Below are 70,046 nucleotides of genomic sequence, written 5' to 3' on the forward strand. Positions count from 1 at the left end.
AATCCGTGAGCGATTTAAAGCAAAGATGTTCTTGGAAAGATGGCAAAATTCCACATGAAAAAGTTATATGACAGTGAAAATGATACAAAATAATATAAATGTCAACAATATGAATACGATCACCTGTAGAAAAAATGAAATAGTTTAGAAATAAAACTGACTCTTATGACCGTAAACCGCTTTACAACAAAAGAAAATCGGTACTGAATAGCGGTGACAAAAAAGTTTCGGCATTGAAACTTAAAATATAGCAAACTATATGTTCAAGAGGCATTTGCAGTTGGTAGAATGAAACGCTTAACGTCCTTTTGTTCCTTTCGTGTAGATTGACCCAAACGCAAATATAGGATAAAATCTTTAATTGTATTATTGCATTATTGAAAGCACTCTACCGATAGGGCAGTTTAAACGCCATCAAAATTAAAGTTTCGACGGGCTTAAATTTAACAAAAAGCAGCTTTAATGTACAGAAAATTTCTGCAGATGTTTCCTTTAGTTGTTTCTTTGATACATCAAGTATGCAAAATGGCATATTGACTTAGTCTGACAGACAATCACTGCTATTTCTCATAAAGGTGGTTGTAAAAAATATAATCTCGTATAGCGCTTGTCAATGTAATGATATCCATTTTGGGACGGTTTTTGGTTAGTGTTTACTTTACTTGATTGTAGCGTAGTATGCCTTTGCCATGTCTACAGTGTCTGCACTGGTATCGGATATAGCTTACTATGTCGACAAAAAAAAAAAACTCCGACCCGATATGAACACCTGATCACACTAACTCAAAGAATGGCATATAAACCTATCACATTAGAGCTATTTGGTATAGTGAAATAACAGCCATTCTCTCGATCGTTCTAACAACTAGTCCCCGATCCCGCGATCTTTTTTGCCAGCGCCATGCGCATGCTCTATAGTGCTGGATTTTTAAGTTTGACTTTAAAGCCAAGAATCCCTTTTTTTCTGATTACCGATGCAACTGTCGGTATCATTTTCGCTTTTACCTGTAACATTTACTTTCAATAAAAAGTTGTTTGCAATGCAGTCGCCATCTTGGAAACGACAACATGAAGCTCTCGGAACGTCAAGGAGAAAGGTTTCTCTTTGTTTCTGTGAGATGAATATATTTCTTACATTGTCTGCAACGCATTTCAATGCTAAAGCATTAAACTTAAACAAAACTATAGAGTCCTCCAAACTTTGAGCAAAATACAAAGACAATCCCTTTTCTGAAGTAGGGCATCCTTTAAAGGCAAATGATATCCAGGTCTCTGTTGATAAGGGGAACCAGAAGGCTGGAAAATTCTGAGAAAACAAAATTACAATTAGGCAACAACAACAACAACAGCAACAATTTATTTCACCCAAAGGAAAATATTAAAGTTATTTACAAGTTATTAGATTAATTCATTACATAAATAAAAGGGTACTGACTTACTGGAATAACTAAAAAAGGTAACTTGCGATATGTCTTTTTATCTTAGGAGGAATAAAGATTGGTTGATTGATTGATTGATTGATTGATTGATTGATTGATTGATTGACTGATTGATTGATTGGAAGCCAGATTCAGTTAGAAATGCTTAGCAGAAGTTCAACTAACAGGAAAGGTTATTGGACAAATTTGTATTTTTTTAGCTTGTTATTTAGGAAAATAGTTTATCAAGCACATACGAGTTTAACTGAGACTCAAGTCTAAGTTCAGGCGCGGATCCACACCGGTTTTCACCGTTTTACGGAAATCGGTCAGATTTTTCACAACAGATATGTTAAAGAAAAAACTTTCCAAGTTGCAAGGCTTCATTCGAGGAGAATGGAACTGGCTAATATCCTTTCTGAAAGACTCAGTTCTAAACCCAGGAAGGGGGACTTTAGGAAGTTGAAAACGAAAAAATTTCTCACAGGGGACATTCCCCGCGCCCCCTAGAAGCTTGGGCCTTCGGCACTCGTTTATGAGGGAACCCAGAAATTACATAAAGTTATGAATATTACAACTAGTACAACTTTTGTCCATGATTGTACATTAACTTTAAGTTAACTAAATGTTGAAAGATGTGCTGCAGACATACATTTACTAACCGTCAAAATATATATGTCGATTGTCTTGAAGATTTGCTTCTGCGAAAATATTTTCTATTTCTTCTTTTGGAATGTCCTTCAGTCTCATGAAAGCTCTTTTCATTTCTTTCACCTCAACATAACCTTTATTTTCAGGATCAAATACTCTGAATGCCATGATCAGATCGCTTTTATCACTTGGCTTTTTGAATTCCTCCGTCGTTTTAATGAAATCTGCCAGCTTTAGTGAAGTATTGCCTGTCAGGGGAAATCACAAAGGGATTCAGATTCCAAAAACATAGTTCTAACAAGCTAAAGGAATGTTTTTATTACACTCTGATTTAATAAGTCCTGCAAAGCTGGTGACAAGATGCAAAACCTCTTTTTTCTGTCGCTTTGCTCTTAAACCGATATGCAAAGTGTTAAGTATACAGGTAGAGAGAATTCATTTATCAATCACTTACCATCGTACTCCTTCTCGTTAATAATGTGCTGTATTTGGTGGTCGGTAGGATTGAGACCGATCATGCGCATTGCCTGCCTTAGTTGCTTTGTTGATATGCAGCCATTCTTATTTTGTCCAAAGAATTCAAAGACCTCAATGTATTCTAAATTAATAAACAAAATAGTTAGAGTTTCAAATTAAATGAATTTGACAATGACTATAGCCTCCCTTAGAAAGACTAATGTTTCGTCGTCTACTAGGTACAACTAAAGCCAGGCTTATCATCTTTCTTACCCGGGGATTTCGAAGATTCCCAGTAGTTGTTAAATTTTTATGTTCAAAGTAAAATTGATGTTTCGGAGCACCGACTTTTCTCATTAACTTAACTAATTTTTTTGCGTACATACAATGGACTGTTCGATTGACTTTTTTAAACATAAATTTAGGAGGGTCTACAATTCACGCTTAACAAAACGTCAAAAGAATGCGAATATTCAAAATCATCGCGAGACCATGCTTACCCTCTATTTCTTCTCGAGATAGTTTTTCCTAAGTAACAAAACAAAAAACATATTCATAAACAATACCCTATTTTAACTTTTAACAAAGTACACATTGAGAGGCATTTTATAAAAATTATTCATTTTTGATAATCTTTTGATGAATCTTGTAGAGAAGGAACACGCATCAACTGCAGCGGAAATCTTGACAAGACTCTGTTTTGTCGTAAGAGGGAAAACGTTTGAGTCTTGTATGGAAAAAAAGGACTCTTTAAAGCTGAAACATTAACATATACATGAAAACCAACATCTGCAATCTGTTCCAACAGGATGAGTTCAAATTTGGGAATAAAATCTAGATGTGATTTATGATCGGAATTTTATTCATCGTTACATTTTAAAAACTTTAAGAATATCGCAAAATACTTACCATGAACGTATCCTACAGGGGATCTAGCCCTTAACAATACTCCGAAAATTTAAAGGCTTCAGCCTACAGAAATTGATTGCAACGCGTTTGTCCTTTACCTGAGAACTTACTTAAAGAGAACTTGAACGAAAAGGTTGAGCCAATAAGGGAAAGAGGAATACCCACGGATACATTTTGCAAGTGTATTTTGATGAAAAATGAATGATGTTATAATACTGAGTAGGATTATTTTAATGAAACTTGGTATTGGTAGTTTTCTTCCTGTATAATGACTGAGTTTCATAATAAATGTTATTTAGCCAGGGTTACCTCTTCAGCATAAAATGCTGATATCAAAGGGGGCCTTGTAAAATATATATATAAACACATGCAAATAAATGTGTTTAAATTAGTCCGACTCCAGAAATCTGTATTATATATACACATGTATATATATATATATATATAACAAACCTAATTTAAAGTAACTAAAATGCATTAAAAGTTAAAAATACAACAATATTTAAAATTACTTTAAAAAGCTAAAATACAACACTTAAAATACACTTAAAAGCTAAACTGATTAAAACTTAACAAGCAACTAAAAAGCTTTTGATAGGAGTTTTTAAAATCGCAACTGACTTAAAATCCTTCATTTCACTTAAAACTCTCTTCTAGGTTTATCAATTTTGGTGTTAAAAAAGGAAAATAAACTTTATGGGAAATTGTTGTGGTTACCTTACCAGCCACTCCTAACACATGATCAATACATAGCCATAAAATTAATAGTATGAAATGAATAATTAATGCTGTTAGTCAAGTTATTTTCGACAAAATTTAGTAAACTCCATTCCATTCAATATCAGTGCACAGTTGTTTGGAAAACAGATAATCTATCCAACTGGGAATGAGGAATGGTAAATACATATAATCAGTTTTTTATCGTATCGCTTGCGCATGTGCACTATTCAAGACGTTGGCCTTAGTTCAAGTATTGGTTCATTAGCCAATCACGTTAAAGAAAACAAACGCGCTTTCAGTTTTCATTTTAAAGTCGTACTATTAGTAGTGGTAACTCTGCCTGAGTGGTCGGGAATAAATCGAAACGTTAACCTATTATCTACTGAAATCGTTTCCCAATGGTAAGTACAGATTTTAAAGAGCTCCTTTAACCTGTCTGTTAAATTTTACATATACGAATATAACTAAAACGCAGATTAACAAAAGGGTCAGCCAGTATTTTGTAACGTTCTCTCTACACTCTTTGGAAGTCGGGAAGAATGTCTGAAGAAGTATAGTTACGAACACAAACACGAAATAATCTACTAATGTTAATTTGTGTAGACAAGTTTTATTTAATACTCACTACAGGAAAAGGATGTCTAGTATAATACAGTTTCAATTTTGACACATAAAAAAGTCATCATTTGAAACCATTAACCTTCTTGACTGTATGTCATTTCAAACATATTTCGCTTTAAGATTTCTTTTTACGCTTCGTTATTGCTCCTCGCCGTTTAGTAATCATTAAATAATTCTAATTCTCTCTTTCATTTTCAACGTTGGCGTAGTTTATATATAAACAAAAGCCCGCCACCTGCTAAAAGCTTAGCAAGTCTTCAGATTTGTGCTATCATTCACGAACTTCTAAAGACACAACCAAGCGCACAATTAATTCATATTAAAATGCCCTGAGATTAAAGTTTTGAAACGTATTTTTTGCGGTGATAATTTATTTAATGATTGAAAGTTCTCATGGCAATCTCCCAGATGAAACTGAGATGTAACCACGAAGTCACTCGGCATTTTACCTGCTCATAATCACTCAAACGATTTTTAATAATTGATTACCTTAGCAGGTCCTTAAATTGAAGTTTATATTACTCTGGAATATAAACACCTCTGAACGATTAACGACAGTTGAACAGGAATTCTAAACCTGAAGCTATGCTATGGCAGAAGTACTTGTTCTGTAGATTCTCGGGGAAAAAATTCCGCAAAAAAGATATATGAGGGGTGTCCACTGGAGGGAAAGTGACGATTTTATGTGTAACTGACTTTGTGACATTGAAATCGTGAAATGCATCGGCGAGTAAAATGTTAGAAGTGGAATACCGCATTTTATTTTTTCGTAGCGTCATTCGCTCTTTTTCAATTCTCTGTTAAAATATTTTTAATATATATATATATATATATATATCATTGTCATGTGAATTTTGTAAAATTTCTGTGGCATTGTATAGTAATACAGCGACTGAAGTGAGTGAGACGGTAATTGAGAAAAAAGAAACATCTAAAGGATAGGTGGTACAACACAGGAAAGTTCAACCTAAGACTTAAAGGCAAGTCAGAAATAAGGCGTTGCCACAGGCAACGCAACTGTGAAGAAAGTATAGAATTGAGATTAAGGGAAACTGCCTGCTGTGCTTATATCAAACTTATAAGTCATTCTTACCCTTGGTTGTATAATCAGACTTTTGCAAAACTTTTTGTGAATAAGTAAACAACTTCAGGTTCATTTTTGACTTTTATTCATATATTCATTTACGTTTATTATTACTATTATTATTATTATTATTATTATTGTTATTATTATTGTTATTATTTTGTTTTTCGAATTTCAACAAATCATAAAACACCTAGGAAACTTCTCATTACAAGTGTTCCTATTAAATTTTTCTTCAACTCAAGGTTTCCCTGAGGGGACGAAAGACTAAGAGAGAATTTTCTTGCAATAAACGGCTATTAAGATATTTGGAAGATTTCCATTACAAACGAACAGTTGTCATTTTTAAAATGTATCTGGCAGTTTTCTGCCCCTGAACGCCGATGGTCAGAATTGTAAATAGTTTCTTTTTTTATTATTTTTGCTACAGGAGAGGCTATCTGATGAGCAAATTGAAGGTTAGTTTGTATAATGAAAAGTTTGTAAATCACGAGCCGAAGGCTAGTGATTTTACAAGATTTTCGAGTGTTCTATCAACGTCCCAAGTGAGTTATCAGGCCGGTAAACCCATCGAAAGTGTGGTCTATTGCTTTTATAAAATAACTTTAGTTTTTTATGAGTTTACCGGCACAATAAACCATAGGTTTTCAACCAATCAGAACGCGCGTACTTTCTCAGTTAAGTTTAATTATAAAATCTCATATCCAACATGCGCGAGTGGAATAATTGTTTTATTAAAAACGCCCGCAAAATATCAAGAATTCTTCCCGACCTTATCGGTAAAAACAAATCGATTTTCAGCTTGTTTTTAATTTTGAGCACAGGCGTACAGAGAGATTTTACTTAACCCGTGAAACACAAGTAGGTAGTAGAATAGTACGCGTAACTATGCACTAATTCCATTGTCTTCTTTTGTTTACTAGTAGCTAATTTGCACCAGTCGTTATTCTCTGTTTCACGGGTCAAGTAAAATCGCTCTACCATATTTGGAGAGCAAGGTATAATGGCTCATATGCCGTGATGGCTAAGCCATTCACAGCGCTAGAATTGCATGATCCAGTGATTTAGTTTTTAATAATTTATAGTATACAATATAATATCATATCATATCATATCATATCATATCATATCATATCATATCATATCATATCATATCATATCATATCATATCATATCATATCATATCATATCATATCATATCATATAGTATAATATAATGTCTTACGTAATATCTTGCTAAATTGACTAATACAATGTAAATTTCACAAGAACCTGGAAAAATAAAAGACGGTCAATCAACAGCGTTTATTTATTTTTCTTTCAGAATATCGTGCTGCTTTCTACTTGTTCGATCGCGATAGCAATGGGTTCATTACAACAAAGGAGCTGGGCTCCATTATGAGGACGTTAGGTTTTAACCCTAACGAAGAAGACCTACAACAGATGATTTTCACGGTCGATTACGATGGTAGGTATAATATCTTCGATTACTTGACAGGAAGTGAATAAACACTCCTGTTACAGTCTGTGCATACGTACAATCTGTTGATACCTTAGAGTAAGTTTGAGGTACGATACACATACGGCATTTTGTAGATATAAAAACCTTGAAAAAAGCTCCTTGTCTAATCACAGGAGACGGAAAACTAAATTTTGAAGAATACATCAATCTGATGGAGCAACAGAAGACGCCTGACGAAAGAGAAGAAGACATTATACAAGCTTTTCGAGTTTTTGACTCCGATAACAAAGGATACATAGAATCAGCTGATTTGAGAGAATTGTTGGAAAATATGGATTGGAAAGTTCGTGAAGAGGATTTGAAAGATTTGATAACAAGGGCTAACCTAGACCGAGACAGAAGAGTCAGCTTTGAAGGTAGGGTGAAAAGCGGAGAATGGCTGTTATCATTAGAAAAGGTTATTGAGCTCATTACAGCTTGCACGAAATTTGACATACTTGTTGTGCACTAAATTAAATATTTTGGTAATGTTATACAGATAACTATTTTTTGGAATATTTGAGAATTGTGTGGACGTTGTGAGGCCCGAGATAAGCATAAGCAAGTCTTGCATATATTGACTCGGTTTTTACATCGAAACGTAAAGCGGTATGACCTTGCTCGGTTAATTTTCAGGCTGCATCCCTTTGTTAGTGTAACGTGTCTGTAATACCTTTTGTACCCATTTTGAAGATTCTGTCTGGTAAAGGGTCCCACCTATGAAGTCACATAAGTTATGGTGAATGGTCTCGATATAGAATTATACTATGGACTACAAAGTAATGACTACTTTTCATGGTAACCCTTATCATTAAATCTGCAAGTGTAATGGTAGTTGAAGTTAGACTCATCTCTAAACTGCTTTTCTTTTATAGAGTTTGCAATGCTTGTGGATCCAGAAGGGCTGCCACCACCTCAGGATGATGATAATAACAATGAAGGAGATGATTTATAAAGTACATCAGTGAGAAGATATAAATATGCATGATATCGTCTTCAGTAACGTTACCTTGCTCATTAAATGATTCATTATCTTTGTTATCACAAAAGTTTTGTAGACATCAGGTCATATAACAATATATCGAGAGAAAAAGCAGAAAGATTTACTACTTGATTTCATATTAATGTAAATACTTCGGCCTGGAATAACCAAGAGCAATTTTATAGAAAACATTGTAAATATATTTTTACTTTTTCTTGGGCAAAGAAGAGACAAGTTCACAGCTAGTGGAACATTTTTCAACGAAAAAATTTAGCAAATAATTGATCATAATTTCGATCAGTTTCATTCAGGCTAAAACGTATAGCTGAATTAACTAACTCGTAACTTGGCAAAAATATCTAAGCCAGTGCAATTTTCTCTGCTGAGTTCAAAGGCCATTACCTATCTGCATGACAATATTTTGGCCATTGTTCAGTTTTTAGGAAAATTCCAGTTAATGTTAAATATTGGACAGGTACATTGCCGGTCGACATACCGATAATAACACACTGTATGAAAAAGCGCTGAACTCATAGTAAATTTAAATATGGTCCAGGGAATTCAACTCACTGCAAATTCAGTTGTCTCTTAGAACCATTTCAAGCCGTAATTTTTACATCCGTTAAGTCTTCTTTCGTACAAAGAAGAACATTTAAAATATACAGCTCAGTCACTCGACCCAAGTTGAATAGAAATTGTCTAAGCCTGTGCTTTACCTGACACAAGGCAAAAACAACTAATTACTAAAATTTAATTATGTTTTAAGAGGTGAATTGTAAATCTCTAGTTAAAATGACTAAAAATCATTTTGCTTTCATTCCTATCGTTAATCTTCAATTCAAGTGAGAACATCTGATGTAGAATTCCAATATGCACTTTTAATGACTTTTTTAGGCGCTCAAAAATCTTATTATATGTCATTTCTTTAATAATAATAATAATAATAATAATAATAATAATAATAATAATAAAACACTTTATTTAAAGAGGGAAGCATGGAATAGCATGGAATAGTTACAAAAACTAGTAAACTTTTAGCAAGACTATTTCTAGGTTTATTTTGTCGAAAAAAAAAAAAAAAAATTTTGTATGTTTGACAAAAAATATGGGTTATCCCCTGACGCAAATCCCCAAAATAGCGACTTTTCACAATCGATATCTCCATAGTCTAAAAAGCCTTTCTATTAAACTAGAACATCACCAAAAACTATTTCTAAGTTTATTTTTTCGAAAAATAAATAAAGAAAAAATTGCATATTTTTGAAAAAAAAAATGGGTTAACCCCTTTACAAAAAGCCCCAAAATGGCGAAATTTAAAACTCGAAATCTCTATAGTAAAAAAGGCCTTTCTATTAAACTATAATATCACCGGAAACTATTTCTATTTTCATTTTGTCGGGAAATAAAAAAAAAAGAAAAAATTTCGTATTTTTGGCAAAAATCATGGGTTAACCCCTTTACCAAAATGCCAAAAATGGCGACTTTTGAAATCGATATCTCTAAAGTTTAAAAAACCTTTTTATTAAACTAGAACATCACCAAAAACTTTTTTAAGGTTTATTTTGTAGAAAATGAAGAAAGAAAAAATTTCATATTTTTGACAAAAATCATGAGTTAACCCCTTAACAAAAATCCAAAAATGGCGACTTTTAAAAACCGATATGTCTATAGTCAATAAAGCCTTTCTATTAAACTATAATATCACCAGAAACTATTTCTATTTTCATTTTGTCGAGAAATAAGAAAATGAAAAAATCTCGCATTTTTAACAAAAGTCATGAGTTAACCCCTTTACAAAAATGCCAAAAATGGCGACTTTTAAAATCGATGACTATAATGTCAAAAAAGTCTTTCTATTCAACTAGCACATAACCAAAAGGTGTTTCTAGGTTCATATTCTCGAAAAATGAAAAAAGAAAAAATGTCGTTTTTTTGACAAAAATCATGGGTTAACCCCTTACAAAGATCTCAAAAATGGCGACTTTTGAAATCGGTATCTCTATAGTTTAGAAATCCTTTTTATTACCAAAAACTTTTTGAAGGTTTATTTTGTCGAAAAATGAAGAAAGAAAAAATTTCATATTTTTGACAAAAATCATGGGTCAACCCAGTTACAACAATACCAAAATTGGCGACTTTTAAAATCGTTATCTATAATGTCAAAAAAGCCTTTCTATTAAACTAGAACATCACGAAAAAGAGTTTCGAGGTTCATTTTTTCGAAAAGTAACGAAAGAAAAAATTTCATATTTTTGACAAAAATCATGGGTTAACCCCTTTAGAAAAATCCCCAAAGTAGCAAATTTTAAAAATCGATATCTCTATAGTCAAAAAAGGCTTTTTTCGACAAAATAAACCGATAAATACTGTTTCGTGATGTTTTAGGTTAAAAGAAAAGCTTTTTGACTATAGAAATATCGATTTTTAAAAGTGACCATTTTTGTATTTTTTTTAAGGGGGTTAACACATGATTTTTGTCAAAAATGTGAAATTTTTATTTATTTATTTTTGGTAAAAAAAAAACCGAGAAAAAGTTTTTGCTGATGTTCTAGTTTAAAAGGAAAGCTTTTGAGACTATAGAGATAACGATATATAAAAGTCACTACTTTTGTGATTTGCGTAAAGGGGTTAACCCATGATTTTTGTCAAAAATATAAAAAATTTTCTTTCTTCATTTTTTGACAAAAATAGACCTTGAAAAAGTTTTTGGTGATGTTGTGGTTTAATAAAAAGTGTTTTTAGACTATAGAGATATCCTTCATTAAAAGTCGTCGTTTTTGTGGTTTTCGAAAGGGAGTTAGCCAATGGTTTTTGTCAACAAAAAGAAGAAAAAACTTCATATTGCTGACAAAAACCATGGGTTAACCCCTTCACGAAAATCACAAAAATGGCGACTTTTAATAACCGATATCTCTATAGTCATTCTTTTGACCTAGAACACAACCAAACACTATTTCAAGGCTTATTTAGTAAAAAACGAAAAAACTTTGCATTTTTTTCAAACATCATAAATTAACCTCTTTACGGGATCCGAAAAATGGCGACTCTTGAAATCGGTATCTCTAAAGTTTAAAAATCCTTTTTTTTTAAACTAGAATTTAACCAAAAACGTTTTCTAGGTTTCATTTTGTCGCACAATGAAGAAAGAAAAAATTCCATATTTTTGACAAAAATCATGGGTTAACCCACGGTTTTGGTCCAAAAACGGCCATTTTTCCAACGTTTTTCTTTTCCGCAATTTAAGCCAGAAAAATGTCTCTTACGATATTCTAGAACAAAAAAAACGCCTTTCTAGGCTATAAAAACAAAAAGTCCAAAAAGGCAAAAAATTGACATTTTTCCAAAGGGGTTAACCCATGGTTTTGGTCCAAAAATGGCCACTTTTCCAACTTTTTTTTTAGGCAATATAGGCCAGAAAAATGTCTTTTATGATATTCTAGAATGATAAAACGCCTTTCTAGGCTATAAAAAGAAGAAGTCCAAAAAAAAGGAAAATTGACATTTTTCCAAAGGGAATAACCCATGGTTTTGGTCCAAAAATGGCCATTTTTCCAACTTTTTTTGTTTAGGCAATATAGGCCGGGAAAATGTCTTTTATGATATTCTAGAACGATAAAACGCCTTTTTAGGCTATAAAAACAAGAAGCCCAAAAAGTCAAAAAATTGACATTTTTCAAAGGGGTTAACTCATGGTTTTGGTCCAAAAATGGCCATTTTCCAATTTTTTTCAGCCAATATAGGCTAGGAAAATGCATTTTATGATATTCTAGAATTATAAAAGGCCTTTCTAGGCTATAAAAACAACAAGTCCAAAGAGTAGAAAAATTGACATTTTTCCAAAGGGGTTAACCCATGGTTTTGGTCCAAAAATGGCCATTTTTCCAACTTTTTTTTTTTAGGGAATATAGCCCAGGAAATGTCTTTTATGATATTCTAGAACGATAAAACGCCTTTTTGGGCTATAAAGACAAGAAGTCCAAAAAGTCGATAAATTGACATTTTTCCAAAGAGGTTATCCCATGGTTTTGGTCCAAAAGTGGCCATTTTCCCAAATTTTTTTTTAAGGAAATATAGGCCAGGAAAATGTCTTTTATGATATTTTAGAACGATAAAACGCCTTTCTATTCTATAAAAACAAGAAGTCCAAAAACTCGAAAAATTGACATTTTTCAAAAGGGGTTAACCCATGGTTTTGGTCCAAAAATGGCCATTTTTCCAAATTTTTTTTTAAGGCACTAAAGGCCAGGAAAATGTCTTTTATGATATTCTAGAACGATAAAACGCCTTTTTTGGCTATAAAAACGAGAAGTCCAAAAAGTCGAAAAATTGACATTTTTCCAAAGGGGTTAACACATGGTTTTGGTCCAAAAATGGCCATTTTTCCAACCTTTTTTTTTATGCAATATAGGCCGGGAAAATGTCTTTTATGATATTCTAGAACGATAAAACGCCTTTCTAGGCTATAAAAACAAGAAGTCCAAAAAGTCAAAAAATTGACATTTTTCCAAAGGGGTTAACCCATGGGTTTGGTCCAAAAATGGCCATTTTTCCAACTTTTTTCTTTAGGCAATATAGGCGAGGAAAATGTCTTTTATGATATTCTAGAACGATAAAACGCCTTTCTAGGCTATAAAAATACGAAGTCCATAAAGTCGAAAAATTGACATTTTTCCAAAGGGGTTAACCCATGGTTTTGGTCCAAAAATGGCCATTTTTCCAACTTTTTTTTTTTAGGCAATATAGGCCAGGAAATGTCTTTTTTGATATTCTAGAACAATAAAACGCCTCTTTAGGCTATAAAAAGGAGAAGTCCAAAAAGTCGATAAATTGACATTTTTCCAAAGAGGTTAACCCATGGTTTTGGTCCAAAAGTGGCCATTTTTCCAACTTTTTTTTAAAGGAAATATAGGCCAGGAAAATGTCTTTTATGATATTCTAGAACGATAAAACGCCTTTCTATTCTATAAAAACAAGAAGTCCAAAAAGTCGAAAAATTGACATTTTTCCAAAGGGGTTAATCCATGGTTTTGGTCCAAAAATGGTAATTTTTCCAAATTTTTTTTTTAAGGCAATGAAGGCCAGGGAAATGTCTTTTATGATATTCTAGATCAATAAAACGCCTTTTTAGGCTATTAAAACAAGAAGTCCAAAAGTCGAAAAATTGACATTTTTTTTCAAAGGGGTTAAAACATGGTTTTAGTCCAAAAATGGCCATTTTTTCAACTTTTTTTTTTAAAGGAATATAGGCCAGGAAAATGTCTGTTATGATATTCTAGAACGATAAAACGCCTTTCTAGGCTATAAAAACAAGAAGTCCAAAAAGGCAAAAAATTGACATTTTTCCAAAGGGGTTAACTCATGCTTTTGGTCCAAAAATGGCCATTTTTCCAACTTTTTCTTTTAGGCAATATAGGCCAGGAAAATGTCTTTTATGATATTCTAGAATGATAAAACGCCTTTCTAGGCTATAAAAACAAAAATTCCAAAAAGGCAAAAAATGGACATTTCTGCAAAGGGGTTAACCCATGGTTTAGGTCCAAAAATGGCCATTTTTGCAACTTTTTTTTAAGGCAATATAGGCCAGGAAAATGTCTTTTAAGATATTCTAGAATGATAAAACGCCTTTCTTGCCTTTAAAAACAAGAAGTTTAAAAAGTCAAAAAACTGACATTTTTCCAAAGAGGTTAACCCCTGGTTTTGGTCCAAAAATGGCCATTTTTGCAACTTTTTCTTTTAGGCAATATAGGCCAGGAAAATGTCTTTTATGATATTCCAGAAAGATAAAACGCCTTTCTAGACTATAAAAACAAGAAGTCCAAAAAGTCGAAAAATTGACATTTTTCCAAAGGGGTTAACCCCTGGTTTAGGTCCAAAAATGGCCATTTTTCCAATTTTTTTTTTAGGCAATATAGGGCAGGAAAATGTCTTTTATGATTTTCTTAAACGATAAAACTCCTTTCTAGGCTATAAAAACAAGAAGTAAAATAAAAGTAAAAAAATTGACATTTTTCCAAAGGGGTTAACCCATGGTTGTGGTCCAAAAATGGTCACTTCCAACTTTTTTCTTTAGGCAATATAGGCCAGGAAAATGTCTTTTACGATATTCTAGAACGATAAAACGCCTTTCTAAACTATAAAAATAAGAAGTCCATAAAGTCCAAAAATTGACATTTTTCCAAAGGGGTTAACCCATGGTTTTGGTCCAAAAATGGCCATTTTTCCAACTTTTTTTTTGTAGGCAATATAGGCCAGGAAATGTCTATTATGATATTCTAGAACGATAAAACGCCTTTCTTTTCTATAAAAACAAAAAGTTCAAAAAGTCGAAAAATTGACATTTTTCAAAAGGGGTTAACCCCTGGTTTTGGTCCAAAAATGGCCATTTTTCCAACTTTTTTTTTGTAGGCAATATAGGCCAGGAAATGTCTATTATGATATTCTAGAACGATAAAACGCCTTTCTTTTCTATAAAAACAAAAAGTTCAAAAAGTCGCAAAATTGACATTTTTCAAAAGGGGTTAACCCCTGGTTTTGGTCCAAAAATGGCCATTTTTCCAATCTTTTTTTTTTAGGCAATATAGGCCAGGAAAATGTCTTTTATGATATTCTAGAACGATAAAACACCTTTTTAGGCTATAAAAACAAGAAGTCCAAAAAGTCGAAATATTGATATTTTTCCAAAGGGGTTAACCCATGGTTTTGGTCCAAAAATGGGGACTTTTCCAACTTTCTTTGTTAGGCAATATAGGCAAGGAAAATGTCTTTTATGATATTCTAGAACAATAAAACGCCTTTCTAGGGTATAAAAAGAAGAAGTCCGAAAAGTCGAAAAATTGACATTTTTCCAAAGGGGTTAAAACATGGTTTTAGTCAAAAAATGGCCATTTTTCCAACTTTTTTTTTTAAAGCAATATAGGCCAGGAAAATGTCTGTTATAATATTCTAGAACGATAAAACGCCTTTCTAGGCTATAAAAACAAGAAGTCAAAAAAGGCAAAAAATTGACATTTTACCAAACGGGTTAACCCATGGTTTTTTTCAAAAAATGGCCATTTTTCCAACTTTTTCTTTTAGGCAATATAGGCCAGGAAAATGTCTTTTATGATATTTCAGAATGAGAAAACGCCTTTCTAGACTATAAAAACAAGAAGTCCAAAAAGTCGAAAAATTGACATTTTTCCAAAGGGGTTAAACCATGGTTTTGGTCCAAAAATGGCCATTTTTCCAAATTTTTTTTTAAAGGAAATATAGGCCAGAAAAATTTCTTTTATGATATTCTAGAACGATAAAACGCCTTTTTATTCTATAAAAACAAGAAATCCAAAAAGTCGAAAAATTTACATTTTTCCAAAGGGGTTAATTCATGGTTTTGCTCCAAAAATGGCGATTTTTCCAACTTTTTTTTTAGGCAATATAGGCCAGGAACATGTCATTTATGTTATTGTAGAACGATAAAACGCCTTTTTAGGCTATAAAACCAAGAAGTCCAAAAAGTCGGTAAAAATTGACATTTTTCCAAAGGGGTTAACCCATGGTTTTGGTCCACAAATGGCCATTTTCCCATTTTTTTTTAAGGCAATATAGGCTAGGAAAATGCATTTTATGATATTCTAGAACTATAAAAGGCCTTTCTAGGCTATAAAAACAACAAGTCCAAACAGTCAAAAAATTGACATTTTTCCAAAGGGGTTAACCCCTGGTTTTGGTCCAAAAATGGCCATTTTTCCAACCTTTTTTTTTTAGGCAATATAGGCCAGGAAAATGTCTTTTCTGATATTCTAGAACAATAAAACGCCTTTCTAGGGTGTAAAAAGAAGAAGTCCGAAAAGTCGAAAAATTGACATTTTTCCAAAGGGGTTAACCCCTGGTTTTGGTCCAAAAATGGCCATTTTTCCAACTTTTCTTTTTTAGGCAATATAGGCCAGGAAAATGTCTTTTATGATATTCTAGAACGATAAAACGGCTTTCTAGGCTATAAAAACAAGAAGTCCAAAAAGTCGAAAAATTGACAAGGGGTTAACCCATGGTTTTGGTCCAAAAATGGCCATTTTTCCAACTTTTTTTTTTTAGGCAATATGGCCCAGGAAATGTCTTTTATGATATTCTAGAACGATAAAACGCCTTTTTAGGCTATAAAGACAAGAAGTCCAAAAAGTCGATAAATTGACATTTTTCCAAAGAGGTTATCCCATGGTTTTGGTCCAAAAGTGGCCATTTTCCCAAATTTTTTTTTAAGGAAATATAGGCCAGGAAAATGTCTTTTATGATATTTTAGAACGATAAAACGCCTTTCTATTCTATAAAAACAAGAAGTCCAAAAACTCGAAAAATTGACATTTTTCAAAAGGGGTTAACCCATGGTTTTGGTCCAAAAATGGCCATTTTTCCAAATTTTTTTTAAAGGCACTAAAGGCCAGGAAAATGTCTTTTATGATATTCTAGAACGATAAAACGACTTTTTTGGCTATAAAAACGAGAAGTCCAAAAAGTCGAAAAATTGACATTTTTCCAAAGGGGTTAACACATGGTTTTGGTCCAAAAATGGCCATTTTTCCAACTTTTTTTTTTATGCAATATAGGCCGGGAAAATGTCTTTTATGATATTCTAGAACGATAAAACGCCTTTCTAGGCTATAAAAACAAGAAGTCCAAAAAGTCAAAAAATTGACATTTTTCCAAAGGGGTTAACCCATGGGTTTGGTCCAAAAATGGCCATTTTTCCAAATTTTTTTTTTAGGAAATATAGGCCAGGAAAATGTCTTTTATGATATTCTAGAACGATAAAACGCCTTTTTAGGCTATAAAATCAAGAAGTCCATAAAGTCGAAAAAGTGACATTTTTGCAAAGGGGTTAACCCCTGGTTTTGGTCCAAAAATGGTCATTTTTCCAACCTTTTTTTTTAGGCAATATAGGCCAGAAAAATGTCTTTATGATATTCTAGAACGATAAAACACCTTTTTAGGCTATAAGAACAAGAAGTCCAAAAAGTCGAAATATTGACATTTTTCCAAAGGGGTTAACCCATGGTTTTGGTCCAAAAATGGGGACTTTTCCAACTTTCTTTGTTAGGCAATATAGGCAAGGAAAATGTCTTTTATGATATTCTAGAACAATAAAACGCCTTTCTAGGGTATAAAAACAAGAAGTCCGAAAAGTCGAAAAATTGACATTTTTCCAAAGGGGTTAACCCATGGTTTAGGTCCAAATATGGCCATTTTTCCAACTTTTTTTAAGTCAATATAGGCGAGGAAAATGTATTTAAGATATTCTAGAATGATAAAACGTCTTTTTTAGGCTTTAAAAACAAAAAGTCCAAAAAGTCTAAAAACTGATATTTTTCCAAAGGGATTAACCAATGGTTTTGGTCCAAAAATGCCCATTTTTCCAACTTTTTCCTTTAGGCAATATAGGCGAGGAAAATGTCTTGTATGATATTCCAGAATGATAAAACGCCTGTCTAGACTATAAAAACAAGAAGTCCAAAAAGTCGAAAAATTGACATTTTTCCAAAGGGGTTAACCCCTGGTTTTGGTCCAAAAATGGCCATTTTTCCAATTTTTTTTTTAGGCAATATAGGCCAGGAAAATGTCTTTTATGATATTCGAGAACAATAAAACGCCTTTCTAGGGTATAAAAACAAGAAGTCCGAAAAGTCGAAAAATTGACATTTTTCCAAAGGGGTTAACCCCTGGTTTTGGTCCAAAAATGGCCATTACCCCGTACTCATTATAAAGTAAACAGACCAAATCCTTGATGGTAGAGCCAACAGATACTGGAGAAGACCGACGGCGTGTGAGGTCGTTAGTACCGATTTGTAAAATTACAACATCAGGTTTAAAACGTTCTACTTCGGTTAAATCAAACCGCCTAACCTTATCGATTGTTCGACCCCCAACGCCATGCCAATGAATTGTAACCGGGGTTTTAATGTTTAAATTGAGGTTATATGTGGGACTATTCCTAATAATAAAATCCCGGAGCCTACGTATAAAGGAGTGACCCAAAATCAGAACCCTCGGCTGTTCCATGCAGACAAAAAAGAAAAACGCAAAAGAACTTGCCTGAAAAATTTGAACAGATAACTTGCCACACGATGGTGTAGAGGTAGAAAGGGGCCCTCGTATTTGCGCAACGTATTATAAAGCAATCCTCGATCACATGTTCCCTAGTACCCAGTTCACGCAGCCAGTGCATGATAACAACAGGTATCCTGACGCAAAAATGTAATTATGTTTGGGACATAATTTTTTGTTTTTCCAATTTTTTTTTTTAGGCAATATAGGCCAGGAAAATGTCTTTTATGATATTCTAGAACGATAAAACACCTTTTTAGGCTATAAAAACAAGAAGTCCGAAAAGTCGAAAAATTCACATTTTTCCAAAGGGGTTAACCCATGGTTTTGGTCCAAAAATGGCCATTTTTCCAAATTTCTTTTTTAGGAAATATAGGCCAGGAAAATGTCTTTTATGATATTCTAGAACGATAAAACGCCTTTTTAGGCTATATAATCAAGAAGTCCAAAAAGTCGAAAAATTGACATTTTTCCAAAGGGGTTAACCCATGGTTTTGGTCCAAAAATGGCCATTTTTCCAACTTTTTTTGTTTAGGCAATATAGGCCAGGAAAATGTATTTAAGATATTCTAGAATGATTAAACCTCTTTTTTAGGCTTTAAAAACAAAAAGTCCAAAAAGTCAAAAAACTGATATTTTTCCAAAGGGATTAACCCATGGTTTTGGTCCAAAAATGGCCATTTTTGCAACTTTTTCCTTTAGGCAATATAGGCGAGGAAAATGTCTTGTATGATATTCCAGAATGATAACACGCCTTTCTAGACTATAAAAACAAGAAGTCCAAAAAGTCGAAAAATTGACATTTTTCCAAAGGGGTTAACCCCTGCTTTTGGTCCAAAAATGGCCATTTTTCCAATTTTTTTTTTAGGCAATATAGGCCAGGAAAATGTCTTTTATGATATTCGAGAACAATAAAACGCCTTTCTAGGGTATAAAAACAAGAAGTCCGAAAAGTCGAAAAATTGACATTTTTCCAAAGGGGTTAACCCCTGGTTTTGGTCCAAAAATGGCCATTTTTCCAAATTTTTTTTTTTTAGGCAATATAGGCCAGAAAAATGTCTTTATGATATTATAGAACGATAAAACACCTTTTAAGGCTATAAAAACAAGAAGTCCAAAAAGTCGAAATATTGACATTTTTCCAAAGGGGTTAACCCATGGTTTTGGTCCAAAAATGGGGACTTTTCCAACTTTCTTTGTTAGGCAATATAGGCAAGGAAAATGTCTTTTATGATATTCTAGAACAATAAAACGCCTTTCTAGGGTATAAAAAGAAGAAGTCCGAAAAGTCGAAAAATTGACATTTTTCCAAAGGGGTTAACCCCTGGTTTTGGTCCAAAAATGGCCATTTTTCCAATTTTTTTTTTAGGCAATATAGGCCAGGACAATGTCTTTTATGATATTCTAGAACAATAAAACGCCTTTCTAGGGTGTAAAAAGAAGAAGTCCGAAAAGTCGAAAAATTAACATTTTTCCAAAGGGGTTAACCCCTGGTTTTGGTCCAAAAATGCCCATTTTTCCAACCTTTTTTTTTGGCAATATAGGCCAGGAAAATGTCTTTTATGATATTCTAGAACGATAAAACGGCTTTCTAGGCTATAAAAACAAGAAGTCCAAAAAGTCGAAAAATTCACATTTTTCCAAAGGGGTTAACCCATGGTTTTGGTCCAAAAATGCCCATTTTTTAAAATTTTTTTTTTAGGAAATATAGGCCAGGAAAATGTCTTTTATGATATTCTAGAACGATAAAACGCCTTTTTAGGCTATAAAATCAAGAAGTCCAAAAAGTCGAAAAATTCACATTTTTCCAAAGGGGTTAACCCATGGTTTTGGTCCAAAAATGGCCATTTTTTAAAATTTTTTTTTTAGGAAATATAGGCCAGGAAAATGTCTTTTATGATATTCTAGAACGATAAAACGCCTTTTTAGGCTATAAAATCAAGAAGTCCAAAAAGTCGAAAAATTGACATTTTTCGAAAGGGGTTAACCCATGGTTTTGGTCCAAAAATGGCCATTTTTCCAACTTTTTTTGTTTAGGCAATATAGGCCAGGTAAATGTCTTTTATGATATTCTAGAACGATAAAACGCCTTTTTATTCTATAAAAACAAAAAGTCCAAATAGTCGAGAAAATTGACATTTTTCCAAAGGGGTTAACCCATGGTTTAGGTCCAAAAATGGCCATTTTTCCAACTTTTTTTTAAGGCAATATAGGCGAGGAAAATGTATTTAAGATATTCTAGAATGATAAAACCTCTTTTTTAGGCTTTAAAAACAAAAAGTCCAAAAAGTCAAAAAACTGATATTTTTCCAAAGGGATTAACCAATGGTTTTGGTCCAAAAATGGCCATTTTTGCAACTTTTTCCTTTAGGCAATATAGGCGAGGAAAATGTCTTGTATGATATTCCAGAATGATAAAACGCCTTTCTAGACTATAAAAACAAGAAGTCCAAAAAGTCGAAAAATTGACATTTTTCCAAAGGGGTTAACCCCTGGTTTTGGTCCAAAAATGGCCATTTTTCCAATTTTTTTTTTAGGCAATATAGGCCAGGAAAATGTCTTTTATGATATTCGAGAACAATAAAACGCCTTTCTAGGGTATAAAAACAAGAAGTCCGAAAAGTCGAAAAATTGACATTTTTCCAAAGGGGTTAACCCCTGGTTTTGGTCCAAAAAGGGCCATTTTTCCAATTTTTTTTTTAGGCAATATAGGCCAGGAAAATGTCTTTTATGATATTCGAGAACAATAAAATTCCTTTCTAGGGTATAAAAACAAGAAGTCCGAAAAGTCGAAAAATTGACATTTTTCCAAAGGGGTTAACCCCTGGTTTTGGTCCAAAAATGGCCATTTTTCCAAATTTTTTTTTTTTAGGCAATATAGGCCAGAAAAATGTCTTTTATGATATTCTAGAACGATAAAACACCTTTTTAGGCTATAAAAACAAGAAGTCCAAAAAGTCGAAATATTGACATTTTTCCAAAGGGGTTAACCCATGGTTTTGGTCCAAAAATGGGGACTTTTCCAACTTTCTTTGTTAGGCAATATAGGCAAGGAAAATGTCTTTTATGATATTCTAGAACAATAAAACGCCTTTCTAGGGTATAAAAAGAAGAAGTCCGAAAAGTCGAAAAATTGACATTTTTCCAAAGGGGTTTACCCCTGATTTTGGTCCAAAAATGGCCATTTTTCTAATTTTTTTTTTTAGGCAATATAGGCCAGGAAAATGTCTTTTATGATATTCTAGAACGATAAAACACCTTTTTAGGCTATAAAAACAAGAAGTCCGAAAAGTCGAAATATTGACATTTTTCCAAAGGGGTTAACCCATGGTTTTGGTCCAAAAATGGGCACTTTTCCAACTTTTTTTTTAGGTAAAATAGGCCAGGAAAATGTCTTTTATGATATTCTAGAACAATAAAGCGCCTTTCTAGGGTATAAAAACAAGAAGTCCGAAAAGTCGAAAAATTGACATTTTTCCAAAGTGGTTAACCCCTGGTTTTGGTCCAAAAATGGCCATTTTTCCAACCTTTTTTTTTTAGGCAATATAGGCCAGAAAAATATCTTTTATGATATTCTAGAACGATAAAACGCCTTTGTAGGCTATAAAAACAAGATGTCCAAAAAGTCGATAAATTGACATTTTTCGAAAGAGGTTAACACATGGTTTTGGTCCAAAAATGGCCATTTTTGCAACTTTTTTTTTTTTAGGCAATATAGGCCAGGAAAATGTCTTTCATGATATTCTAGAACGATAAAACGCCTTTTTAGGCTATAAAAACAAGAAGTCCAAAAAGTCGAATAATTGACATTTTTCCAAAGGGGTTAACCCATGGTTTTGGTCCAAAAATGACCATTTTTCCATATTTTCTTTTTAAGCCAATATAGGCCAGAAAAAAGTGTTTTATGATATTCTAGAACGATAAAATGCCTTTCTAGGCTATAAAAACAAGAAGTCCAATAAGTCGAAAAATTGACATTTTTCCAAAGGTGTTAACCCATGGTTTTGGTCCAAAAATGATCATTTTTCCATCTTTTTTTTTTAGGCAATATAGGCCAGGAAAATGTCTTTTATGATATTCTAGAATGATAAAACGCCTTTCTAGGCTATAAAAACAAGAAGTCCAAAAAGTCGAAAAATTGACATTTTTCCAAAGGGTTGACCCATGGTTTTGGTCCAAAAATGGCCATTTTTCCAACTTTTTTTTTTTAGGCAATATAGGCCAGGAAAATGTCTTTTATGATATTCTAGAATGATAAAACTCCTTTCTAGACTATAAAAACAAGAAGTCCATAAAGTCAAAAAATTTACATTTTTCCTAGGGGGTTAACCCCTGGGTTTGGTCTTAAAATGGTCATTTTTCCAACGTTTTTTTTTTAGGCAATGTAGGCGAGGAAAATGTCTTTTTTTTTTGACAAAATAAATCCAGAAACAGATTTTGGTAATGTTCTGGTTCTAGAAAAAGGCTTTTTGACTATAGACATATCTGTTTTTAAAAGTGGCTAAGTTTAACCCATGATTTTTGAGAAATACGAAAATTTTTATTCCTTTTTTTCTGGACAAAATGAACCTAGAAAAAGTTTTTGGTGCATGAAGTTCTGGTTCGAGAAAAAGACTGTTTTGACTATAGAGATATTGAGTTTTAAAAGTGGCCCTTTTTGGATTTTGTGATAATACGAAATTTTTTGCCTTCTTGATTTTTCTACAAAAGAAACGCAGAAAAAGTGTAGACTTTAGAGATACCGTTTTCACTACTTCAACGGTTTTTGTTTCCACATACTTGTTTACTTTTTTTTCAGTTACATTTTCACGTGTTATTATAGTATCATATTGCACGCTATTCTCTATTTCAAATTGTAGCGCCTTAACATAATCTCTTCATTATATGTAAGACCCTTTAGAAGGAAAGCCGTGCCTTGCGAAATATTAGTAAAAAATACATATATATTTCCGACTCTAAAATCAGCCCTTCTTCTTTTGTTTTATAAAGTAATCAAATTTTCGGCCAAAATCATGGGTTAACCCGTTTGGAAAAAGTGACTTTTTGCGACTATAGTTGATGCAAATTTTTATAGTCTAGCCAAAGCGTTTTTCTATCTTGAACACAACGTAAAAATTTTATATTATTTTAAAGCAAAAAACGAACCAGAAAAAAATTCAAATTTTTAGCCAAAATTATGGGTTAACCCCTCTGGAAAAAAGCACTTTGGCGACTATTTATGAGGGACATTTTTATAGGCTAGAGAGGCTTTTTTCTATCTAAAAAACAACCTAGCTTTCTTTTATAGCATGTTCAAGCGAAAAATGAATCATAAACAATATTAAATTTTTGGCCAAAATCATGGATGAAAAGAGCCAATTTCGCGCCCATATATGATGTGCCATAGTCTAGAAAAGCTTTATATCATTTTCAAGCCAAAAACGAACTGGACAAAAATGTCAAATTTTTGGCCAAAATCGTGAGTTAACCCCTTTGAAAGAAGCCACTTTCGCGACTGTATATGATGCACATTTTCATAGTCTAAAAAGGCTTTTTTCCGTCTTGAACACAACATAACATTATTTTATGTCATTTTCTAGTGAAAAACGAACCATTAAAAAAATTTCAAATTTTGGGGCAAAATCATTGGTTAACCACTTTGTTATTTTCATACCCATAAAGTTCTTTTAACACCGATCATTTAAGACATTAATTTGATCGATTTTTGTACGAGACAAAGTAGTCAATTTTTTTTTGTTCATTTTCATTTCAGTCCTCAATAAGGTCAAAAAAGTAGTGTCTATTTGCTCAAGGAAAAAGATCCTTAAGCATTCTTGCAGTCGTAGTAAAATAAAGTCATCGTAAAAATGGCAGCTTCCCAAAGATGTTGCAGGTTCAAGCTCGTTATCTAGATAATCACACTGAAAATGTCAAGAGCAGAATACTGTCAATGCAGAGTTTTACCAATTAGTACATCTATATAGCATTGCCTATGTGAAGCACTCGGTCTCGGCTTAGCGTTTTGAGGTATCGTGAAATTTGCTGGCGTTTCAGCCACATTAATTGCAAATGGTAGGTATTAGTCTCCATTCTTTCTTAGTTTTCCGCTTTAAATGTATTAGTCAAGCTGTTGGCTACAACGAATCTCATTGCACTGTATTTGCGATTATCATCTTAGCCGTTTTTCAGTTCGCACTGAACATTTTTTCAGTTGAACAAAGCGGAATTGCAAAACAAAACATTTTTATTATCCGTGCAAGCTGTCTGTAACCCGCGAGCGCTGAACGTAACCTTTTTCCTGGGTAAGTATTACAAAAACCTTTTTTTGACCAGTCTAAAAAAATTATTTCATTTTTTAACTTTAACTTTGTGAAGCTCGCACTTGTAATAGAAAAAACCTCTACTTTGTTGGGTCAAGGATTTTGGAGGCTGTTTTTTGGCACAGTATATGGTCTGGTGTGAGCCTAGCTTACTTAAACTATCATCCGTCTTTTTCATGAAAGCGTGGAACAACAACAGCAATAACCTCATGGTTATGGACTCTTCAGTACACGAGTGGTAAATGTATTCTGAGCATGAGTATTGTTCTACCAGTTCCAAATTCCTAAAATTATCATTTTTAAAGAATTACTATATCTTTGTACGGTTATATATTCAGCAGCTTTTCCACCTTGGAAAGGCGTAGAAGTTTATCAAGAAATGGCCGAACAAAGTGTGTCAGTTATATCCTAGGAAAATATGTGGACGAGCCACGTTTAATATTTCAGAGCTTATACTAAGAAAAATGTACTGTTTCAAGCTTTCAGCAATTCAACATACTATATCAGCTTTGCCGGTTAATAAAATTTCTGTCAAGTATAGCATCTCAAATACTAAATTATCACTTCCGTGACGACCAATTATCAACTTTTTTAATAATCGAAAACAGGTAAAGATGGTAATGGCAAAGTATTGTTTTAGTTTCCAAATAACAGTTTTTTTCTTTATCTACAGGACAAGTTATCTGACGATCAAATTCAAGGTTGGATTATTTGATGTTTGGCATGTATAAATAAACGCGTTTGAAATTTCCTTACCCTTTGAATTTAAATGTTATTTGCTCTGACACTCTTTCCTCTAAATGACATGTTTCCTTTGTGTGTGTGTGCGTGTGTTAATATTGCTCGTTTACTAAAAAAACCTTACTTCTTCAAGTGACACTAGTGCAGAACGAAAGCACTGAAAGCAAAATTAGTTTGAAATATTTGCATCTGTAGAATCCCTTATCAATGACCGAGACATTTTCATTTTTCACAAATTGGTGAACGTGAGGGCAAACTGAAAATGGAAGGTTAATTTTTTCCGTTTATCGTGACTGTAACAACAGAGCACTTAACATATTTTGAGTTTCGTAACACTTTTCCTTTGCTAGAATACCGTGATGCCTTTTATTTGTTCGATCAAGATGAAAATGGTTATATCACTTCAAAGGAGCTACATGACATCATGAGAACTCTGGGTTTTAACGTGAACGAACAAGAATTACAACAGATCATTTTGAACGTTGATTATGACAGTAAGTACTCCGGGAATAACTCATCCGGAGGGAGTGGGAGACGGGTGGAAATCAATTTAAAAGTAACTGTTAGACTGAGTCAGAATCCATTTTTTCAACTAAAATTATTCAAACTGGGCGGACCTTGAGAACCGCACTTACTTTGTAGATGTCAGTGTAGCAAGAAAAGATTGTTAGGAACTTGAACCTTGATGGTTATTAGTGTGCCATGAAAATGGCAAAACACCACCAACAACAACAACAACATCCACAATGAATTTTTCTACTCAGCTTTTCGGGGTAAGGATATTATCTACTCTAAGAACCCGTTTTGTAAAGGTTGTCGCCAAACCTGTCTTGGCCGCATGAACCTATCTAAAGTGACTCAAAGTCTCTTTGACTTTACAATGTCGGCTCACACAAACCAAAGGAGTTCTTGTTTTCAGATGACGGGGTATTAAATTTTGAGGAATATATTCAACTTATGGAACAACAGAAAACTGTCGATGAAAGAGAAGATGATATCGTACAAGCTTTTTGTGTTTTTGATTCTGAGAGCAACGGATACATAGAATCAGCTGATTTAAGAGAATTGTTGGAAAACATGCATTGGGACATTTCTGCCGAGGAGCTGAAAGATCTGATTATAAGCTCTAACCTTCAGCAAGACCAGAAAATTGACATAGAAGGTAGGATAAGTAGTTCAGTGTTCTGCACTTTTCGTTTTATTGTTAACCGATATATATGCCATTTTGATAAGACACAGATAGAACCTTTAAGCCGTTTATCAAGTTCTCTACTTGATTGTACGAACCCTTGATTGTGCTTGGTTGTACTTGGTTGTGATCCAAAACGGCAATCAAGATCAGCAGAATGGTAAAGTTTTAAGTCATATAAGGCGCATTTTGCTTATTTTTGTTTGCATGGTTACGCTTGTACTTTCAGAATTCGCGTGGCTTGTGGATCCGAAGGGACTGCCATCTCAAGACAAAAAAGAAACCATGAAGATTTTTGACCGGAACGCTCGCTGATCAATAAAGAAAAAATTGTTGTTTCTCAGAAATAATCAAACCGATAACGAGTGAGAAACAAACAAGTAACGGGAGGACGCTAACACAAAGAAATCTAGGTTAAATACCAGCGATAAATAAGGATACATCTATCACAGAAATCTAATTTTGATTCTGAATTACTTTGATTCAGTTGTAGTATTATGTTAATATGTATCCTGACGGCCCAGAATTTCAGGACCGTTTTGGAGGTATCATAATTTCAGTCCAAGATAGCGGATCTAAGATAGACCTCATGACGTCATGAAAGTCATTACGTCAAGTTACATTAGCTCACATTCACTGCTGTAATGCTCCTACATAAGTAAGGCTAATGTATTGTTATTTACCTGTACTTTGCTTCTGTAAGTGCAGTGTGAATAAAAACACTGAATAAGTCAACTGTAGCAAACAATCACCATGAGTTCAACCAAAACTAACGCATATGCGATCACTGCTGCAGGGGGATGCGATATTTTTCTAGACTCAAAGACCCTCAGTGTTTTTTAGCATTAAAATACGTTTTGGAAGAATGAAATGTAAATACAAACGTTTAAGCTCAACTAACTCATGTCAGTGATGACGACAGGTTGTTTTGTTCAAATGTCGAGTGGATCAAGTGCCCATCAAGTGTAACTCAAACAACAATCCTGTTACGTATATGACACATGTTCTATATGCTCTTTTGGAATTAAATTATAGCCTCAAAGAAAAAAAAAACAAAATTAAGGATCCTTGTGTTGTTCAAACGCCGTAGTTTGGCTTAATACAGATCATTATGTTAATAAATTATGTATCATTAATTAAAAAGTTTAGTACGATCCAAAAATTACCGAAGCCAGGCATCAAAATGATCAATTTAACGTTTTATTATTTGTTTTATTATTCCTGACTTCTTTTGCATGCTGCGCTTAAAATGTCTTTGCGTTGCTAAGAGTTTCTCCCATCCTTTTATCGATTTTTTTTCCCTTTGTTTGTTCGCGTGACGGACACACGTGAATGTTTTTTATGATAATAAAGAACTACAGTTGTTCTGAGGTCATTTACTTATGACCACAGGTAAAGTTTCATTTGAAATTCTGTCGGTTATTCCTTACAGAACATCTTAATTCAGAAAGACTCAAGCAGGTAACAATATTTTGCAAACTTTGACTGCTATACTAGTGTAAATAGTTTGCCCGGGGGGACATTTGTTAACTGGCACCCAACAACACTCTGACGGACCAAAGGCAAGAAGCCAAGGTCTTCCTATTTACATAATAGTCAACTGCTCATTTAAAAGCCACCATTTTCGTGTGTTGTAGTTTGATCGAGTGCAAAGGAGCAGTTATTCAAGGTAAGGGCAGATTTAGTGTACAAAAAGACCGGGCCAGGTTCCTGAATGGTCGATTAGTACTAATCCAACCTATTATTGTATTTACCTTCTAATGACTGTTATTGTAACAGAATTCAGTAATAGCTCGGAGCTCCAGCTGCATGTCCTTCGACAAAAGAAAACTTTGCTTAAAATTTGCGTTGTTTCTGAGTTAAGCTTGACCATCTTTCTAAGACCCGGGCCCAAAACGTCTGGCCTATCTTTGGGCTTACGGTATCAGAAGAAACGAAACAAAACAAGCTTGACTGTGATCGTATTTTTCTGTTCCGTGTTTAGTCTGTCAGCTTTAGGATTTTTTTAATCTGAAATTACTCACCTACCCTCCCTGTCAAAAGCTCAAGCCTTCGGTCTCTTTACAGGGCATAATTCAGAACAAGGCCTTTCAATCTGTCTCGTTCAACTTCGCCGATCTGTTCTATTTTAAAAATTTTGGACTGACACATTCTTTGTGCCAATTTGTTTCCAAGCAAAGCTCTGTGAATAGAGGTTATGCGGGCTTCAGACGTTGATGTCGAGTACCAACCCTTCCCCATTTCTGATCGAGGCAGAATCGCGGGAAGTCCTAATAGTGTGACGTCGATCGATCAGCGGATAACCTGCCCTACTAACGGCGAAGCATTTAGACCATTGGAAGAGGGAGAAAGTGGTATCAGCAACAATGATGAAATTAATGCGTGGGGATTTGGAAATGAAGAAAGAACCAGTGGAATTCCGGCGGCTGCACAATTGGAACGACATAATCGAATTGTGATCAATATCTCTGGCATGAGGTATGAGACCCATGAGAGCACACTGGCGAGCCTGCCTGATTCTTTGCTTGGTTCAACCATAAAGCGAGCGCCTTACTACCGCCCTGCTAGTAACGACTTGTACTTTGAAAGAAACAGGGAAGCCTTTGACAGCATCTTGTTTTACTACCAATCAGGAGGCAAAGATGGTGGAATTCTCATAAAGCCTGATGGGATAACAGATGAGACATTTGCCGTTGACGTGAAGTTCTTCGAGTTGGGAGAAGAAGCGGAGAGGATGCTTGGTTTAGTTCCTGAAAGAAATCATGATGAGTTCGAAGGTATTACTTCTGGCTTGACGTTCAAGATTGCTGCCCTCTTTGAACCCAACAGAACTCATAATTTCACACCCTTACACAGACTGATAGATGTCTGGACAATTGCTGTCATAGTACTCTTTATTACATTGCTCTGCATAAAAACTCTACCGTCGATAAAAGAAATGTTAATAGTAAACCGGTGCTGCAACCAATCAGATACCAATGTAGCACCAGAAACACGCCGCGGCATTAGCCTTTTCTGGTCCGTTGGCGAGAAGGTCTGCGTATCATGGTTTACGCTGGAGTACATCCTCCGTACGCTTAGCACAACACACAAGAGAGCTTATCTACTTTCGAAGCAAGGAATTTTTGACATGTTGTCATTTCTTCCTTATGTTATTCAAATTATACTCAAAGAGATACGATCAGCAACAGATGAGCTTTACCTTCATGGCGTTTTAAACTTGTTAGCGTTCTTTTCAGTGTTTAAGCTGACGCGCTATTCTGAGGGACTTCGAATCCTTATGAGGGCAATTCAAATGAGCTTGAAAGAACTGGCGCTCTTTCTACAATGTGTGTTCCTCAGCCTGATATTGTTTTCGTCTGTAATATACTTCTGTGAAAGCAGTGAACAGACCACACCCTTCACCAGTATCCCAGCCACATTTTGGTTTGTTACCGTCACCATGACAACAGTGGGGTACGGTGACATGACGCCCACCACAGTGGCGGGAAAAATCTTCAGCGCGCTGTGCGCCGTTTTAGGAGTATGCGTTGTTTTAGCAATCCCTTCCACAGTTATTGTCTCAAATTTCATTTTTTTATTATTCGGGGCAAAGAACAAAGCCAAGAAAAGGCAAAAAAGAAAGAAAAGAAGTTTTCTGCAAGAATGGATAAATAGGTTTCGCACAGTCTCTTTGTGATAACAATTTAAAAAACTGTAATCTTGTGGCCATTTCATTCGAGGATTGTTTTTAACAAACAGTAGCAAAGGCGGTAGCCTTCTAAAATTGCTAAATGAACAAATCATGCAGAACTAAAAATCTTATGATAGTGAAATGTAGAGCTGAGTATTAAACTAAATAAAACCAGATACACAAAAGATTATACGAGAGATAGTCAAACCAAATGCTATGTTGTGCTTAAATTGAATAAAGATACAGTAATAGAGTAATGTCCGTATTCTTAAAAAGATATATGACCAACGTTTTCAGCACTTATATTGCACTGAGTTATTGACTTCTTTCCATGCGTTTAAAACTGGGTGTTGCTTCGAGAATAACCTGTATCAGTAGCGTTCAGCCATCCCTCACTGCTTATAAAAAGACTAAAGTTGGTAACCTTCATGTATGGTCGAGTTTGAGCACTGTGTTAGTATCGGGGTTCGTGCCACGTTATTTTTTTTCTACACTTTTAGGGGCACCGAAACACCTCGTGACAAAAATGTACGTTTTTGTGGCCTTACTTGTTCCTCAGGATTTTTTAAACTGAGACTACTTTTCTTGATTTAAAAAAAAAAGATATGAAGGCTTCAAACAGGTTTAAGGAAAATCCCCCCCCCCCCCGCTTAAGAAAAGGAAATGATAAAATAATACAACCCCTCTTTCCTTTTTAAATTTCTTTTAAGCGAATTTCGTAGTGTTAAACATTTTTGTAGATGCGAATCATATCGACCTTGAGTGGGAGCCTTTTTTACATATTACTGTTATAACATAAGACTGTATCACCCCCTGAAAATTCATATAAGTTAAGTAAGTCAACTGATGAAAACCATGAAAAAGTTATCTGTTTTGCAAGTTCTTGGCCAAATATTGTAAGGTTCAAGTTTTTTAAGTCTTTATTAGTTACTATTGACCATACACAATTCTCAAATACCTACTCTACACAACCAAGAGCCATAATAGGACAGATCAGTTAGGATCTCTTGACAAAGCCGTCTGGACAAAGCAAACAAAGGCTGCCATTGGACCTTTTCTACGGTTGAACAAAAATCGATCTGTAAATTAGACTGATGAATGAATTTCTTGACGAAGTATCCAGTTTACGCAGGCTAGTTTACGTCTGGCTTTGGCTTTTGTCAGTGGTTGCCTTCCTTCGTTTATTTCATGTCCAATTTCATCACCATGCCTACATCGGTGCTTTTTTTGTAGAACGTCACTTTAACAATCCTATATAGTTCTACTGACTCAAAGATCTGCCTCCATACACGCGAATCACTTGGCCAGTGATATACCCCGCAGAGGATCCGCAAGAAAGGAACTCCACTGCCTTAACAACGTCACCAGGTTCACCCGTATGATTCATGGGAACCTTTGAAAGAATATCTGCTTTTCTAGTTCCATTGTAATGCACGCTGTTGACGCATCATTATTTACCCTGACTCTGACAAATGGAGCGAACTCTTAGGCGAGTGCCATGGTGCACTTGAGAAGCCCAGCATTTGAAATGCAGTACACTGAATGATTGGTCAGTGGTTTGTCTGCATGGATGTCCAACAGGTTAATGATGTTTCCTCCTGATTCCTTCAAACTTGGAAAGGCAGCCTGAAATAGACCATAGATATTTCTAATGACTTGGTACCAAGTTCATAATATAAGAAAGTGCCAAATTCACTGCACTTAATAAAAGGTATAACACCAAAGTTTTAACGTCAGATTTATTAGCTACAACCAGGGCAGCCTGCAGATCATTAAGAAGTCATGGCCCCGGGCTGGTTCCCTACCTCAGACTCTAGAACAATAATATTTGGTCACTAGCTTTTCAGACGTTTGTATCTAATTAAAAGGGACCCAAATAAAAAGATTCCGAATTATCTCAGAGAGCGAGCAGAACTACAATTTGAACTTCTAGCACCCAGTAATAGCCATCTTTAGCTTTCCTCCTCACGTGCAACCTACTATATTTGAATTTACAAAGGAAAAGATGAATTATACACAAAAAAATTCGTAAGTAAGAAATTTTTAGGAGTTAATAAAAACTCGTTTGAACGGGCACCTGATATACTAGAAAAAAGTAAAAACCTCAGGAAAAAATTTTAACCACGTCAGATCTAATATCTATTACATAAAAAATATATCATCACATAAAAAAGAGCTAAAATTTAACATGAACATTCAGAAAAAGGTCACAAACTATGATAGCAAATAGTAAAATAGATTAGAAAATAGCAATAATAATAAAATAACCTTAAAACATATGCAAGACAAAAACTAGTAAAACATTTCAGTTTACAGGAGCCGCATTCAATGGACAAGAGAGAAGATTGGTCATTTGTTTATCCCAACGAGAATGAAACACAAACGGCTTACCTTTTGAAAGGAAAAATAGAGCACTCAAGTTGCTATTCATGTTTCCATGCCATTCTTCTTCAGTTACGTTTTCAACTTTAGATGAATAAAACTGTGAAGCGTTGTTCACTAAAAGGTTTAATCGCCCCCAGGCCCCTAAAGTCTCCTCAATTATTCTTTCTGCGGTCTTCTTAGGCTCTCGGGCCAGGTCAGTCCATGAATTAATTTGGCTGAGCCTGAACGAAAACTGCAAAAATGTAGACACGATTATTAAACTATAGCATCGATGATTTTGTGCATATACTAAGCAAAGATGCGCTCTTCCACTTCTGTTGTACTTGAATGTGTGACTTCTCCTTCATGGTGATGCCTAATTTGATAATATTTTTATTTTTCAAAACGAAATTTTGGGCTTTGCTTTCCATTGGGCTGTTTGGGTTCCAATCCAGAGGGTTACGTAAAGAAAGACAAACCGACACAGCTAGCAGGGTTACCTGTTCATCTTTTTAACCAGTACTAAAGCATCTGCAGCTGAGGTATTGTAGTCGATCTGCACGTTATACCAGGTATTTGTTGAACAGGCCGTGTTTGATGTATAGTGACAGGTCATATTATCCCAAAATGAAATGTCCAGGTCAATTGTCCGAGGAGCGTTCTTATTATTGGGAGTTCGAATCCGTCCCACTTTCTTTTCCACTTCTGATATAACATTCTTTAACCTAAAGGAAAGAGATAAATGTTTGATCCATTTCAGTTTCTCTACGCAGGCTTAAACTCAAATTTAAAACAATGTTAATATTGATTTCTAACGACTTTTACGTCAACATGGAATCACTAATTAGTCCAAACCATTAAAGACATCATATTTTCCATATTTCAGTTTGGCATCTTGCTCATCAAAATACAACATTAAAGAAATCTGTTTCCAAGCGGAAAAATAATGTTAATTTATACTACAAAAGCAGATTATTTGATACGTAAGTCGACTTTCTTACCCTGAAAGGTCGAATTTCGTCGTTATGACAACTGCCATATTGATAAAATCAGCCTGCTCCTTTATTCCCACTGGTGTCGTTTTAAATACTTTGGAGAACTTTATGATCTTCGTATGCCTCTTTAGCAAATAGTTCTTTTCTGGCTCATTGTTTGACCCAATTAATACATGAGCTTCATGCCATTTCAAGTCTTCTCAGCACCCATCAATTGTCACCGATGAACTTTCTGCAAACCTTAAAGCATTCGGCTTTTCTACGGTCACTTTCACTGATGTAATACCGTATCTTGCCACACAAATGCGAGCAGCGTCGGTTGCCACAGTTTCAATGAGATTGTACTCTTTATTCTCCACATGGAATAGGACATCTTTTGCGATGTTCTTGTAGCTGATCGTGTCTTCCACAAGGTCCGACTCACCAGCCCTCTTGACGCAGGTTCTCAGGTGTAATGTCATGTTGAGCTCTTGCCGTTTGCCAAGCTTATGGGGACTGATACCTACTTCAGTGCGAACGCGAAGACAATTTAGCTCCACAACCGTGAACCATTCCAGTGAACAGGATTTGATTCAACGATATCAACCGACGGTCTAACGAAACAGATATTTTCTCAAATGTGAAGGTAACCGGTAATTATCGCTGTTTTATATAGTTTTGTTTTGGCACGTTAGCAGCTCGTTTTTCAGAGACAAGAGCCGCTCTACTTTACCCAGTCACGTCCAAAAATACGTCCAGAAAATTGTTTATAAACAGTGATATTGGCAGTCTAGACAACTACGTTTTCAGGTTAGACGACAATAATCTGATTCTAGATGTTTCCAAATTGTGTGCTAATTATTTTATCTCAAAGGCACCGCGATTGCAATATGAGTGAATTTTCTTGGAATAGGCACATCCTTTGTAACTACTTTCAGTTACGCGGCAGAAGTGTTTGACACCCTTATGACTTGGAGGGTTAATGCGGGCTATGGGTGTTAAATTGGTAGCGTAAGAGCATAAGAACATAAGAGTTTGTATCCTGGGTTACGTTAGGAGTTTCGGGACAAAAGAGGCTGCATGATTTCACTTTCACTTCTGATCGCTCTCGTTGTAGAGTCATCGATCTGGTGTAGGTTTTTCTTTCACCCTCCTTCCCTCTTTACACTACTGTAATTTACTTTTCCTTGTGTGAAAGCTCGCATCAAGTCACCCCTGTTCATATTTGTATTCATAATAGCTAAATGCAGTGCATATTAAAACTTCAATATTCAGTCAATATCCAATATAAGATATCAATCAAATGCCCGGCAGTAGACCCGACATATCGTTTCAATTATTCTAGCTGTTCTTGTTCAATTTCCAACCATTTTAAATCAAAACAAGTAAAAAAAAACTCCAAGTTCGAAGACTTGATCTAATGTCACTAGAAAGTGACTATAACTAAGCGTACATATAGGAAAATAAAATGAAGGTGGCTTGGAAAGGATTATGTCTATGAGTCATTGCGACTCAAATGTTGTGTTCTAAGAGTAAACAATAGATTTAAGGTACTAACCTTTGCCAAAAACACCCTGGGTTTTCCTTGTGCATAATGAGCTGATTTTTCTTTGCAAAGCACTTCAGTTGGCAGCAAGTCTGGACTCTCTGGATATGTTGCTGCCTGCACCACCAGCAGTCAAAATTCCAAGAACTCTGGAGACTTGTTCGCCGTCACGAAAAAAATTAGAAGAAGACCAACTTACTACAACGATAACATCGGTGATGAGCCGTAATTGTAAGTATTCCTCCCCAACCGAAAAAAAAGACTTGGAAATTTTTGTTTGTCAAAAATTACCTTGGAGTCTAAAACAATTTGAGTCCAGAAACTAAATTGACTTTGGAAGACAGACTAGACATGGTCACGTGATGGAAATAACCTGTTTAAATCTCTTATCAACACCCGCCCATATTCGCCATTTATCTCAGTCGTATCTCGTTCAATGCTAGTAAAGACAATTGAATAAAATAAACACACTTTTTCACTTCAGTGGTCATTTGCTTTATTCTTGTGGTTCCGGATGGATGAATGGATAAATTTCAGCAACGTTATAAGACAACGAAAGAATAACAGATGATGATACCTAACATTGCATTATACGAAAATGTCTTGATGAATAGTTCCTTTAAAGTTCCTTATACACTCGTCAAACAGTCCGCATAAATTATCTTAAAAGTCTTAGAACTTTTGTTAAGACCCATGCACCTGTTTGACAGCCCTTCATCATTGTTAACTTAATAAGCGATACCCACGATTTCGAGTCAGAATTTTTGCCCGTTTTGACACCATACGACCATTACCGTGCGGCATCTTTATGCCAAGTTATTATTAAGCTCTGCAAAATGTTTCTAAGTTTTAGTTTGCGATCACATTTCAATACAAGCTATGGCAGGCTACTTTCCTTTGATACTTTTCCTTATGAATTTTCTTCTAAATGATGCTAAAATCCAAATAGTTGTAATCCTGGCATCTTTGTCGTTTCTTCCTTTTTGCTTTTTTCCTTTACGCGATTCAAGAGCTCTTTTAAAATTTCACGTTGCTCTTTCAATGTGTCGCTCTGCTCTTTAAACATGTCGTACATTTTATCCACCCTATAAAAATGTAAAGATTATGTGACTGACTTACTGGATATAAATTCTGTCGGGTAGATGGACGTATGTATTTTACTGTAGGTAAATATTATGCACAGAGTCAAAGGAGAAAGCACGTTATAAAATATAACACTTGTGTGATGACAACCAGATACATTTTTCGCTCACCATGCGCATGCGTAAATACAAGATTATTTTAATAAATCTTTGCAATCTATTTTTAGACAAAATTTAATCGCTCAGCCTGTGCATATTATCAAATGTTGGTAGGAAAATGCAACATGGCGTGGTTTCAAATTGACGGCTGGTCAATTGATGTCAAGCGCAGAAGCGTCTAGAAAAGAAGTCTCGTTACTGAATTCGTGTTTTATACTTTACATGTTATTTTCCAGTGATACCTATTTTCTTAATTTACAGTATTTACATAACAGGAGTTAGAAACCTTTTTTCTTGTTCATCAAGCTTCCCAATAATTTTAGCCATGCCGGGTGATAACTCTTCTTCCTCTTCTACTTCAGCTGTTTCTGGCTTGCGAAACGACACAAATGCATCAAACAACTGGAAAACGAAAAAAATATAATAAAAAGCACAGAGGATCAGTGTAGTTAAAACCAGAAGTTATTGCCACTATCTCCGTTCCTGTCAAATTGTCTTTCTCATAGAGTCGATTATATGAAGATATACATTATATTGTCTTTTTTAACTTACGAGTCTGCGTCTTCTGACAGTATCCTAGGGAGGGCGTGTCCATTTTAATGAAACCTGAATATGCCCTCTTTGTATGTAGAGATTTAAATAGTCCATACTGAACTTAAGTTATGGGTCATGTGATTAGGACCCAAAGAGCTACAAAACTCGCGTGAGCTCCTCCAATAGAGAGGAAAAGTCGTTACGTCATGTTGCCATGGTAGCAAAATTTTTGGATGACAACAAACCGAAAACGTCACTTAAAAAGTGAATTCGCACTGTTTCAAATTTTCTGGGGTTGAATCCGAAAGGACCATATCAAAGTTTAGAAAAAGGAAAAGAAAATTTTTGTTTTGTTTTCACCTACTCCATAGAGCGGTTTTCATTTGAGTGTCGAAAAGTAATTGGTTTTGCACTTTCTACACGATGCGATTGGCTTAAAAGATTCGCGCCACCTTTTCATCCAATCAGAAGTAAGACCAAAGCCAATTGTGACGCGCTCGCATGCATTTTCCCGCGCTTTGCGTCAGCCACATGTAATTACTTCGAGTTTTGATTGGTTCAATGTATTGTCTGTGTCCTATGTGATTGGCCAGAGTAATTACTTTGGTTTTGGTTTTACGACACTCAAACGAAAACCACTCTAAAGGCGCGTGAAACTTGGAATCTTGCAACGACGGCTAAGAAATGGTTACCATCGTAACGTGACGTCATACTTCTCTCTATTTTAGGCCTTATAAGGGTTATTAAAGACAATCAGTGTTAACACTTGTTAACAGTTACCTTTGCCTTGATTGACTGGGCGTGATTCGGAAATTCTGAATAGCCTTCAACCTGAACATGTTTAAGGAAAAACGTAGGCATAGAACGCTCAATATCCAAGAGCATCTGGACCTGAAAGACACCACAACAACTAAGTAGGTTGAGAAACGTATTATGATCCGGTTTGCATTAAGAATTTACTATTTCTTAATGTGTTTATAGTGCCTGAAAGCCTAATCAGCCTAGAAAAATCGTCATTTTGACAGAAACAGCGGAATATAAGGCAACAACAGAACCCAGGGAAAAACGACGGCCAAGCAAAAGGCTGAGAATCTGGGAGTTACGAGGCTCGAAGAATAGCTCAAGTTTAAACCTATGGACAAATTTTGGGTTCATTTCTAGACATTTTAGGTAATCTAAGGAGTGAAAACAATCAAATATAAGCCACAGAAGTAAACTTAAAAAGATTCTATACAATCAGCCCCTCTCCCCCGTCCTCCCCGAGGTTACATTTCGTTTCAGATAGTTTGACATGACATCTCTAGTGTTAGTAGTGGCATTTATTTTCAGCGTTCAGAAATCTCTGTTTCAACAATGAAAGAACTGATACGCCATTTTTCATGTGACACAATAAACGTTTCCCAGCGGTTTGTGTACCCCTCAATTTTTTCAATGGAGGAGAGCCTGAAAAGACTCATGTTCAGCATATTTATTAACTTGCCTGCAGCACATAGCGATCCATCAAGGCATTTTGTTGAATTTTGTCAATGTCGCCCACAGCAAGACCAACCTAACACAGATTAAGCATAAATATGTTTCTCGCACTTTAAGAGCGTTAAATTAACTCAGTTTTAAGATTTTTTACAAACCGCTAGAGGTAGCGCATTTTTGAGAGATTACATTTGTTATCTGTACTGTAAACAATCGACAGTAGATCTTACGTTAGATTTTGTACATGAACAAGATGAGAAGTAAAGTTCTCAAAGAGGAAATAACATCGATTATGACACTAGATTATTACACCATTAGATTTACTCGGGCTGTCACCTTTTCCAGTCAATGCTAATCTATGCACGGCTCTCGTCGAATAGCAGGGAGTAAAAAGAAGCCAAATAACACGCGTGCGATCTGGGGAAGAGGCAGTGGCGACTCCTCTCTCCCCAGTCCCCGCGCGTTTAACGCATCAGTTGTCATGATCACTGGACATTACTTTCTTGGCGACTGAAACGGGCTAAGTCAGTGTTTAAGACCCCAGCAAAGAAATAAGTCGTTTTCTTAGACTGGCACTAAAATGTGAAATTGTATTATTCTAAGTGTTTGTTCATGATCTAAATTAAAAAAATGTAAAAGGCAATTCATCAGCAACTCTATTTGCTGCTGGAGGATGAATATGACGACTTACCCACTATAATGTTATGATTTAATTAATATTGAAGTGAACTGCGTGACTAATCATATTCGGTCTTAAACTAAAACAGAATAAAATTCGTTAGGATCCGAAAACACCCTATACCTGACACTACGAAGAAAATAAGAATTGGCTTAAGGGATTTTCACTCTCATTCTCGTGCTTTCAGAGAGCGATCAGCTTTGCTAATTTTTCTAACAAACCACAATGAAACGTATTTATAGCTTTGTAAAATCTTAAGGGTTAAACTCACCAACATGTTCATCAAAATGATTGGCATCGCAAGCACGAGAACAAGAAACAGAATGTTGGTCAGAGTGGGGAATGGAAGCTTTTCCCAAGGCACGAACTCATCATGGTAATTTAACTCTCCCATGGTCATCACGTAGATGGTCATCAATGAATATTGTAGTCTTTCAGTAAACACGCCCTGTACATCAGAAAAAAACCACCATGTTTACTTTTGATGAGTTGCGGGTAAAAAGCTGGCAACGGAGCCCACTCAGTGTATGTTAATGATATGCTGACGTGTTCTCTTGAGTTGCATAACAGCACAATTTCTACCTTTCTACACTAAAATAAAAAGAGTCAGTCACTTTTTGTTCAAGCCGGGTATTATATCAGAAGAGAGAACATAATTTCTGAAAATGGTAATTTATCAGGAAATTCAGCAATGTCATATGAGCCATATAAGTCGTATGAGCTTTTTTAATCAAGTTTAACAAGGTTACTCCTTGAAGAAATTGCAATACACTGTCCAAAAACCTTTCAGTGTTCTATATAAATAGTAAAAACCCTTTCTTGTCACAGTAATAGTTTATCCTCTACTGTCTTGTAGTTTTTAACCAAGGATGATTAGAATTTTGGCGGGGAGAAGAGTCCAGTGCATCAGTTTTGAATGTCATTTTGAACAAAAGACTTTTGGAACTTACTTGATCCATAATCATGTAAAATGTGGTTCCAAATGCCATCACAAATAATAGCCACAACAACGTTACCTTGACAGAAACAAAGATTAAAACATTTGTTTAGTCACTAGTATCTTATGCGTGTTTCATTTAATTATTTTTAAACATGTTAATACATAATCAGCTATCCATTAAAATCAGGTGCAAACAATTTTAGTTCAGGACTGCAAGCAAATACGCGTTGTCTGTAAAGTGTAGGTAAGCTTTCTGCGAGTTAGTTGCACTTTTTAAGGGCTTTGCTTGCCATGGACAAGGAAGTAAAGGGATAATTTTAAGCAAAACACGATGCCCACCAAGCAATAAACCAACATCGTCCCTGAGAGAGACGTTACCAACATACCCATAATCCTTAAGTGTCAACTGGCAAAGTGTTAATGACGTTTGTGGATAATGAATTGTCAAGGAAGGCCACATACTCTACAAGGTCTATAAAAATGGCACGATTTACTTCTCACCTTGAAAAGAGTAACAAACATGGTGGTCAGCATGATAACGTACTGTCCATAGGAAGACAGCCTGGAAAATAAAGATCAAACAGGTAAACTTTGCTTTTAGGGAAGTTTGTTTCACATTGGAACCGGAGAGATGGAAACGGCCTTGAAAACAAATGGTTTATTTAAATCACAAATTTTCCCTTTTTTCACGACTTTCTGTATCGAGCGTTTTTACAAGACGTCACGTCCGCCATATTGGTGAAACGGCGGCCATTTTGGTGTTCCTGTGAAACCCGTCCTGTGGGAGGTGGCCTTTCCTTATGTAAAAACGTCCTTAATTTATTTCAAACATTTGCATAGCGGCTGGCCACGTGAGTGAAAACGCTCTATAAATACGTTAAAGATTTCATTACCTTCTGAAGTAAAGAATGAGATTCATCCAGCCAAAGAACAAGGCCACTGCACCAACCTGCAGTTTATAACCTTTCTTACAGTCGCACGGGGGAAGGACGAAAACAAAAGTAGCCACGTAGCAGATCCACTCCACCAGGTTTAAAAAGCTGAGGACATATGCCATACGCTGTGAGAAAGATGTTTATGTAAGCGCAAATGTATGAAGCAAGAAAAACGTTTTGAAAACTGAAGACCTTCTCCCTAGTCATGGTCAAGTTGTGTAAAAGGAAAAAAACCGGTAACTTCTTTATTAGTTTAAGACCGTGGGCATTGGACAATCTGCGGGAATTCGCAACCTTCCCGCTTTGTAGACCAGTTCTCTATCAACTAAGCTTTACCCATCGCAGTAAAAAATTGATTAAGTGTTATGTTACTAGAAAGCCACGTTTGAATGGTGATTTATGTTTGCATTTTTTTTTTCAGTTTTCATGGAAATGGCGCTACAGCGGTTATAATCTAGCTTTGTTGTTGCCACACTTTTTCCCAGCCCCTCCCCCCAACAAGCTAAAAAACATAAATGTAAAAGGTATTAAGACGCGTGACTTCTCAATCTTTATTAAAAGTCTTAACATTGGGCGAAAGGAAATAAGGACGTTTTGCGTAGAATACTCACTTTGCGAATCAATGCAATGACGTGCTTCGCCATCAGACCCGTAGTCACTATCAAGACAGCGACACTCAGCACTTGAGTCGTCTAAAAACATGTAAAAACACAGTGTCTTTGATAAAACACACAAGGGTTCGCACCATGCCTTTTAGTTAAGAGGCTTAGGGTACGTCTGATCTGACGGGCGATTTTTACGTCATGAAGAAGGCAATGTATTTTTTCACTTACCAAATCTGAATACCTGCAGCTTTCCTGCAGGGAAAACAAAATAGACCTTTTTAGCTGGTATGTTTGTTTTCCTCCATTTCAGACCATGTGTTGTTACCCCAAAGAACTGTACTGCATAATTCGCCTGAAAACATCCCTTGGTCTGAATTGGGAAACGCTTTCAATTTATCATGAAACTCCGGGATTGCCATTTTGGGATAATGAAAAACACACTTTTTGAACATTCTAACGGAAAATTCGTAGGTGTAATTGGAACTATGTGTTCCATTTTCGAGTTTTCACCAGTTTCAGACTCGATTCACGGCTATTTGAGAGGGGAACGAGTAGAACTTTTGTCAAATGGAAGACTCTCCTCGTCCAACGGCCTTTCTATCGAAGTTTCCAAAATATTTTGGTAAACAAAAAACGCCCACAAGCGCAAAGGCAGTCAAATTTCCACTGCTGGAATAAAAAAAGGGCTCAAAATTATTTTTTTTAACTTGATGACATTGATAACCCTAATCAAACTTTCGGCATCATAATCATAACAGTGCAATCATAACAACAGCCCTTTGTCATTCAGGCAGTTAACCAGGGTTTTACTGGCTGCTGTCTGATTGGCCAGAGCAGCGTCACTTCTTACTAAAAGGACTAACGCGGAGGTGAACTGAGTATCGGTCACAACGACCACATGTGTGAAGGATCGTAATCGTAATCATATACACCGCCCCTAGCAAAACTGGAGCTCAAGGTTTGTGTTGCGTGTTTAGCAAACTCTTCCAAACCTTTGTTCTTTCGTTTATTAAATGTTAATCGGAAATCTACTTTGCACCTTCGTTAAGCTGTGCACTAGGGCCAGGAGCCTGAGGAAGAGTAAAGATCGCCCTTGGAGAAAGAAGGGAATGAAGGGGAAGGTTGTATTTAGTGGCGGATAGTAAGGTTGAAACTGGAATACTCAGGCGAACGTTTTAGCACTCTACTACATCTTAGTTACCCTTGACCCACTATTTTTCACGGTGAAGAATGAAGAATGTACCTCAATGGAAATAAAAGTCCCGTTACTACAGAGGTTCTCCACTCCACCTCTTCCGTGAACAGCAAGAGCCGTCAACGGGATTATAAAGCAGAAATAAGAGAGCAGATTGACGGTAAATGTAATCCAACCATATTTTTTCCTGTAAAGAAGAATAAAAGAGAAATTAAACACTATTCTTACCGACAAAGTGAGGAAAGATATTTTTAGATAGTTTACTGTTACCAAACCTTTTTACTTAAATAGTTTTTTGGTCTGAAAGGTGTGGTTTATTATGAAGCCATAGCAATGGTGATATTTTCACATGTGAAGATAACATGCTATATTCACATTGGGAAGATATCAAGTTTTCGCGCGAAAGCTCACTTGGTATTTCATTGATGATTTTATAATAAATAAGCCATTTTCATCTCCTCATCACCACTATTGCCCATTACCATTATTGTGTAATTATCATTATTATTATCATAATCATTATCATTAAGACACTAAGATATATCTTGGTGCCTCTAAGAGGCGTTCAACTAGTAAATACGTGACAGTGAACTCTCTCTTAACGGACACCTCTATAAGACAGACACCTCGCGAGATCGTACATCAAGAGTTGATCTCTGCCTTTATTGCTTAACTCTCAATAAGACGGACATCTCTCTAAAACGGACAGACATTGCCGGTCCCAATAGTGTTCTCCTTAGGGAGAGTTGACTGCTCTAGCTCCATCTTACCATTTGGTATCTAATAACTCATAACATATGACATGGGTCAGACATCTCTCGCGTCGATGTAAAGCCATTGCCTAGTATCACAAAATACATGCATAAGCAAATTAGCAAAAACACGCGCATTTGATATCGCAGTATAAGTGTCACATTAGAATCGAACCTCTCCTTACCATTTAATGCAAAGTCGTAGGTTGAATGTTTCTTGAAATTCTCATAATACTTCATTTCTGCCTGTTGTGACTTAAATTATTCAGACATTCATCATGAACATAGTTCTAACCAAAGCCAAAAGGTATCTGAGACATTGTACTTTTAAGAAGAAAACTGATATGTACGATCTATTTACCGTTAAGATATACTTAATAGACGAAATAAACAGGGACGCCGAAGAACACCGCTGCTAATATAGTCAGAATCAATTTACTCGTGAAGTGCAATGGTGGGACCGGGACAGAGAGCAAGCCCCCTGTTCCTAAGCGCAAGGCTGTGCATATTATGACATTTACCTCAATGAGCTGCATTGATTTTCTGTCGCCTTTCAGTTTTTCTCCAGGATAGTGCCCTTGAATTAGATTCAAGTTATATGTCATCTAAATAAAATACAATTCATTGACTTAAAATGTCGTTTTGATGGGTTCGTTGCTAAAGAATCGACTTCTATTATGGTTTATACCTGTTTTCAATCTTCCTTTTGTTTACTTCTGTTGTGCTCACCATTTTTGTCACTTTATATATGTTATCTTCAGTTGATCTTTGTTTTTCTACCTTAATGTTCTTTGCTCGTTTGCATGATAAAATTTGTCCAGATTTTGAGAAGCCAAAGATGTTTTTGAGCATTACTAGATTTTTTTTTGCGGGAACTGAAAACAGCTGCATGTAGATAGTTCTTCTTGAGCAACCAACACTGCTCAGTATTTAGGATGGACATGGGGTTCCAGGCTCCGGGAAATCTTGCCTTCTTGTCATGCATAACTTTAATTTTCATGGTCATTTCCTGCCCACTTAGAAATAGTCACATGAATATTGCAATATAAAATTTACTTGGTGTGGGCAGGGATGATGTTCTCACCATATAATCCTCAGATTCAGGATCTCCTCTCTCTTCCACGCATTGATCCAAAAAATCCTACAATTTAAAATGCTTGTTTATATAACCTGTTTAGCTTATAACTTAAACACAGACATTGCAATAGGCGTCTTTTGTAAATATATTAATAATAGATTATTTTATGATAAAACGTAATCACGACAAACTTAACTGTTGAAAGCCAAATTCGGTTTGAAGTTGAACTAGGAGTTTAAATGAGTTTTAACGAAATAAATATCACGTTTCATAGCAGGTTGAACTCAAGAAAGAAATACAGCCTGCGAAGAAGAACTTGACATGGAACTCGGGTTATTCCATTCCCTCTTTGTATCATTACCTTAAAAACATTTCTACTCACATGCGGCAGTCCGCACTGTGTGTATCTGAGTAAAGTAATAGAACGCTCATCACCTACCACAACCACATCTGGCATCCTTTCAATCAGTTTCTTCATCAAAGGTACGAGACCAGTAGAACACTTACACAGCACTTCTTCCCACCTAAAGATATTTAACAAATTAGATACACTGTTTTTCTGATCTTATAAACGGCCAGAGTTAAATTTCATGATTGAGCATTGATTAGAAGGCAATTAACCATTTAACAGTATTCCAACTGATTTGTCTTCAAGAGAAGCTTATGAAGCTTATGAAGTAATTAAACAAATTGATATTGTATTTTTTGATAAACGTAATGAACATTTTCTTCACAAGTTTAGTTCTTTACAAACTAGACAGACAGCATTGCGGCTTTTACGCGAAATGGAAAACGAATGATATAACATTAAATCAAAGTTCCCACCTTACCTGTCATGCCTGGCTATCACTGATGCAACATCCTTATGCTCTGACCTGACAGCAATATCCAGGATATTTTCATGGTCGTTGTTCATTAAAACTTTTGCCTTCAGATCTGTCAGAAAAAAGTTCACCACAACTGGATGGCCATTGATCGCCGCCAAATGCATAGCAGTGTTCTGTGTAAAGAAGGTGGTGTTAAACGTTATCATAGTTCCAAATGGTTAATGGTTATGCTGTGACATTTCAGCATTTGTAGGAAAGCTACGGGATGCCCCATTCATAGCCTTAAAGTTAAATGTTTTTCTATCCATCTTTAGTCACGTATCAGTACCTTGCTTTTGTCGACATCGTTAACACAGTCCTCGTATTTTTTAACCATCACCTGACAACAGGCCAGTGATCCTCTCCCGGCAGCATAATGAAGGGGTGTTCGCTCATTGTAATCTCTACAACAAGAACAAAAGCATATAAGCGACTCGAACATAATGTGTATGCGTAGGTCAGATCAACGTTGCCTGTCAACGTGCCAACGCCATATAAAAAACCCTTTTTTCAAAAGGGTTGTCCTTCCCATAAAGACTGATTCAGGATCGATCTTAGTTAAAAGACACCTGGCTTGTGAAAAAACAAATTTTATTTTTGTTCATCAGATCTGAAAAAAATGTTGACAAACGTAAAGGAAGTCTCAGTTTCACCACGCCCTAGGGGTTCTTTGTTTTGCCTCTTTAGAAGGAGACATTATTGCTTGTAAATAGATCTTGTAATTGAATAAAAATATCAATTCATGATTCAAGCAAGGTCTAAGATTGCTCCGCCTTTAAATTGCTATCATAAAGCCAAATATGATACATCTTAAAGCAAGGGCTACTGGAGGGAACTTTACAAATGTGCATGAGCACGAATAGCAGCACGAAGAATACTCGATGCTGAAAGAGCAACGCAAATATTGACTTTACGGTTACATTTTATGATAACACATATGAAAACAGATTTTTTATAGATTAGAATAGACTAGAAATCGGCAGTAACAAGTGGAAATGATATGGAAGTATTAAAACACCTTTGTATTACGGCGCCAAGCATCAGGAGCTCTTCAGCTGTGCTGTCGTGTCCCTCTGCACAAGCGAAGTGAAGCGCTGTTTTTCCTTGACTGTTTTGCATGTTAAGGATTTTAGCATTTTGGTTTTCCATCAGCGCTACAGCAGCGTCCTTCCAACCATATCTTTAAAATAATAAATAATGAAGAAAAAAAATTCACACGCTAAGAAAAAAAAAATGAAATAAGTAAGCAGGGCGAGTTTGAAATACCAAACAAATTAAGAGCTGCGCATACAATGAAAACATTTTGGGTATGGTAACTCTACGAGACACAGATCGTAAATATACGCTATTGATTGCCTTAGTCTCTACCTTCCACCACAAAAGGTCGAGAAAAAAGAGAAGAGAAAAGCAAACATTGTTTACTTGTTTTTCGTTTAGGCCAATCAAGTGCGCCATGCATCTTATCGAGACTAAGGGAATTCTTCCTCGATCGCTAGGCAATCAAACCCACTAACAGATCAATACGTGACAAAATGTTATAGACAGCACAGTCAGGATAATTGAGATATAAATCAAGAATCAAATGTTATCTCTGTGCTCACTTTTAACAACGGCCCTCTGCCATTTACCATTTTTTAAGGGAAACGAAACTGCAGCCTAATGACAGGTTTATTGTTTCCGAGCCAACGTCTCTGAAACATAAAGGATGTTTAAATCCGATACAATCCTACTGATGTACTCTGTTTCCTTTGTCACACTCTTGGCTCATTCACTGACTCAATTTTTGTCGAAAAGTATGTTCATTTGTAAATGCCAACTGGGATTCCTACCTTGCTGCTACGTGAATCGGAGTATCTAAGCTGTTCGATAAGACACTTGAGGACGTCCTGTTTTTAGCTACAAACAACTTGATAGTCTGTTGAAAGAGTGGGAAAATAACTTCTGCGGTAAAACATAAAGGTAACTCTCGACCTGTGACATTTTCTTAAATTTTTTGATGCTGTACTAGTAAGTTTGAGATTCCTGCGATAAAATATAACTATAAAAGTAACATCACCTTGACATCTCCCCTTCGGGCTGCGTAGTGAACCGGCGTAAATCCATCTACGTCTTTTTCAGTGATGAGAGCGGCAGCAGCAGGACTCTGGTTAAATATACATCATAATTATGATTATACCTCTCACGTCGGTAGTCATATAGTACTATTGTTTTGTGAAGGAGAACTGTTATGCATAATTTAAAAAGCCAGTAAGAGTGTTTCATCACGTATAAATCCTAGATGAAACACTTACTGTGAGTTCCTTAAACCGCTTCAAAATCTATTCTCTTCATCAGTCCAATCATCGATATTTATGTGAGCTAAAAGCTCAGCCGTGTTTTGTTTTATTTTCTTTATGAATTATTCATAAGTTTTTAAAATAGGATTTGTACATCACAACTGGGTGACAAATATCAGTGTTTTTTTTTATAGGTATGACTTGCGTTGAGGTATTTGACTACTTGAGGTAAAAGAAGAGCTTCACTGTCTAAAATAAAAGAACCTAGCCCTCACACACTCGCAGTTGCTATAACAACACTCACCTGCAGTAAATATGCCATGGATGTTGCATCACCCACTGCAGCATGAACCACAGACTTGAGCATGGTATCCCGGATGGTGACGTCAGCACCTTTATTCATCAAAAACGTAACCACACTATTTGCGCCGTAACTCGCTGCTAAGTAAAGAGGTGTACGCCTCTCGTCATCCTTTGGATCAAGTGCCGCTCCCTACAGATATATACATGGAAGTAAAAACCATTCAGTCTAAAATACAAACCTGACTGAAAATAACCATTGTAAGTGTTATTTAAACAGCGTTAGTTCTTATCTCACAAAAGAAAGTGAAGGCAACCTTTATGTTCGTTTTATCCCTAGCTGACAGAAAAATGCATCTCTTAGGAAAACCTCGGCCTCCAGCCTCGAGAAGTATTCCCATACATTCACCATATTCTCAACAGAGGCCTCTCACGATATTGAGTGAATCATTGACATCCCTGCTCCCCAAATCTACCTGATATTTTCCTTTGGTGAAAATATGAAACAAAGGCACTCACATTTTCCAATAAGAACTCCACAATGTGAAAATGGTTTTTCCCCGCAGCGAGATGAAGTGGTGTCTTGCCTCTGAAGTCGACAAGCGTTATTCTACAGATTGCGGGGTCTTTGCTGACCAAATATTGAACCATGGGCATCGATCCTTGTTCGCAAGCCATGTGAAAAGCTGTTGTTTTGTCTGATCTCTGTCCATTGTACAGAATAAACAGTTATCTTATGCACGGCGTAAAAGGCGTCTAAGCACGAAGAAGCTCGAAAGTCACACGAGGTATTCGATAAGAAAAATAGTAACTCGAGTGGTTAACCAATTAGAGTGACTGTTTTCCCTTGTCATGTTATAAAAAATTATGTATTTTTAATACGTCGAAATTGATCTATTATTTTTGTGATCAGAACCCTGTACATTTTTGAGTAAGGCACGTAGAGACATCACAGTCCATGTTACTATCTATCCAACGCAATAACAGTTTATGTCTACTTATCCAGAACACTGACTTAGTGAATTTTTGTTAAGTTCTTATTAATTTACACGTGAAAGTTTACCTTCGGTTGCCGTACGCGAGCTCCATATTCCACACATAACTCCACCATCTATAAAAGTATACGAGATAAAGCAATATAAAGCAACAGGCAGAGGTCCTTTACTTATAAACAATTTTTTCTTCCGTAGTTCAAAAAGCTTCATTAGACTGAAATTCAAATATCCTTTGGCTTTTGATAAAGTAAGAATTCCTTTTAGCCACTATGTTAGCACGCATCTCCCTAAAATGATTCCAATTTCATGGTTTAAATCAGGATTAGCTAACAAGTTTAATTTGATATGAGGGAATGAGGTGCTTTCTTTACACTAAAAGATCAAGTTTGGGGATTCACCGCCTGGCAGGGAATTACCTTTAATACGCCACTGTTGGCAGCCAAGTGAAGAAGAGTGCTGCCATCAATGTCAGCATCATACATGAAATCCTCCACAGAGCCTTTCTGTTCATTAACTGTGATTACAAATCCAAAAAAAGCATGAATATTATGCCCCATTACACTAACTAAACATGTTAAATAAAACCAGGTTTTAAAAGTTGTAAAACAGACACGAAAAACTGAAGAATAGGCTTTCACGAAGGATCCAAATAAAATTCAACATGTTCTGTAATTGCACTAAATATTAGCAATCAACTAAAGTCAGTAAGAAGCTTTTATGAAAAAAACAATGTAAATCGTTTTTAACTGAACTTAAACTTTGGTGTGAATGAGGCTTTAGCCTGACAGATTTTTTTGTCAGATATAGCATTGATTATATCATCTAATTTAAAACAATGTCATCGCAATTCGAATCTGAACTTGAAAATTCACTTTCACTTATTCCTACCGCAAAGTGATCATAATGGCCGTAGGAAAAATATTGACCTTCCTAGGCGTAAAAAAGGAGATAAATACAACAGTTGCTGAAAATTTCTTCCGTAAAATTAGTTGGATAACTTACCAATCTGCAGCAGATAGCGAGCAGATTTGCTGGCTCCTCTTTCGATAGCTCGGCCGATCGGTGTCATCCTATCATTATCCAGTGGTGTGAGCCTGGCGTTATGATCAACCTGTGAGGCAAAATAATACAGATTAACCACAGACTTGGCGGTGCAGTCACTCTTCTCTGCGACAAAATGACAACATAACTTCTTACTAATTTCCAAGTGCAATACCAGGTTTATTGGTCAGACCTATACGTGATGTCATGCAACAACTAAATTTTTGTAAATACCAGCTTTCAAGTCATGGACGTCGAATAACATATCCAAACTGACAAACTGCTTAAATATTTCACTGTAGTTATGCATGGCTTGTTTCTTCGACAGAAGATTTATAAAAGCAGGCTCCCTCAATCGTTTTCCTTCTTATGCAAGACCTCAAATGAGAACAGTTTTGTTTAATTGACTATAATCTGAATGCTGTAACGCACAAGAATCCCAATAAAATAGCTGCTTCAGCTCGCACTGGATGTTAGCATAGTTTAAACCTTGCTTTCATCTGCTCCATTACTCAAATTACTGCTTCTAGTAGACCGGGTTCTCATTTTTGACTTGTTCACGCTTAATAAACTTTATTGTTATGTAAAACCCCCTGTTAAGGTACAGATATGTATAAAGTACATCAAACTGAACATCGCAAGTCCCAAAACTAGAGATGGTAAGAGCCAATTGTTTGATGTATTATCACACAAATCTCACCAGAATCTTGCAAATTGCATCATTGTCCATGGCAGCAGCGAGATGGAGGGGCGTGGCAGAATTCCTTCCGAGACTATGAACGTCACATCCACCACGCTGGAGAAGAGTCTTCAAGGAGGTAAACAAAGTGAAAGTGTTAAATCCACAGTCGTTATAATACTTCAAAAAAAACTTTCTAATACTTCAGCTCCTTTTATTTCTTAGAAACGTTTCTTAGAAAATTGGTTCTTAAGTTAAAGTTCTTAGCAAGTGCCTATAGTTTATCTGCTAAGACCCTTGTAGCAGTCATCCATCATCACGTGACGTGTTAGAGTCATCATTTAGAATGTAATACCCAAGTCAACAGATCGCTTCCCAAAACAAGAATAACAACGGGGCTTGTTCTTGCAGGTTCAATTAGGGCACAGAAAAAAGATTGGGAGAAATTAGGACATCATTATTGTGCAAATAGGGCAAGGAAACAAAGTTATCCCTAGTTTTTACACAACTCATTTGGAGGACTAAAGTATTGTGTTTTTTTCTTTTTACATTCTAAACCCTTCTGAAAATTTCTTTCACAAACACAGGTCCTCACAATTTCCAAGTTGCTTCAGACAATCTACTTCCCTATAAGAAAATAGCCTAGGAAACTCACTAGGACCAGTCTCTGACTCCCAACATGAATAGCAGTGTGTAGAGGAGTATCACCAGCGTCATCAGTTAGTGTGACGTCAGCATTGTATTCCAGTAACTCGTCAACAATCCGGAATTGCTTTGACAGGATAGCAGTGTGAAGGGGCGTTTTACCGGACTTGTCTTGACGGTTTATATCTTATGGGTACAAAAACACAAAAAAAGAACCAGTCAGTTCTATATTAGTCCCTTGTAGTATCAGGCCTTTAGTTAATAATCAAGCTTAGCGTTGTGCTACATCTTTGTAGCTTCTTTCTTCCTTGAATACCATTATTGGTTGCTGAATCCCCGTCATTGGCTTCAATACTGCTCTTGGGCAGTGATTTCCTGTAAAACTATCTATTATACTTTTCAATGTAGTTCTCACATTTACTGTTGAGTTTATAATTCGTGTTTTACGCGTGTTGTTCAAAGCTCTGGAAAAAAAGTACCTTGTGTCCCAACTACTATTAAGGCTACTATGCGCTAAGTACTTTCCTTTGGTGCTCTTTTAAGTCTTTTTTTGCTTTCTTTTTCACTTAGTTCTCCTTTCGTTCACTGCTGTTTACCCTAACCACGCTTGATACAAACCTCTAATATTTTATTTTTTATTGTGAAGTAGCTCTGCCATTGATTTTGACCTGTTATGTTTCAGTTAATCATTCGGTAAAATATTTTTTGTGGAAGCCTATTCCTTATAAGCCTTGTGGTTTCCTTTCGACTTTGGTTTTGTATTATATTTGTAATATCTGAGCAATTTTTCGTTATGTATGCATTTGCAAAAACAATAACGAAATCCCCTTGTGCAACCATTCAAGTCAGAGCTACCTAGCAATACTTTCCTGTGGTTCAGTTTACTAAAAAACTGACTTACTTTTGAATCTGTAGAGTTAAAAGCTGCCGAGCAGATCGTTATTGTGGTGTTGTACAAGGTGGTTCTAACGTTAACACCTACATATGGCACTCACCGGTATTCCCGGCTTTACTGATAACTCGGAATACCTCCTCTTCATCTCCAGCGAGGATAAGCTGATGAAGTCTGTCTGTTTTAGGGTGTTTCTACACAGCAAAAAAAAAAAACTTTATTTACAATACATGCATAATAAACCTTTCCTTTAAGATCGAAGATCGTTTCAAACTTAATTAAGAGGCGAGCTCTGATATACTTAGCTAACTGATCACTTGTTTATACAAGAAAAAGGACCCGTTACTTTACTTTATCTTTAACCTACTTACAACAGATTCTGAAAGAACAGCGGAATTCTCCTCCATCTTTTCGCCGTCATCCATTGAAAGCTTGCTAACAGAACGAGATCTCTTCCGTTTTCTTTGTTTTTCGCCGGCATCGTCCTTTACCACTACTAAGAGTTCCTTTTCCTCCGGCTGCGAGTCATCGGGTTCCTGGAAACTAACCTTCTTTCCTTTGTTCATCTCAATAAATGGGAAAAGGTTTATTATTCTTTCAAATAAGACATATGTTTATTAGTTTGTTAGACTAGAAATTTATCATTGCTACTACTCATAATCAGCTACATGTAATTGCTAACGTAAACTACAATTAAGCCTTAATCGGTCGATTTTATCGTTCAGATTTTCTCTTAGCAGCTCATAGTGGTTATTCTTAGTCCAAAGTCAGCTTCCAATTTGAATATGACTGACTCTCTCAATTGGAAGCGACAACATTATGCCATATAATTACTATATAATATCAACCTTCAGAATATAAAGTTTGGGAATCTCAGTAACACAAAGGTCAATGCTTTGTGCACACTTAAGAAAAAGAAATCTGATTATCACTTTACACTCTAAAGACCTCTAAATAATAGAATTTCATCCAAGGTTGCTTACATAACATGAATTGTTTTAATAAATTCGGGCTCTATAAAATATTCATCATTGACTATTGCTTTGAATTAATTTGAAAGGTCACGCAATAAGATTTGATCCAAATTAGACTGAAGAGTAATTGAAATAACCGGGTGTAACATAACAAAAATCCATATTGTATTTGTTGGTTACACTTTATCATTGAAGTGACTTACACATACGGTTAACACATTTAAGTTCATTTTGTCAGACCATGCATGTTGTAATAGTAATTCACGCGATACAAACTAATTGAGCGTGTCGTACTGTGTCAATGTTTTATTTTTATCAACTTAAGCTTTGCTATCCTTGAGGTATTTTATGCTTCAACCCTCCTTCCTGTTCGTTTGAGCAAGTTACTAAAAAGGTGTTTAATATCATTACCGATGGTTTTGGAAAAGGCTAATGAAATCTTTATGCGCGTTTTTAACCCAAATTCAGTGTGGTCTTAAATTTTTACTCTAGAGTCGCACCACTGAGAAATTCATCCCTGAATAATGGCGGAAAAGATAACATTATAAACAGACGTTGGCTTGTAAATTTGTGCATTAGAATGTTTCCTTGCAGGTAAAATTTAAGTCTCCGACTGTAAAGAGTTTTTATGATGGTTAATAAAGGGAAATATGCTGAGAAAAAGCTGATGTTCTAACTACTCTGTGGACTTTTCAAGTCTAAACTTTGTGCGCCACTTCTGTGGTTGAAATGCTATCGAAAGTTAAGTGTGACTTTTTTACTAACACTGATCGCACTTATTCTTGTTTGATACTTTGCAGATCGACTTTTACCTTCTAAAAATCAGTAAAATAGACATAAAAGCAATTAAGATACACGTTAACGTCCTGTTTCAGTAAATACGATTCAGTAATCGATAAGCGTCACACAAAGTTTCTTGTTGTTCACGTTGTAGTCTTAATGTCTCTATGAACAATAAAACGAACTTACCTTCTAAGTTATTAGTTCAAGTGTTTCTATGAACTGAGACGGACAACGTTTTCGTCTGCTTTGATTAGTGATTTATATTATGAGATCTAATCTCGCCAGAAATGATTGCAAGCTTATGATGATATTCAAGTTGCACTTTTTGGTTCACTGGTTAACAATAAAGATTATTTAACATGCATTTTACAAACATGACTGTGTAATTTAGAACCTTAGAGAAAAATTTATTCGTGTAAAGGAAAATTGTAAATAACGAATGCCGGCGTTGACCTGCGGAGTGAAAATAAAGGGTGGACGAGGGAAGTAAGATGAAAATGTTCCAGTATAAAAGATAATATGTTATCTTTGTTCTAATTCAAAAGGGTTCATGATCAGTCAAATAAACAAGTCAGGTTATGGTTCTAACTAATGGCACCCCTGCAGTTCTTTAATAAATGATTATCAGTTCACATAGTTCCATATTCCTTTTGGTCCGGTTCCTTAGCAAGCTCTATTTCCATAAATGTCGTACTTCCAAAAAATTCTAAAAATAATCCTTTTACATCTGATAAAATAACATCGAATCTGACGAACAACAGTTCAGTTCCATTCCAAACAAAATTGCTTGTTTTCCCTTACTTACGAAATAATTGACATTCTGAAACTCGGCTTAAAGAAATTGTTCACCTAACCTGCGTGCCTCGTGGTAATACCCCGCCCTTTTGTTAAGGTCCTTGTATTAAGGCTGCGTTGTACATTTTTCTTCTTACGTGACGTTGCTTAAAGCAACAGCAAAGCATCTGTTTATTCCTTGAAAATATGATAGATAACCCCTGACCTTGTTAAAGCTTTGTGAATAACTTTAACTTCAGAAGGCGGCGTAGCCGAATGGTCAGCGCGTCGGACTCGCAATCCGGCGGTCCCGGGTTCGAGTCCTGCTCTGGTTACTTGCTGGATTTGTTCTTGGTCGTCCCGAGTTCAAATCCTCTGCCACGCTTGTAAATAGCCAACTGGTTGCCTTCTGCCAGTTGGGGTTTTTAATCCTGTTATGTTGTATTTGAATTAGTTGCTTCTAAGTATTTGAGAGGAGTGCATGTAAACTTGCTGGAAAAGCTGAGTGCACCTTTCAATAAAAACAAACCTTTAAACCTTTTTAAGTTGGCCCACAATTCTTGTAAAACAGAGGAAAGGAGAAATGTCAGGCAAAATGGCAGCTTCCAAACAACACCTTAAATCTAGGGTAACCGTGAAATCGTCCAGCAATATTAAGTAGTGAAATTAAAAAATATATATACCCCCCCCCCCACCCCCCACTAAAAAAAAACTAACAGCGCTTTTGTCTTAGAACTCAGTTTTCAGTGGCTAAAGTGAGCACCCTTAAAAACGAAGTTTAAAAAACTGCAAATAAGCACTCGAAACTAATGTTCTTATCAAAAGCACGGAACTACTATTGATGTAAGCTTCGGCCTCCGTCAACAGCTATAACTTGGCCTGTGATATACTCTGCGGAATCACACAAAAAGAAAACCGTGTTGGCTATGTCAGCTGGATCTCCACTTCGTCCAAACAGAACTTTCCTCAGAGTTTCCTGATGTTTTTTCGCTCTCTCTTTTTCATCGACGGACATTCTTTCCCATGGTCCCTCAGGCCAGAGGATGCACCCGGGAGCAACACCGTTAACTCTGACATTTGATTCAAACTCCTTAACCAATGATAGTGTAGCCATATAGAGGCCTGCTTTGGAGATACAATAGACTGAGTAATTAGCCTTGGGTCGCACTCCGTGGATATCGCACAAGTTTACAATGCTTCCTCGGCTGGACTCTCTTAAGAAAGGATGTGCAGCCTAAAAGTTAAAATATTAATTTCGTTACAAAAACTAACTTGAAAATGATAAATCAGAAGTTTAAAACGTTATTTGACATGGTTGTCCAATATACCTGCGAGAGAAAAAATGGTGACGTTAGATTAACTTGGATTAGGACTGTCCACTCCTGTTCTGTTACTGCATCAACGCGTGTTGGGAAAAACTGGGAAGCATTATTCACCAAGACGTCAAGTCTTCCCCACACCTCCACCGCTTCAGTGATGACCCGCTGGGCAGTTTTGCTTACATCAAATGATAGATCAGCTTGTACCAGCACGGCAGAGTTCTGTCGTTCTCTATGTGAAGAAAAAAGGTTATAAACATCGATATATAGCACGAGATTATGGTTGAATAGAAGCATTCTGTGGTTTGTGAAGGTTAGTATGTAATGATAAACTGAAGAAATATTGTAGAGCAACATGATTGCAATAATGTTTTTCTACCTGTTAAGTTTTTGGACCAGCTTGCTTGCCTCTGTTTCAGACTTGTTATAATGAACCAGTTCGTTATATCCTCCATCGTGTAGTTTTTTAATGATGGAAGCACCAATCCTCTTGGCGGCACCCGTTACCAAAGCAACCGGGTGGATCTCAGTTGTCAAAGGTTTTTCAATGCAATTGGGGATGCTGCCTTTAAATCGATATATGGAGTGACTTGAGACAGGATCTGCTAAGCATGGAATGTTTTGCAAGTCACTGGCGTTAGCATGCAGGGAGGTATTCGTCGAGGATGGTTTAATCAAATCTGTCAAAAGGTGTTAGACTCAGCTGGAGGCTTGCCAGTTTCTAGGGTCATTTTATTAAAAAGTGGCTCCCCATCTAACATCTGATATTCCCCTTTAAACCTGGGATTCATTTTGCAACTGTCCCCTTGCTTATAGGAATGCTCAACCGAATGCATCAATCATTTGCAGAAAGCCTTTGTCTTGAACTGTGGAAAACAGAGAGCAGAAGTCGTCTTTACCACTGATGTCCTTGGCAATATCTCGGAGAGACTTTTTCTTTTGTGGATGAACAAAGTTTGGAGTGACGTCAGCCAAAGGAATGATCACGTGAGCTTCCTGATGGGTTTCAGGATGAGGGACGACGAAATGTTTGCCCATCGATGAACGGTTAAGCACGTATTCCATGATTTTGTTTTCATAGAAGGCGATGTCTAAGTCAATGGTTACAGCGCTTGAATTAGGTTTTCGTTCTCGTTGCATTTGAAGCTCAATGTCAAGTAAAACCAGTTTCAAACTGAAAAGAAGACAATGTGTTTAAGAATAATGCTTGAAATAGTTATTTGTCGAGCATTCGTTGTTGGTCTTTTTTGAACTTTCCCTTTAATCTATGATTTTATTCAAGAAAGAAATTCCTCCTTGAAGTATTAGATCAACATCTTATTCGTTACACTTTTTTTTCAGTTTGCCTCCATACTTATAAAATATATCTGCAAACTTAAGAGAGACATTCAGGTGAACTATGCCGAGCCATAGTGAGGTTTCTGGTTGGTAGGTGCTGAACGTCTGAATACTGACAGCTTAAAAAGTAATCCCATTTAGCTCAGTCATAAACGATACACATTTTTCATAGCATCTATAAATGCAATCGTTACAACTTACCCCGGATACGACGAGATAGGATAGCTAAAAAAATGAATTCGTGGCAGAGGAAGTGGTCTGCACCACTAATAAAAACAGCAGGATCAGCTAATGGTACTAAATTGATTGACTAAGGGTGAGTACCAAATACCGTAAACGCTCGAATAAGCGCCCCGAAGAGCTTGTCCAAGTTTCTGAAGGTCAAGAGGGAGGAGGCGTAAACTAGAATGGGTCGCTTAAAATCGTCCTACCATCATTGTTAGCTTCCAACTTGGACTACGGTTAGAGGTCTTTTCGCTGGTTTGTTCAAAGGCCATTTTTTTGTTTCGGCGAGTGCACCTTCATGATTTTAGCATCAAATTGACTCGAGAACTTCGGAGAATTCTGGTGACACTATCCCTTCACATCAGCCTGCATTCGGATAACGTTTCGTCAAATCAATAGGGGTTTTGCCAATCTGCCACGTTTGATTGTTGAGGCCTGCGGTTTTCGGTTCTGGGAGATGGAGATTGCTTTTTTGGTGTAGTCTTCAACGGGCCTCAACATTATTATACTCTGAATTGAATGGGAATTTTACATCTCGCACATGTCAACCATACTGTAAAGAAAAGTAGCTCATGACAGCAACTGGCTCAATAAGAAAGCTACGGTGAGAAGCTGCCCCGAAAGCAACGGGTCAACCGGTTGACTTACCTAGTAAAAACAGGACAATAAATAACCTACTTCAAAACAGTTTTTAACAAGTCTTTGCAGTTACTGTCGAATTAATTATATTTAGCACGTCCTTGAAACTTCATATATTCACTTTCTGAATTATCATACTAACAATGAAAAGTTACTGCTGTTTATTTTGGACGCCACACGACCATGGAAAATTAATTATTTAACTTTTACTCTGTATTAATGAAAAACTCAGTGGCAACAGTTTGTCTCCCGTTGATCAGCTGCGCCAGCAAAGTGTGAAGATTCAGCATCAGCATTAAATAGAGCGATTTTTTTTATATTTCAAAGGGGATGAATTTATACCAAGGGATGCTTTTTTTTTTACACGTTCGTATTTTGAACGAGTTTTCTAGCTCCTCGATGTAACGTGTCAAAATAAATGATTGATCGATTGATTTGATTGATTTTGTCAAAACGGCAGATAAAATTGCAAGGGGCTGGACCTCGGGGCGGAGCCTCCCCGTAAAATAATTTTTTGAGCCCCCCCCCTCCCACCTCCCCCGGGGGCAAGATACTTCCAGCTGGTATTGATAAGCATGATCCAAGGGGATTCTAAAAATTTAATTAAAACTTGATTATTCATATCAATAGGCAAAGAAACGGTTACTAAGTTTAAAAAAAACCACACATTCCAAGCCCCCCCCATAACAACCAAAGCTTCCATTTCTTCCAATGATGTCGCGTCGTCGCTCACTTCAGAGGGAAAATTCATTTTTCATGAGTTCAAAAATGGATCGCACGCGTTCACAGTAGAAGTGGGATAATTTCAAATAGGGATAAAGTTTTAATGTTCAAGACGCCTGGCATTGCTTTAAAACGTTTGGTGCCCGATATAAGTGAATAACATTGGCAATGTTTCACGAAGCTACCACGCTATTCGAAAATTGCACGATTATTCATGTCCACCTACTGCTGTTACTGAAAAGGCTACGCGAAAATCCGCCGGGTAATTCCAGAAAGGTAATACTGAACCAATGAATTTAATGACCGCCGCAAGATAGAAAACACGCTAATAAAACGTGCTTTGAGCAGACTGCAATTCGAAATCACGTCCTCATAGTTCAAGTTTGCTTTCAGTTAAGCAAAATAACAATAATACATCAATCCCCTATCAATCAATGTTTTCGAAGGTTTGGATATTGGACGGAAAAACTGTCAAGAACCATCTTGTTTCAACTACAAGGGTAAATCCCCTTTGGGGGCTTAACAAATTTTGCTGACCAGTAGAAAATATAATTATTACTAACGCAAAATCCTCGGCGTATCACATCAAACATTCAGTTTTTGAACTAATCGAAAGAGTTCGAACGGCCATCGAACGAAATCGAACCCGAGTCTGAGACAGAATGAGAAATGCCTACCTAATACAGTGTAAATAACATTGTAAAGGAAGTAGTTTTAAAGGTTATGAAATTAAAGTTCTCATTTCAATTTTGTATTGGATTTACGCAGAAGTTATTCTGTTCGCAAAAGTTTCCTCTTTTTTAAATTTTATATAATTGGCAAACGCTGATTGTGAGAGAAGCGACCCAGCCCTACCCCCGCTTGTGCCAGCGTTTGATCCTCCGCGATGGTTACAATCAATTCGTTCGCTGGAATAAAAGCCTGTGAGCAGGCTAATTAGAAGTCTGCAGTAATCGTACCTTGTGGACATTTAGATTTCTGTTTGAATTCCAATTTTTTTTATTACATTTCATACACCTTACCATGTTTAAAAACATAGCTTATTTACAGGTCGTAAATCTTTTTCAATTTTGTACAACACGCAAGAAAAAAAATGAATGACGCAAAATCTAAATATTGTCATGTTTCCTTTGTTACACTATTTTTAACAAGAATGTATTTTATAAGAATATCGAGGCTGAAATTTGCCAAATTTGAAGAATATCTTAAGAATAAACCATAGGCTTAGAGTGAGGATATAATTTTGTGTGTTGAAATCTGTAAATGCAATACCAATAATATGTTTTAACTTAATCCTTTCTCTAAACGGCAAAACCAGCCAACAAAACGAAATAACCTGCACTAAATATAATTCATGCCCCAATAAATTCTAAAACGGAAATGTCATAAGCTATAATTTAAGAGTAATACACAAGAATATTTTCAGGCTAAAATCGGCAGAAAAACAAGAATACTCAGCCTGGGCAGGAAAAACAACATTCTTATTAAAAAAAGAGTGTATTAAACTGGATAGAAGAAGCGGGGATGCTTTCTTTGACCATAAATGTTGTTGTGGTTTTTTTCTTTAATATTCATAAATTAAGAGAACAAAAACAACTATAGCGATAATGTTGTCATGTTGCCATCGTTTATCTGACAAAGTGAAGACTGGATGATTTTTGATTGATTTAGCGGTCATGGGTCGACAAAAGACTGATTCCTGATTACTTTACCGGACAAAAACAAGCTCCCATTAAATCAACTTAAGGTGATTTTTCACAAGAAAAAAACATTAAAACATAAATATTTCCGCCTGTCTTTATTAGAAGAACTATTCCACTTGAGCTAGTTGGATACAAGATTACTGTATCAATTTTATTTCAAACCGGCGCATGTGGTAAAGAAAAAAATGACACGTACGTACTTCTGTCTTGAACCCTCTAAACTAAGATAAAGCTGTTTTACTTCAAAGGGCCAGAAGGATGAAAAATAAGCGAAAATGTTATTAGAAAAGCAAATATACCACTGTTCATGCGTGGGCCTGTGTATCGGTAAGGTGGCAAACTTGCTACTATTGAAAGCTGGCTAAATATTAAGGAAAATAGATAAAATGGACAGCTTTTGATTTACGGAGCTCACACCACTATTTTTGAACTTGTCAACAATTGCGCTTGAAAATGAAATACAATTTTCCGATCAATTCAGTAACAATTTAACGCAAAAATTTATAGTATTCTGAATTTCTCATTCCAACCTTGCTGTTTAAAGTTTCGAGCAAAATTCGAAGCAAAATGGGCAATGTTTTAATCCTTCAACAAACTGAGAAAAGCCTGCAGTTGTTAAATTGAAATTCTATAAAATTTTATCTGGATTGTAAATGTCTTGTACATGTTTTCCCTGGCACTTTCTTGTTTTAGCGCGCCGACAGAACATCTTGAAAAAGTTTACGATATAACCTATTTTAATCCACATTACAAATATGACACATTTTACCGACTACTGCTTCATAACTATTGTACAGCGTTCTAAGATTTTCTTTTTAATCCCAAGCAATGACAGTTACTTTATTTGGACAGCTAGAATGTCAAGTCAAAGAAAAATCAATATTTAAGAACTTGTCAAAAAACAAAATATAAGGATTTCTGTTTTGAAAAATTCAATTGATGATTATTTTCAGAAATATAAATGGTCACGTTTCCAGCTTATCCTGTAAAGAATTTGTATCGACCGACCGGCTGATGTTGCCATGCAAACATAAACAAAAATAGGACTTATCGAACAAAAATTACTTTCGGAAACACGTCATTGGATTGCTGTGGGCGGTTTAGTAAACCCACTTCTAGCGTCATCAAGTTACCGGGAAATTATCACCTGATTAAACCTTATATAAACGGCATCAAATTCAAAACAAAGTACAACAGGACAGAAACAACGAACGAAAAATTTGAAATATGACGGATATGGTCAGAGGCTAGAGGTAAGTATTGGAAGTTTATAGTTTCCAATCAGTGTTGCTTTCTTGCGAGTTTCTCTTAAAACTACGATTGAAAAGTGACTAAAGGTAAGATCTTTTTAAAGTCTGAACTAGATTAGAGAGATGGGGATTGGCATGGCTGTAATGTTGTTTTGATCAGAGATTTAAAAACAGCTTTGTCCCTGAGAAGCGTTTTCCACTTATTCTACTAAAAAGCTGATTACAAAAGACAACCATTCATTTTTTTAGTTTACTCTTGATAAAAAAGGGGAAAACTGTTTTAAATTTCAAGTGCTCAGTAGGTGTTAGTAGTTCTTGCCCAAAAGGAAGCTAGAGTTTGCGAAATTTGAGAAAAAAAACGGAAAATCCAACAACAAGAAAAAATGACCTGGTGAAAACTCTACGCTGTAAGGGTCGCTTATTAGCCCCTAAAAATCGTTTTAAATTACTGACAGAATTCAGGCTGTTTAGGTTCCTTGTTTTCGCAAAATGTTCAAAATGTTCCGTCTTAACTCATTCGCCCCTGAACCGCCCGTAACCGCCCGTGCGGATCCAGGTCCTTTCTACCCATTGTGACGTCATCAGTTTTAACGGTCAAGGACAACTTTCTTCACTAACTTGTGCAGAGTGAAGAGATCTTTCAAACCACACCAGAATGAGCACAATTCAGTCAAGGACACCGGAGAAACAAGCAAAAAACCATGTGACATTGACCTGAAAATCTCCATGAAAATCTTGTTCCATTAATCACCTACCTTTTCTTTCGCCTAATCCTAAGATCCTAAAAGCTTTCCTAAAAACTCTTCCCACCAAAATCAAGCCTACTAAATGCCCAGCAAGAGAAAAAAAAATGAGGCAAGAAAAGCAAAAAAGAAGGGAGGAGAGAAAGCGAAAGTAGAAGTCAAGACTGCTGTGTCACTTTTAAACCCAAAAACTGTCGAAATTTTGCTTTCTGCGCATGCCCGAACTTCGCAAGCTGATATTTTGCATCTGGATCAGAAGGCCGCGAAGTGTTCGACCTGTAAACCAGTTTGTGGTAAGTTTTAGCTCTTTATAGCGCGACAGTGACCAGAAAACCACTCGACTAGCTTCAAAACGCGTTTTTCGGCAAAATCTCCAGGAGCGAATGGGTTAATTGCTAACAAAGGAAAAAAGGCGAACAATAAAACCATCAATCTTAAAAGTCTTGGGAAATAAGCAAGTTATTGCGCACAATCACAATTGAAGTCAAAAGTCTTTCAGGTCTTGTACAAGACAATATAACGATTCAAGGATAACAATGTATTCTCTCTCAGTCCAGGTTAGCAAGATGAAGCGAATGAAAAATAAGAAGAAACAAGACGAGAAAGAAAATGACATGATGTTAGCATTCAGACTGTTCGACGCCAACCAAAAGGGGTACATCGAGTCAGCGGATCTACGCTACATTATACTAAATATGGACAATAGAATACCACGTGATGAGTTGAACGAGTTGATTACAAGCGCCAAGCTTGATCAAGATAGAAGAGTAACCTATGAAGGTGAAAATTAAGTATTCAATTCATCGTGTTAACATTTAAAAATTCTTGTCTTTGAAACAGAACATCTTCTTGAAATATTAAAGCGATCGAAACTCTGCAAGAGGGCGGTTCAACAGAGTGGACACTTACTAAATCATCGCCCCAACAACTTTAAAACATTGCGAAAACCTCTCAAGAGACCATTTTTTCTTGTCCAAGCGTTCACTCACTGTAGCTAGCCTAGTTTCTGAGAGAATACAGCATGCGCAAAGTTAACTCTCTGTAAGCCTGACATCACTATCTATTTAATATAGATGTACTCCGATTAAGAAACAGAACTGACTCATCAATCAATAACCACGTGACATTTGACCGACATTATGTTTGTTCTGCAGAATTTCTTGTTCTTTTCGAGTCACTTGAAGAGGAATAACAACGAATCAAGGAAAAGTGTCCAACCTCAACACATTACAATTTGTATCCAGGCCCATTTACAGTGTACAGAAATACCCAATCAGAATGTCGCTGCAGAATGCCACAACAAAAACCAAACAACACGTGTAACGTGAGCCAGGAAAGCAGGCAGACAGTTTTTGAACTGGCTGGCATTAGACAGCATTGATACATTTTATATAAAATCAATATTATTTTTGGTATGCAATGTAAAAAACCATTTTATTGGAACCCAGCCACCTGAATTTGTAAAAATTCAAGTTTGAACGTTTAAATAAAATATGTGAATATTCAAATAGAAAGCGAATGATTTTGAAAGAACAATCACCCCGCAAGGAAATCCCCTTTGAGAAAATCACGTTTTAAACACCTTTAAAAATGTTTCCGAAAATGTTCCCTTTTTTTAAGGTTATAGTATTTAGCATCAGGTTTTTTGTTGACTTTTGCTGCAATTAGGGACATAAAAAATGAGATTTTCATTCAGTTTCAAACCAAGAAACGCTTACTGAAGCAACTTGGCTTCTTTAGTTTGTAATTTACAAAAATGACGCTTTCTTTCCTGTCAGGACTCTGTGGAATATGAATTATTTTAAGATTATTGAGACAGTTTTTCGGCTCGTTTTCATCCTTTTCCTCGGGTTGAATGTTGCGCCCCTTACCGACAAAGTTCATAAATTATCAAACAAGGGGAGTGCAATTAAAGATTTGAGCGAACTCCATAGCAGATAAATTATTAAGTGTAACAATGCAGAGGTCAGTTTAGCCTATTAAATTTATCAAGGGGTGGACGTACAGCAAGATAGCAAAATTCATACTGGAGAATGAGTCATTAAAACTGAAAAAACTCGTAAAAGGTAAAGTTTAGTTTACAACAATGAGGAGCAAATTTGGTTCCTTTTTGTTGACGCTTAAAAAATAATACACTATGTCTTTTAATGCTATCAGTGATAAGCCACAGTACGAATGTTCCACTTATATTTATCATCAGTAAAACTGCGCCTTGGATAACTTCTTATTAATATCAAAGAACTTCCTGTTTTGCAAGTTAGGAATAATAACGAAGGCATTTATTGCCTAGTTTTCAGTGAATATTTTCATTAAAATCTCGTTATAATGAGAGACCCGGTTCTACCTACGTGTCTATCAAGTCTCGGCAGGTCTGTAATTTGACTTATTGCTGCGATAAATAACATTAACCCTCTTCTTGATTACGCAATTGGCATAGCTAGAAGCCAGGTGCGTGCTTAAGGAGGTCTGATATTTACGTAATTCTCGGTGAACAAGAAGTTTGACCACAGGGACTTCAAACTACAAGTATTCTTCAATAAGCCGGTATGAAGTATTTTTTATTAGAAATTTCTATTTCATAAGCACTGACATTGAAAGTATCTTTAAATATTTTGTTACACTAGGTCTTGTTTTTGCATATCAAATTTACGGTGGGGATAAAAGACATTGGCATGATGAAAACTGGCAATTTTTAAGCTCCCAACAGTACAACTTTCTTGCAGTAATACGGATATTAACAGAACAATGAATTGAGCATTTCAGAACAAAAATGACTTTTATCTGGACTTGACAACCAATTCAAATAAAACAGCAAATTTGTAATATACTTTGCAACAAAAAATATGTTGATTCACGCAAACTAAGACGAAAAAAGATATTTTGTCATCAGAGGAAGGCTCCTATTAACCTACCGTCTCTAAATCTTATATGTAATTTTGAAATCATCTTCTGAGTTTTAAAAACGTAATGAACGCAGCAGATGTTCACTAACAGGAACCAGTAGACCTGTTTTCATATGCCCAAGTAATTTACATGATTCTTGTCCATAAAAAAAGCATATTATAAAAAGGAAAGAAAACCTTTATGGGGGTCATAAATATTTAGGACATTTTTTAAAAATTTGAAATTACTCTGATTTTCTCAGAGGCAAAAGAGATTTCCTGTTTTAATATATTCATAAAAACCAAGTTCGTTTAAAATTTAACGATGTTGGTGCACCAAAGGATACAGCTTAAAATCCCTGCCCTGATCTCAGAAATCAGAAAATGTGACTTTTTATAGTCGCTGCGAAAATTTTCCGCTGGACGAGCTCCAGCGGAAAATTTTCGCAACGACTATTAGATCTAATTGCCAGTTTTGGGGTTCAAAACTACTTGTGGAAGTAACAAATGCAAATATTTTGAAAGTAACCCATGTCGCTGAAATAACCACCAGCTGATGCTAGTCGACATGAAAACTTCTTTATTTTTTACTGGCATTTTATTATTAATAGTATGGTCTCAAGGAAGTAAAAATTTTGAATAAATCGAGGGACAATTTTTTTTAAAAAGATAAACTATAGTCTACCAATAGCTATGACCAGTACCAGTGCTGATAAGAATCTTTGAAAACTGAATTTTTTTTATGTTATATTGTTTTAAATTCATATGGGCTTCACCATGTATTGAAATCTAAGCTTACAATTTGTTTTGTGTGCGTTACTGAGGTACGTTTTTGCTGATAAAGGTGACAGAAATAACTTTTTCTACCCAAAGTCAAATGCTACCTGCCTATAAATTGCTTTTTATTAATCCACAACGTTTTTCGTTCTTTATTGAACAACGCTTGATACATTTCTAACGAACCAGGTAATTATCATTAACAGAGTTATAATAACAGGATGTTTATAATAATAATAATAATAATAATAATAACAATAACAATAATAATAACAGGAACAAACACCGCTCATCTTTCAATGCCTCATTGGTAATTTAAATTTTGGTAGAAAATCAACCTCAAAGATATGAGTTCTGTGTTTGTCTCAAAATGTTTGACAGACTGACCCTTGAACGTTTAATAATTGTAAGGTTGGTCTGCATGTATTCCTGCTTAACACTCTGTTAATTTTAGTCATTGGGAAATAATTTCTCTGGAAAAACATTTACACTAAAATTTGGTTCCCGGCTCAACTAAGCAAATAAGATAAATTGGCCATTCATCCCATGTCTACACTAACTTTTTTTTTTTATTAGATTCGATTTTATTCGAGAAAAAATAAGCAATTTCACGATTATTCTTGACTAGTAGTCTTTTGACTAGCCTTGTGATTGGTTTAAAATCTTCGCGTCACGTTCTCAACCAACAATGAAAAACTAAAGAACCAAATAGTACTGAATATCGCGGAGCTTAACCCATTCGCTCCTGGAGATTTTGCCGAAAAACGCGTTTTGTAGCTAGTCGAGTGGTTTTCTGGTCACTGTCGTGCTATAAAGAGCTAAAACTTACCACAAACCGGTTTACAGGTCGTACACTTCGCGGCCTTCTGACTCAGATGCAAAATATTAGCTTGAGAAGTTCGGGCATGCGCAGAAAGCAAAATTTCGAGATTTTAAAATCTTCGCGTCATGTTCCCAACCAACAATGAAAAACTAAAGAACCGTTCAGGGGCGAATGGGTTAACTGACGTTATGAACAGTAACCCTTGAAGGATATCTTTAGATACATTTATGAACACTGCGTTCCTTATTTCAATAAAACAATGAAGTGAACAAGCAATATCCTACAAATATATATATATTTTTAACCGATATAAATCACATATAATAATAAAGCATAGTTTATTGCTTTCCATAAGCTGTACCTCAGCGGTCTAGTCAATAGGAAATACTAATTTTAACACGTTAAACTAAACACAGCCTTTGCTTTTTCTGCGCAGTGAACTGTGAAGAACTTCAAAGTTGAAATGGCTTTCTCATTATTTGCGGCAAGATGGCTTATGTTAATTCTTCTGCTACCAATTCGTGTTTCCCTCAGGTATCTCTTACAAATAGATAGCAAGCCGATGGTTAGGCAGTTTTCTCGCCTGCTGATCCATCTTTTAAGTACTGGGAAGAAGTAGGCTTAGAAGAAAGGGAGGATCTAATATTTCCATTAGAAGTAGAGGGTGGGGAGGGTGGGGAACTCTTGGAAGATAAAAAACAAAGTAAGAAGGAAGTTGAGAGGTGCATAGGACCGCAAGATCCACCCCTTGGGATAGTTAAATAGACTCACTGTTTGGTTTTTTGTTGTAGTAGTCCGTGAATAGTATTCTCGGCTAAAAACGTTTAGCCTTTTCCAGGTTCTTGGATAGAAGGGATGTCGAGTAAGTGAAAGGCACGCGAACATATGAACGCGTGATCTGAGAAAAGGGGACAGTGGCGGTAAAAAGTAAGGCCGCCCTTCCTCTCCCCAGTTTCCCCTAGTGTTATTATCGTGTCAGCCTGGATCCAACTATCTCCTCGGAGCCTTGATCAGGCTAATGAAAGTTTTGAACTCTAGACGGGTCAGCAGCTTGTTCCCTTCAACATACCTTACAGACGAATTAGGGAGTGTGCACTTAGCAAGCAATGTAGATCGTTGAACTTGATTGGATAAGTAATACTTGGATGACGTTTTTGATACAAATAAGGCTCAGTTTTATATTCTGGGCCAGATAATCCAAGACCTATTCCGAATAAATGTACAACAAGTAAATGAAAACAAAAATTAAACAAATAAGTAAATGACTGCCTTACCTCCGATTCACAGTTGTTGTTTTCTCATTTCAGTGAAGAAGCTACAGTTCCACGTGTTGAGGCAGCTAATGCGTCTGAGATCCTGGATCGATATTTGAGATGTTACGATAACAGGACAAGACCTAATGTAACAGGTATCGTTTTTTTTTTCCATATTTCCCGGTGAGCGTAGTCCTGGAAATAAATTGACTATTCGCGGCACTTATATCCCAGAAACGATCTTCCTTCATTTCCCGAAGTGAAACCAACATTGGGAAAAATAACCCCAAACTGCTGCCAATACTTTCACAAGACAGAAAAACATTGTCCCAGAATTCGCAACACTTTCCCATTTTGGGAATTGCAAAAGGTTTCCTATGTTATTTATTGATGGTAGATGTATTATCGTTGCTGAAATATTTCCGGGTGAGTTTTGTCCTGAAAATAAACTATTGGCTACACTCCGACGAGCTAAATATTCAAGCTAGTAAGTTTTACGATTTGATAACTACTTTCATGACAGGTAATATAGTAATTAACGACCTTATGTTTGCCTTGTATTGCAGGCAATCCTGATATAATATATGTGAGCATGGCAATTAAAGCCTTCAGTGAGATCAAAGAATCCAATATGGCGAGTACTCTTTTATTCTATACTCTCTTTTATTATATTCTTCTATTTTGACGAGGCAGCGTGGCTGAGCGCTGGACTTGTAAGTTGAAGCCCCGCCCTGACCGCGCTGGCTGAATATGGTGGTGGTGGTGGTGGTGGTGGTAGGAGTAGCAGTAGCTATATTAGTAGCAGTAGTATAAGTAGCAGCAGTAATGATAGCAGTATATGGTTCAGTTCGGGACGATGATTCCTTCTTTTGAATTAAGATTTACGAGGAAATGGCCGAGCATATAGCTCTCGTACGCCAAAAAAAGTGCGTGCTGATTTAAAAAATTGTTTTGACGTCAAAAACTGTCCTTTTATTTTCAGGAATTTCAAGTGTTTGTCTACTTTCGTCAGTATTGGACTGACAAGCGGCTGGCGCATGGAACCGAGGCCACTCTAATGTTGGGTGGCACTGATGTAAATCGCATATGGCTTCCTGATACTTACATTAACAACGCTAACGACCACGAGGTGTTCCAAGACAACCAGTTGGTGTTGATTGACAAAAAGGGTCAGATCGTTTACTTCGCTTATGCCCGGATAGCGGCGGCCTGTCAGATGAAACTCGTGAAATTTCCTATGGATGTACAACAATGTCATTTGACACTGGAGAGTTGTAAGTATGAGTTGCTGGGCGGACCCGTGTAATCTCCTGAGCCAGAAGCCTATGGTCAAAATGTTTAAGCCATTTTAAACACCCCCCTCCTTTTATACTCGTGCATGCGCGGCGCCTTTACCTTTTCTATGCTGTGCGCATGTTATGACCATGTGGCGACTGTTTCATCGCGGCTTTACCAGTTTATTTTATCCTTTTGTCTTAGTCCAGCACACCATTATCCAGATGGACTTTAGATGGA

The 70,046-nt window shown here is 35.9% G+C and overlaps 7 protein-coding genes and 1 pseudogene across 8 annotated transcripts in view; 4 read left to right on the forward strand and 4 right to left on the reverse strand.

The window, feature by feature from the left end:
* Positions 1 to 717: 717 nt before the first annotated feature.
* LOC140953561 (neo-calmodulin-like) lies at positions 718 to 3,075 on the reverse strand. Its single transcript, XM_073402973.1, has 4 exons — positions 3,026 to 3,075; positions 2,524 to 2,667; positions 2,081 to 2,317; positions 718 to 1,306 (listed from the first exon to the last, which is right to left on the reverse strand). The coding sequence occupies exons 2-4, from the start codon at positions 2,591 to 2,593 to the stop codon at positions 1,248 to 1,250; spliced, it is 366 nt and encodes a 121-aa protein (XP_073259074.1). The 5' UTR covers positions 2,594 to 2,667; positions 3,026 to 3,075; the 3' UTR covers positions 718 to 1,247.
* Positions 3,076 to 4,458: 1,383 nt separating this feature from the next.
* Positions 4,459 to 9,304, forward strand: LOC140921399 (neo-calmodulin-like). Its single transcript, XM_073371398.1, has 5 exons — positions 4,459 to 4,555; positions 6,290 to 6,317; positions 7,184 to 7,327; positions 7,495 to 7,737; positions 8,236 to 9,304. Exons 1-5 carry the CDS (start codon positions 4,553 to 4,555, stop codon positions 8,313 to 8,315), a joined length of 498 nt encoding a protein of 165 aa, XP_073227499.1. The 5' UTR covers positions 4,459 to 4,552; the 3' UTR covers positions 8,316 to 9,304.
* A 16,029-nt stretch (positions 9,305 to 25,333) lies between these two features.
* Positions 25,334 to 27,918, forward strand: LOC140921357 (neo-calmodulin-like). The gene is made up of 4 exons (XM_073371358.1): positions 25,334 to 25,416; positions 25,807 to 25,950; positions 26,376 to 26,618; positions 26,875 to 27,918. The coding sequence occupies exons 2-4, from the start codon at positions 25,881 to 25,883 to the stop codon at positions 26,958 to 26,960; spliced, it is 399 nt and encodes a 132-aa protein (XP_073227459.1). The 5' UTR covers positions 25,334 to 25,416; positions 25,807 to 25,880; the 3' UTR covers positions 26,961 to 27,918.
* A 241-nt stretch (positions 27,919 to 28,159) lies between these two features.
* On the forward strand, positions 28,160 to 30,601 carry LOC140921518 (shaker-related potassium channel tsha2-like). Of its 2 annotated transcripts, none has more exons than XM_073371519.1 (2): positions 28,160 to 28,314; positions 28,826 to 30,601. In XM_073371519.1, the coding sequence occupies exon 2, from the start codon at positions 28,843 to 28,845 to the stop codon at positions 30,322 to 30,324; it is 1,482 nt and encodes a 493-aa protein (XP_073227620.1). In that variant the 5' UTR covers positions 28,160 to 28,314; positions 28,826 to 28,842; the 3' UTR covers positions 30,325 to 30,601. The 2 variants fall into 2 exon arrangements, with proteins under 2 accessions (XP_073227620.1, XP_073227619.1); XM_073371518.1 differs by having other exon boundaries at positions 28,821 to 30,600.
* Positions 30,602 to 31,459: 858 nt separating this feature from the next.
* On the reverse strand, positions 31,460 to 34,234 carry LOC140921799 (uncharacterized; annotated as a pseudogene).
* Positions 34,235 to 35,691: 1,457 nt separating this feature from the next.
* Positions 35,692 to 55,087, reverse strand: LOC140921758 (transient receptor potential cation channel subfamily A member 1-like). The gene is made up of 30 exons (XM_073371762.1): positions 54,269 to 55,087; positions 52,697 to 52,891; positions 52,429 to 52,519; positions 51,444 to 51,619; positions 50,810 to 50,917; positions 50,071 to 50,179; positions 49,485 to 49,582; positions 49,137 to 49,184; positions 48,593 to 48,778; positions 48,078 to 48,266; positions 47,554 to 47,640; positions 47,327 to 47,412; positions 46,516 to 46,677; positions 45,787 to 45,901; positions 45,462 to 45,631; positions 45,071 to 45,155; positions 44,638 to 44,694; positions 44,075 to 44,158; positions 43,572 to 43,642; positions 42,850 to 42,988; positions 41,835 to 41,858; positions 41,613 to 41,693; positions 40,960 to 41,126; positions 40,568 to 40,628; positions 40,077 to 40,142; positions 39,398 to 39,574; positions 38,458 to 38,526; positions 37,758 to 37,868; positions 36,730 to 36,845; positions 35,692 to 36,287 (listed from the first exon to the last, which is right to left on the reverse strand). Exons 2-30 carry the CDS (start codon positions 52,889 to 52,891, stop codon positions 36,137 to 36,139), a joined length of 3,279 nt encoding a protein of 1,092 aa, XP_073227863.1. The 5' UTR covers positions 54,269 to 55,087; the 3' UTR covers positions 35,692 to 36,136.
* Positions 55,088 to 55,565: 478 nt separating this feature from the next.
* On the reverse strand, positions 55,566 to 58,290 carry LOC140921801 (3-oxoacyl-[acyl-carrier-protein] reductase FabG-like). Its single transcript, XM_073371800.1, has 5 exons — positions 58,271 to 58,290; positions 57,075 to 57,349; positions 56,555 to 56,855; positions 56,185 to 56,407; positions 55,566 to 56,090 (listed from the first exon to the last, which is right to left on the reverse strand). The coding sequence occupies exons 1-5, from the start codon at positions 58,288 to 58,290 to the stop codon at positions 55,692 to 55,694; spliced, it is 1,218 nt and encodes a 405-aa protein (XP_073227901.1). The 3' UTR covers positions 55,566 to 55,691.
* A 9,843-nt stretch (positions 58,291 to 68,133) lies between these two features.
* The window catches only part of LOC140921802 (gamma-aminobutyric acid receptor subunit beta-3-like), a 5,122-nt gene continuing 3,209 nt past the window's right edge, over positions 68,134 to 70,046 (forward strand). The window contains exons 1-5 of the mRNA XM_073371801.1: positions 68,134 to 68,140; positions 68,537 to 68,686; positions 69,098 to 69,165; positions 69,514 to 69,805; positions 70,011 to 70,046. The exon at positions 70,011 to 70,046 is cut by the window's right edge and continues 96 nt beyond it. Of these exons, the coding sequence (XP_073227902.1) occupies positions 68,134 to 68,140; positions 68,537 to 68,686; positions 69,098 to 69,165; positions 69,514 to 69,805; positions 70,011 to 70,046 (553 nt within the window). The remainder of the gene's footprint in view (positions 68,141 to 68,536; positions 68,687 to 69,097; positions 69,166 to 69,513; positions 69,806 to 70,010) is intronic.

This window comes from Porites lutea, chromosome 12 (assembly GCF_958299795.1).
Source record: "Porites lutea chromosome 12, jaPorLute2.1, whole genome shotgun sequence".
NCBI classification, from domain to species: domain Eukaryota; kingdom Metazoa; phylum Cnidaria; class Anthozoa; order Scleractinia; family Poritidae; genus Porites; species Porites lutea.

Coding starts and splice junctions, on each gene's coding strand:
- LOC140953561 (XM_073402973.1), bottom strand. CDS start 2,593: ATGCGCATGATCGGTCTCAATCCTACCGACCACCAAATACAGCACATT. Junction 2,318..2,523: donor TAACGAGAAGGAGTACGATG/GTAAGTGATTGA, acceptor TTCCCCTGACAG/GCAATACTTCACTAAAGCTG. Junction 1,307..2,080: donor TCGACATATATATTTTGACG/GTTAGTAAATGT, acceptor TTGTTTTCTCAG/AATTTTCCAGCCTTCTGGTT.
- LOC140921357 (XM_073371358.1), top strand. CDS start 25,881: ATGAGAACTCTGGGTTTTAACGTGAACGAACAAGAATTACAACAGATC. Junction 25,951..26,375: donor TTTGAACGTTGATTATGACA/GTAAGTACTCCG, acceptor TCTTGTTTTCAG/ATGACGGGGTATTAAATTTT. Junction 26,619..26,874: donor CCAGAAAATTGACATAGAAG/GTAGGATAAGTA, acceptor TTGTACTTTCAG/AATTCGCGTGGCTTGTGGAT.
- LOC140921758 (XM_073371762.1), bottom strand. CDS start 52,891: ATGAACAAAGGAAAGAAGGTTAGTTTCCAGGAACCCGATGACTCGCAG. Junction 45,156..45,461: donor GTGATAGCCAGGCATGACAG/GTAAGGTGGGAA, acceptor AAATATCTTTAG/GTGGGAAGAAGTGCTGTGTA. Junction 41,127..41,612: donor TCATTGCATTGATTCGCAAA/GTGAGTATTCTA, acceptor TCTTTCTCACAG/CGTATGGCATATGTCCTCAG.
- LOC140921518 (XM_073371519.1), top strand. CDS start 28,843: ATGCGGGCTTCAGACGTTGATGTCGAGTACCAACCCTTCCCCATTTCT.
- LOC140921399 (XM_073371398.1), top strand. Junction 6,318..7,183: donor ATCTGATGAGCAAATTGAAG/GTTAGTTTGTAT, acceptor TTTTTCTTTCAG/AATATCGTGCTGCTTTCTAC. Junction 7,328..7,494: donor TTTCACGGTCGATTACGATG/GTAGGTATAATA, acceptor GTCTAATCACAG/GAGACGGAAAACTAAATTTT.
- LOC140921801 (XM_073371800.1), bottom strand. CDS start 58,290: ATGGTTGACATGTGCGAGAT. Junction 56,408..56,554: donor CTGGTCCAAAAACTTAACAG/GTAGAAAAACAT, acceptor TTCTTCACATAG/AGAACGACAGAACTCTGCCG. Junction 56,091..56,184: donor CACCATTTTTTCTCTCGCAG/GTATATTGGACA, acceptor TTTAACTTTTAG/GCTGCACATCCTTTCTTAAG.